The sequence below is a fragment of the Struthio camelus genome, chromosome 3, assembly GCF_040807025.1.
Source record: "Struthio camelus isolate bStrCam1 chromosome 3, bStrCam1.hap1, whole genome shotgun sequence".
Lineage (NCBI taxonomy): Eukaryota > Metazoa > Chordata > Aves > Struthioniformes > Struthionidae > Struthio > Struthio camelus.
In genome coordinates, this window is record NC_090944.1 from 52,471,706 (window position 1) to 52,543,794 (window position 72,089).

At 36.0% G+C, this 72,089-nt stretch overlaps 1 long non-coding RNA gene across 1 annotated transcript; it reads left to right on the forward strand.

Moving 5' to 3' along the window:
* The first annotated feature begins 10,002 nt into the window (after positions 1 to 10,002).
* On the forward strand, positions 10,003 to 48,683 carry LOC138066719 (uncharacterized). Its single transcript, XR_011140138.1, has 4 exons — positions 10,003 to 10,114; positions 10,349 to 10,462; positions 30,022 to 30,087; positions 46,392 to 48,683. It is a non-coding gene; the product is annotated as an uncharacterized lncRNA (long non-coding RNA).
* The last annotated feature ends 23,406 nt before the right edge of the window (positions 48,684 to 72,089 follow it).

The window sequence follows — 72,089 nt, forward strand, 5'->3', positions numbered from 1 at the left end:
TAGGCATACAGTAAGTTCCTCAGTTTTTGCTCATTAGGTTTCCAAGCACCTGGCAAATTTTAGCATATCCAAAAGCATACTGCAAAAAAATGTGGTATCTAATACTTGTGACTTGGCAGGATTCATAAGGTAAGGAGTTTGCAGGTGGTAAATTTCTAGAAGAGAAATCCACAGAAGACTATGAAATGCATTGAAGCCACATCTGGCTTAAGTAGTCTCTGAGCTGAAAACATTTGGAGAAAATTAACAGATAGATAGTATAATGGTACTTACACTACTCTTATTCTTTGCTTTTCATCTACTTATGATCACTCTTGGAAGAAGACTATAAGGCCATGTGCATCTTTGATCTGAGTAAATACTGACATTCCTGTGTTACTGTTCTGTAGGAAAAGTAACATGTATAACATGGCAAGGGTGACGTGGAGCCCCACCTCATCATCAAGTACTGACAGAATTATGCACAACTTCTATGGAAATGGAATGGCTAAGTATACGAATACTTCCTTTGATTTCAGCGAATCAATGTCTGCCAAAGATAGACACATACCTATCTAACAATTTTGGCACTCAAATCCATAAGGAAAGAAGAGGAGAGGAGAGGAGAGGAGAGGAGAGGAGAGGAGAGGAGAGGAGAGGAGAGGAGAGGAGAGGAGAGGAGAGGAGAGGAGAGGAGAGGAGAGGATAAGAAGAGACGAGAAGAGACGAGAGGAGATCTAAATGCTTCTAGAAAAGTTCTTTCACTTCATACAATGTACCTACATATTTTACTATTATATAAAATATAATATGATAATAAAATAATAACTACATAATTATATATCTATATAGATATAATTAAGCATACCATATAATTCTGGATATGGATTAGTCTCAGTCTGCCTAGCTCTCTCTCAAGAGATTAATCATCAGACTGCAGTCATTTTCTCTTTCTTATCAAAACAATAATTAAAAAAAAAAGAGAGAGAGCAGGAAGGGCAGAGGGTAGCCTACTCCAAAATAAATACTCTACAGTCCAGCAGTCATGATGCTCTTGCCAGTATCTTTCCTGTAGGGGAATGGCTATTAGATATAATAACACTACTAATTCCAATTTGTATTTTCAGAAATGCACTGTCCTGGGTTAGGTGCCTCTTCCAAAATAAGTTTGATTTTTGTGAATTTCATGTTTATCCTTTTTGGTCTAGCCTGGAGTTAAGGGGCTGATACATCACAAGGCATGACTTTAGGGTCTTCTTGACATAGCAGCCTTCTCCAATTCCTCAGCCTCGTGCTTTCTGTGAATCCAGTTTCTCAGCTGCCTAGTTACTTATGCAGAGTACTTGTAGCCCATATACATAAAGTCCAGATATAAAGTCCATTAGACAGCATATAAGATAAGTTTGTGGCCATGATTATGGCAATGTCTATATTTCCTTTGGGAGCTTAGCCTTAAAATCCCCCATCGTACCTTTTACTTTTCCATTGATCTAACACTGTAAAATTTAATTGAAAGCGCAGTTGAATTAAAAGAAAATATTGCTTCTGTAAAGTAACGAACATCTGCGTGAATCTTTAAAAAACAGTTTTAAATATCTACAGTGCCATTAACATTTGTGTGCAAATTGGGGCATAACATACAAAAGGTCAAGTCTTTGGAGGAATTTTAAAAGCTATTCACATGTATCAGATACACGTATTCCTTAATAGGAAAGTGAAAACTGCTTCTGCAAAGTCTACAGTCATACGGTTAGCCTTTTGGATTTTCTTTTGAAAAAGTCAAAGGAGCAATCAGCATATCGCATTGTCAGCCCATCTATATGTGATACGCGAATGTAAATAATTTAATCACAGCTTTCCTGTATTACAACCACATGGTTGCATACTTTATTTTTTATTCAGTCAGAATGCACCAGTCTGCAATAGTGTGCTATTTAGTGCTAACAGCAATAGACTAACGGTTTTGCAGAAAATAATCTTTAATTTACTTCATCAAAAAGGTGTGACATGAAAAGTATGACCTTCTCTACTTTGACTTACCCATCATCCTCAAACCCTAGCATGTTTCAGCTGTCAAAAGGGTAATGAAATAGTCTGAATGTATTGCTAAAAAGAAACATATTGCCTGCATTTTAGCCTGAGAATGGAGGTTTTTTACTTGTAAAAAACACAAAATCCAAATCTAGCTTAGACTTTTGTGATTAACTTTTAAATATTGACGTTTACAGAGATACAAAACAAATACAGCTAACTGTACTCGAAGCCCTCCTAATCTGTTTATCATTTATAGTTTAGATTTAATTTACCATTTTTACAATAATTTAATAACATTTTCAAGTAATTCTTGCTTTTGACACTGAAGCAGCATGGGGTTGATTTACTGTGTTTTCAGACTTGTGCTTTTATGTAAACACATTAGTATTTTCGCAGCATGCTTAGAATAAATGGAGTAGATTCTGTTTCTCTTATACCTGTACAAAATCTGTTGACTTTGTTGAGTAACAGAGAGGAAATTTGAGTGAATTGCTGGAATAAGTAAGTCAGGAAGAGTCAGTAAGGAAGATGAAAAACTTTTGCCCATTCTAGAAGGCGAAAAAAAACAATTTCACATAGCAAGAAGAAAATGGAATAATGCAGCAGTCAAGGCAGGTTCTGTATCTGACAGCTTTTATCTGTTGTAGTTTTTATTACAGCTGGGTTTACCAGCTTTCATGGTTACAGAAAATAGATTCATATGTATAGATAGCACTATACAATGCAAATGTGTTGTACATCACATCTCTCACACAAACCGATCCCTAAACATTCTCACAGAGATAGGCAATATAATTACAAAATTAAATAACAAAGCGTAAATGCAGGAGAAGGAAAGTAAGAGTGATAGGTAAGGGATAAAATGATGCTTTTCTTTCATGGGAGAGTCAAGACTGTAACATCCCCATGAATTATAGCTTTCATTGGTAACAAACACTCCTGCTGCTGCTAAAGGATTTTATCCATCTGCATAGCTTGACTCTTTTATGCAGTTACACTCAGCAATAGAAGCATCTTAAGACTCCATTGCACCTTTTTTAGCAAGCAGGGTGGTTAAGCTCTGAAAAGCAAAGGCATTAGGATGAGTTTAGTGAGAAGCCACATTTTGGATCTAATTCTGTGTTCTGTTAACTGTGAAATGCCATTGAAGTCAATGTGTTACAGAGATGTATCTGGCAGGAGGTTTTGCCTTTTACTTCGAAAAATCTGTTAACAGTGTCACAGAGCAGAAACTGATCTGAAATCTGTTTAACTTCTTTCATCTTCTGTTCTGTAGCCTGCCTCAAAATATGTCAAAAGCTATTTTTTCTGGGACTTATCCAGCTTCCACTGAAGCCTATGAAGAATTCCTTTTCCTGCCAGTGGTCATTGCGTATGAAATGGAGTCTTGTGCAATGATAAACTGACCAACAGGAATTTTTTACTTACGTGCATTTTCAGCTTATGGTCTCTCCGCTAAATCATAAGGTCTTAATCTTCAGGGTACCAATCCTGGAAATCTTATCAATTTCAACTGGACCAGCAGGACTAAGCTTAGAGACATGGAATGCCTCATTTTCAGTAATCTCCCTTCTCTAATTGTAAGTTCCCTGCTACTGCACTGCGGGGTCTAAATAACAAAATAATTGCCAGACAAAATAAGTATGAAGTTATGCCTGTAGGTTCAGAGTCAGAAAAATATCCCTTTTCAAAAGAGAACTTAGGCATGCATTTTACCCAAAAGAATCATATTTAAGCATTTTCATGTAAGTGGGGGCACAAGAGCTTTCTTGCATCACCGTTAAGTTGCTGTATGTGGGCTCTACCAGCAAGATTATACAGGCACCCGATCAGCCACTTAAGTACAATATATCAGTTCTAATTAAGCCATTATTTTTACCATCTGTAAAGGAATAGATGGCCATTTACAGGCAAATGTGTGATTGGTGTGTGCAATTACTGAAATTATGCATACACGTTAGGTTGAAATTAATCATTTAAATATTTATACATATGAATTTGGGAAAACCAGACCCCCACATGCTTAAAAATATGATATAAAGTATACAAAATGTGGCTGAATCCATGCTGAGTTAAGAATTTTAATTTGGGGATTTCCCCAGTTGTGTACTTAATGTTATGGTAATCTTATGCCATTAATAGCTAAAAGATTCATTGCTTCTCTTTTCAATTGGTCTATTGCAAATGAAAAAGATCTTTTGTTCCATAGCAAAACAGTTCAACACAGGCAGAATGATAGCATGCTGGCTCTTTACAATTTGGTTGGTAAAAATCCGTAGGCAAAATATATTGCTGAAAAAGGCAAGCCTATCTACATTTACTTCACAAGTACTGCCCTCTCATGCTAGCTGTGACTTTGTCTCTTTATTTAATGATTCACTGCACCCATATATTTACACAACACAATATATATCTATGTGGAGCTAAACGTTAGCATTCTTTCTAAAGAGATCAGTTTTGAACAGTAAGAAAATAATCTCCTATCCTGGGGCATCCTTCCAGCAGCAATTGTTGAGGAGATATAAATAAAACACAACAACATTCCAAAATGAAATAAATAGAAAAAAAATCATATATCTCCCTTTCTCAGAAAGGTGACTTTGAGCAGGAAAATTCTATGTTGTTTTGAACAAGGCCTCTGTTTATCCACTGAGACAAGAAGGGTGGGGAACTATTCAGGAACTACTATTGATTTTAAGCATCATTTAGACCAAAGAACAGATTTCAAGTGACCCTCCACTGTGACAACAATACTTATAATCTGAAAAAAGAACTTTCTCTAAAGCAAGTTAATGTCTAAGGTACAAAATAAGATAAACAACAACTTAAGAAAGAAACCTGACAAATCTCAGTTTAAACCAGTAGCTAGCAGTAACATGGCAGTTATTAGATCAAAAAGACCTCAACTGAATCATTTTTTTTAGCCTATTTTGATGTTTTGATAAATTTGGAATAATTGTAAGGAACCAAGACAATCAGACAAAGTCTTGGCTTTGAGTTGGTTTCAAACACTAGTTACACTCAGTTTAGTGTTTTGCCTTTTTTTCGTTTAAGACTTCAATGAAATGTAGACAATGTCAAGATATAAAAGCTAGAGCAGTCTGTGCCGTTACCTGCAGGAGACTGAAACTTTAGTCCAGTCAATAAAAAGCCACAGTAAGAAAGCTGCAGTCTTATGCTGCATAAATATCAGCCCATCAAAATGGGTCTTAAACACTAAAATATCTATATTTGTTCCTAACTACTTTATGTTGGGAATTTTTATTTGAGTTCGTATAGACTCTCTGAACATCCTTTTTCAGAGTAGGTGATGACAGGGGCTCTTACTACCAGTAAGTCTCTTAAATGTTGCTAGGGAATCCTCCCTGAGAAGTATAGTAGTGCAGACCTGTATCATGATAAATATCAGCTGGGAAAGAAATAGTTAAGAGATTTAAGCAAATTCATTTCACCTCAGCCTTGTAACAGGATGAAAATATAACTCAGTAAAAAATATAGCAGTATGTAACATTGATTGTACGGCCGAATGCTTTACCTGAAGGTAAGGGTCTAGGTTCTGACCAACGATTACCTGTTTTACAGTGAAAAGTTATTGGGTACCATGCACAGCAGATTAAATCCCAGCCTCCCACATTGCATCATATTTACCTTAAACTTGCAGACCCACATTCTTCTTCTAGTTGACCTTGATGTCATTTATATATTAATTAAAGTGGATGAACACTGTTCCTGGGGTGTATCCTCACTAATCTCTTAGATAAGACAAAAAAGGGAATAGAAACCACCTCCTCTCTAGCTGTGACTTGAAAAAAAAGACAAATGTCACAGATCTCACATGGCAGGTGAAAGCTCCATGCTGTGACTCAAAAAATATCCCAAGCATCTTCCGGAAGCTGAGAAGTAGGTATCTTCAAGATGGATTGGAGGAAGGAATTGAAAAGATGCATCCCTTCCTTTAGTTTTTCATGGTATCTAGTTTTAGTGTCACCCTCACTGAGTGAATTGCCTGCAGCAGATTTCTTTCTGAGTCCCTCAAATCCCCTCAAAACTCTGTGTAAGGAGCATAGGGCCAGATTCCCAACTGTGGATTCCCCTGTGCAAGGTAGCTGCTGCTATATAATTCCTAAATGCTCTCATGAAGCAAGATCGCAGCCTCCTGAGAGTTCATAACTACAAATGTACGTAGGATATTTCTATTATTTATAATTAGAATGGGCCTAGTAAAATAAGCGTATACGTTTAGAGATAAAATATAAGATACAATTTACTCTTACTTATTTCATCAAGGTGTAACAGAAGTATCAGAGAAACAAACACTAGATGGGACTTATAAGGAGGATAGGAGTAATTTCAAACAGCTTTATTTTTGTTCTTAAGGGAAGTTACTAATTTTTTTCAGTCTCCATGACAACAGCAGGACTTGCTCCTGTCACACAGTCTTAGTATATCACCCCTGTCTGTGTGGAAGCACAGCGTGTTTCACCCATGCCTTCATTTCGAATCATTTTTTTGTGCTATTCATAATTTTTCGTAGAGACGTTGAACCTCATTCTGATCTTGCTTCTGTTAGCTTTGAGTTGATGTAGCTCTTACCTAGGAAAGAAGTTCAGTCTGATTCACAGCAATGAAAAACAGATCAGAAACAAGACCATACTGTAACTGACATTGTGACATATTCTTCATCACTCAAAACTTCTTTGAGAGCTCTTCCAGCTAAGTTTTCCATCACATACAGAATCATAGTCCTTCATGACATGGCTATGGATCCCTGAAATACACATCAGGAAAGATTTGGAGAGAGTTTCACCTAAATGACAGTTCTAGTGAAAAGGGAGAAAAGAAAGGAGCAGACACATTCTGTATCCCAAGCCAGCAAAATATGGGTAGAGACACTCTTTCCACAGCAAGGTGTCCACCCACCTGAGCTGGTAAGGGAAGCACCAGCCAGTGAGGGAAGATTTTGTGACATTTTCTATATTCGCAGCCCTTTCTTGCACAATATATACACATAAACATTTGCTTGAAAATTCAGTTAGGAAGAGAGGGAGAGGCACTGTATTAGTAAACATCAGAATTATTCCTGGTATCATTTTGTTCTGAGTGTCTTATCAGATCTGTCAAATGTTTGTTGAAAAAGGAAGTATGCATCTAGTCTTGATATAAATTCATGATCAATTTACAGATTGGAGGTGTTAATTTCTGCAGTTGAAAATATACACACAGTTTTCATAAGTACTGATGAAATTCATTGTTATATTTTTTGTGCCGTTTGTATTACCAGATATTTTCTACTAGCCTTCCCATTTCTCTTTCCCAGATATCTGACCTAATATACTCAACAGAAAAGAATTGAAGGAGGTCCATTATCTGGATAAGAAATATTCCTTTAATTGAGTAGTTATTGCATTGAAATATACCTTGAAGACAGTGTGTATCACATATATACAGTATTCAGAAATAACAGTGTGACACCAGACCACAAAGACGTTCTATTGAATGACTTAACTTTGGACACGAAAGTGAAAACGCTCCCCTAACTAACCCTCCCCTAACTGATCAGCACTGAAGTCATTGTAACTTCTTAAGTTAGAATTCATCAAGCTGAGAGAGGGGTCTACGGTCCTCTGCCCTGGGAATTTTATTATTAATTTGAATGGTTCCTGCTAATTTGAATAAAAATGTAACTATGCAGTGTCAAAAGGAAATTAAAGGGTATGAAGTCCTTATCCTCTGGTGTGCAAAGCATGTAGCATATGCCTGCTCATAAAATTAGAAATACTAGATGATTACTTACCTTTCAATGCTTATCTATTTTCCTACTACAAATTAGTTCTGGATTAACAGAGAGATTAAACAAAACAAAGTAAGACACCTCTTAGCTATAAAATATTTTTTATCATAGGAGCTGGTGAAGCACAAAGGCTACTAGCTTAATGTCTAAAGCTGCCTTTGAGTCTTTATAATTAAAATATAGTTTTCTCCAAATCTATAATGACTTAATGTGTTCCTATTTCTGCAATTTACTATGTCATATGTTTTTTCTTAAAGCACTTAGATGGTAAAATCTTTTTATTACCAAAGAGTTTCAGTTTTCTTTTATGAAAAAGTACATTCTTGGTCATTGGGACTATAAAAATACTTTGAGAACATAAATATATATTCTCCAGTAGCAGAAGGTATGCAACGAGTATGCAACGTTTATTAAATCCCATGATTTTAAATGACTGTCAGGATCTTAACTTGTGATTTTGGGATGCGTAGTACTGGCAGAATTTTCTTCTAAGCCCACCAATGATGCAATGATTGAATCTTTTATTCATAGCATTCCTGGTTTTATATGAATTGTTTCACTTCATCAGAGAATACCATTGTAAGGAATGCAAACTTCTTGACACCTTAGCTTTAGCAGATTAGTAATTAATAGGCTTGGTCTTATACCCACTGCCTCGCAAAGGCAAAGTCTTGTTACTTTGAATGGGAGCATGATCTGACTCAGAGTCATCTGAAATTTCTGTGAAAGTAAAGGCTATTGCTTTCTTTCAGCTACTTTTGGGCACAGATAAGGTTGATTGTAATGAAACTTATTACATCCTTACTGGAAGTAGAATTGGATACCAGCTGAAAAGATTGCCTTCTTCTTTCACTGCAGTTTGAAAAAGAGCTACATTTTCATAATAGTGTCCGGGTATGTGCACAAATCTCATTACCCAATAATAGGATTTGTCTACATACCTCCTGCTCAGTCTTTTGGAAATGTACATGCCCCTCAGCATGAGTGATTTTTTTTTACCTTGTTCCCATTTACATCTGTTCACATGAATACAATACATTATATTCTATATAACTGTTTTAGTCAAGCAAAAGTAGCTAAGTATGTATTCAGGGAGGAAGAGATATTCCTAAAGGGCAAAATCAATGTTGGAAGCTAAACTTCCACTTTTGTTACAATGATTATGCCAAAAAAGGCAAAAAAAGCTAAAGTAATGTTTAAATATAGCTTCCAGTTCAGATAATTTTGCAATGTATTCTACGATTGGATTCATTCGTAATAGTGAAGTTGTATCTTGGAAGGTTCAGATCCTAACATTTTAAATTTGTGATATGAACAATAATTTAGGTTGATTTTTATTTTTTATGAACTGGCTCTGTACCTCACTCCTTTCCAAGCAGTAAAGTAAAAGAACTGAAACTCACTTTAATCTTTACTTGCTTATCATTTCCAGACACTAATTCTATAGTTATTGTGAGTAAATACGTTAGTTTGAATAAACATTTTGACTAAACAAGCTGAGTTAAGATTTTTATTCAGAATTTAGAACATCAAGTTTTGGAAAAGCCTTCACTTAAGGGTCTGGAGGAGAAAAAGAAAAGAAAAAGAATGATTAAATGGTAGGAAGTAATATGGAATGGAGGAATAAATAAACTGAACATCAAAATACATCCTGATCATTCCTGTTCTGTGTGAAATGCTTTGGAAAGGCTCATTACATGTCAGATGCATGAAGAAAAGATAGAAATTTTGACTGTGAAGAGAAATCTTTTCCTTTGTTTCTCCCACTTCTATAGCACACCATCAGTCTCTTGTCACTGCTTTTTTCTTTCTTTCTCTGTGTAAAAATAGTTATTTAGTTCCTATAAAGAAGCTCTTCCCAATAAGTACTTATATTGAATTTACCTTTTGCTACATTCTAAATTTCTAAATTCTCCTTCTATCTTGCTTGCTGAGAAGTATCAATAAGATGTGAGGTCATTTTCTGGATATGAGGTTTTGTTCTGTGTGCATGTGTTAATATACCTGATGCTGAAGGCTAAATTTTCACTTTTTTCCTGAATAGAGGCAAGTGTCCTAAATCTTGTTGCTATGCAGTTTAGCCATAGCAACAAACACAGAAGCCAATGTGTTGTTATTTCTGTTTTCCCTTCCAGATAGTTTGCCTGGTAAAAAAGACATGCTAGATATCCTACTGTCAAAATAAGTGAAGTATTTCCTGTGAGAGAGATGTCAAACATTTCATCTTTCAAGAGATTATATTGTGCAAAAATTCTAAGCAAGAAGGTGGAGAGGTCATAGTCAAGCTATCCTCATCCTTTTGATGTACAGGTAAGGAAGTTAAAAAGTGCTTACTGTAAAAAGGAAAGTCAAGTTATTTAGTTTTGTCTTTATTGACTATAAAAATACCATAATGCATTTTGTTCTTTGCCTACATAATGGTACTCCATTTTTACATTCTCAGACAAAGGGTGAGGGGTGAATGTGTAGTCTTCAATACACAAAGAGATTTATGCTAAATGTGATGCATCGTTGCTTCACAACAGTTTTTCTCCCTCTCCGCAGATTGTTTTAGCTTGCAGTCCTTGTTGTGCTGAGCTTAAACAAACCTCAACAGAAACTGTGGGACAGCATCCTGGTTTGTTGCAAAGAAGCGTAAAGGATTTTCTTGTGACTAAGGTGAGGAGCAGGAGGTAAGGCAGATAATATATTCAGGAGGTGTTTCCCAAGATTTCCCATATGATCCCCAGCAAGTCAGGCAAAGAGAATTTTCAATGCAATATAAAAGCTTGGCTTCCTAACTCGTTCTCACTTTAAATAGGACTTAAACAGCTGACCGTCATTTTTGCCTTGGAAAATCTTGCTAACTGGCTAGACACTCCGTTTTCCCACTTGTAAAATGAGGAAAGGGTGATGAGAATATCTCAAGGCTGCACTGTAATTTGAATTTCTTGATATTCATAGATATTCTTTAGATTTTATATACAATAAGGTAAAGGAATGCAAAGGCTATAATAGGCTCTGATTTACTGATTTATTTAATTCTGCTAATTTATATCAAAAGAGTATTTGAGCCATTTTGGTGAATACAAACTTAGGACGTAACCATATAAACAACTTTAACAATCTGTTTCAAAGCTCTTAAGCAGAAAAATAGTGGCATGGACAAAATTTTAAAACAAATCAGTAGGAACACTGCTTGGCATCCTTCACCTATAATGGACTCCAACCTTTAAGTTTCATCTAGCTTTACACACATAACTGAAAACCTGAGAATTTTGCTTTTATCATGCTTATGTGACAAAACTATTAATCTTGAAATTATGTGGTATAACAGTCCACAGCAAAGATAAGCTCATCAGAAGTTCAGAGGAAAAACTGGAGTCTTCTGCTTTCTTGTATGCCAGAGTTTCTCCATTTCTAATTGCTTTGGTAGGGATGTTCTGCTCTTTGAAGAACTGGGACCTTAACGGTCTCTTGACCATTTCTATTTGACCCCTGTGGGAGATACTAACAGAGAAAGACTGTACAGAATGGAAAGAAGTACTGTTTCAGTGACTGAAGAGAAAGGCAGAAATAGTTCTGTGTTAATGTTTTAATGTTTCTTTTCTTACTTGCCCAAATTATGGAGTTTGGCTTCTACCTAAGCTTTTTCCTGATAAATGGTAAAACTTTAAAATGTCCTTGGTATCTCATTACCAGCATAGACACCAGCAAGCATTTATTTTAAGGAAAATAATTTATGGGTATCCATGGAAATTTCTGGAAAGGGAAGAGAGGTATACAATGGCACATTCTTAAAGTCCAGATTAAAAATTGGTTTCAATGGGTGGATGTGCTGTGCTTGTCATTTATGCAGACACATGTAACAGAGCTGTACAGAACCCCTCCTATCCATCAAATGAGATTAAAACTTTGAAACTCAATAAGGAAAACGATTCATCTGCCCTGTGATCTACAAGTTCTGGGAGGAACTGTAAGAGCAAAACCTGCATATAACTACTCACTGGGAGTCTTTCTTTTCAGTTCACCTCAGCATGAAATGGCAGACTTGCCTTCCTTCCCCAGACTGCTGGTTCCTCTTTATAAAAACACTCTGTGTATTGCGGAACAGTGTGTACTGCAGGCAGCCATGAGAAATTCTCAGCTCTCTTAAATACTTTGGAAACATGGCATCACAAAATTGCTGGTTGCTTTCTATCTTGCTTACTTTATCCTTAGGGGTTACTCACCTCCAAGGAAAGGATGTATTTGAGAGTGTATTTATGAGCTGGAAGGACTTCATATTTTTCTCACTGTTTCAAGTTAACCCTTTTGATACCTTAGAAAATAGAAGGTATGTTTGGATTACTGCAGAGATGTTGAGGCTTCATGCAGGGTTATCGTACCCCATTTTCAAGACATGCTGCAGCTGTGCCTTGTTATGCCAGTTTACAAAGAGTTATTGCATCTTTTCATGAAATTTCAATGTACCTTAGAAAGATTTAGCATTGCCCTAAGAGTCCTTTCACTTAACGGTCAAAAAGTGAATCATTTCTTAATGATTTAGGCATCTGAGGCTTTCCTTTTGATCAGTAAAGAGAAAAAGACGTCTCCAGAGATCAATTCATCTCAGTCTAAGATAGATGTTGAGGATAAGTGATATGAATTCTCCCTTTAGAGCTACTCATGTCTCTCCAGTGACAATAAAGAGAACTGAAGTTTCCCTTACAGCAGATTGAAATTTACACTTCAAATGAAAATTATTTGTGTTTAGACATCCAGAGTCAGATCAGATGAATACTGCCATTTGTTACCTTTTTCCTGCTGCAGTAGGGCATCCCTCAAAATAAGTACTTGCTCTGCCTTGGTGTATGCTGACACACCCGAGTTCCTGGAGCAGCAAACAGGTCCCGCACGCGCTGCGTGCTTTACTGATGACAGAGACTTGGAAAACCATGCAGGTTGTTGTTGCCAGCCTCAAACAGATGAGGGTGTTTGAGCGGTATGAGCGGTACGCTGGGATGGAAAAGTCTTATGACAAGAGACTTCACCTTCCCTCCTAGTCCTATTCTGGGAGCAAGCCCAGCTCTCCAAAGCTTTCTAGTTGCTTTTTCATGTTAGTTGTTTTCCTTTACCATTTTTATCTTAAATATTTATGTTACTGACAAAAGTCTGGGTTTAATTAAATATACTCCCAAATGGCAAATTACTGTGAAATATGAAAGGTAAAATGGACTGGGTCTTCTCCAATGTCAGAGTATGTTTGATTCCGGAGAAAGAATGGGTAGTAGTATCATAGAGGCAATTACAGATTCTCAGTTCTTCAGCTACCTGGGTCCTAATTCATTGTAGTACAACCCTCCTGTAGGTACTTTTCCCTCTCACATATGAACTGCATGCCAGCAGAAAATTATCATGGGATAGATTCATATTTGTAATTTGTAGCAAGTTTTTAACTACCTTGTATGGCTGAGGCAGTAAAAAGGAGGTGGAAATAGAGCTGAAAATCTGGCTTTAGTGTAGGAATATGTTCTGTTACAAAGTAATGTGATTCTTCCATTTGCTGTTTCTTCATTCATTTTTTTTGTTCTATATCTATTTTTCTATTTAACTCTGGTCCATTTATTTCTTTAGTAATTTTCCACTTCCTCTGTCACTAGGCTGTTTTCTCAGCTTCTACCATCTCAGCAGTTCCTCCTTCAAATGACTATGTTCTTCTGCTACTTTCCATCTTTACCCTTACCCCAGATTCTTTCTTTGGCTTTGATATTTCTTCCTTTTCTATTTCCTGATTCACATGTGCCTTCAAGCTCTTTATTTGACTGGTGCCAATTCCATCTTTTCTTCATTAATCGAAGTACATTTACCCTAGTTTCATTATTTTTCTTCTGTGTATTGGCAGCACCTCTGGTTTACTCAAATGAAAAACAGAAACTACAATAACAAAACAAATTCCCTATTTTTCCTTACATTGAAATTTCTTATAGAATTAAATCTAACACTTCACATTTATTCTGTGCATGCAGAAAGCAGAATACAAAGGGAAAGGACAAAAAAGCATAATGGAGGTATAACTGACTACTAAATAACCTGTTACAATTTTCTAAAGACTTGTTTCTGGAAATGTTTCAGTATAGTTTACTGTCCCTTACGCAAAGCTAATTTACTGTTTCTTTTATATTGAATATTATTCTTTGATGTGAAAGCAGTTGTAGAGGAGGAGAATGTTTCTAAGGGGAAGGAGATGGTTGGCTAGCTAAAAGTTTTCTTCTTCAGTGATGAAATACAAAAATGTTATTTGAGTCAACTGGTTCTTTTAACTAAACAAAAGTATTTAAAGTTACCAATGCACCCAAAACAGGAAAGGTTATTTAATTTGAGCTTCCCTTGATATTTTTAAGATTCTTCAATTTAAGTATTCTCAAATAAAGTCAAATTCAGCAATCTCTAATTAAGTTAAGTATCATTAAACCTTATTAAAGCAGGAAGGTCTTATGCGCCAGATTCTCTGATACTGTACCTTCTAGCAAAGTTTTACCTGAAAATAACTGAAATTCTCCAAGAGTAAAGTGTTATTTTCTACTGGTTTATTAGAGCCTTGCTATTTAAAACTAAGTTACTAATAAGATTGCAGAATGTCAATATCATAGAATAGTTTAGGTTGAAGGCATCTGAGCACATCATCTGGTCCAACCCCCTGCTCAAGCAGAGTCAGCTAGAGCAGGTTGCCCAGGACGACATTTAGTCAAGTTTTGAATATTTCCAAGGATGGAGACTGTGCACCCTTTCTGGGCATCCTTCCACAGGGTTCAACCACCCTTACAATGAAAAAAAGTGTTTTCTTAACTTTAGATGGAATTTCTTGTGTTTCAGTCTGTGCCCATTGTTTCTCATCCAGTCACTGGACACCACTGAGAAGAGTCAGTCTCGATCCTCAAATATTTATAAGCACTGACCAGATGGCCCTGGAACTTCTCTTCTCCAGGCTAAACAATCCCAGCTCTCGCAGCATCTCCTCATATGAGAGATGCTGTGATCCCTTAATCATCTTCATGGCTCTTTACTCATCTCTTTCCAGTAAGTCCATGTCTCTTGTGCCGAGTGCCCAGGACTGGACACAGCACATCCAGATGTGGCCTCACCATTCCTGAGTAGAAGGGAAGGATCATCTGCTGGTAACACTCTTCCTAGTGCAGCCCAGGAGGCTGTGGACCTTCTTTGTAATGAGTGGGCATTGCTGGCCCATGTTCAAATTGTGGTCTACCAGGACCCCCAGGACCTCCTCTGCAAAGCTATTCTCCAGCAGGTTGTCCCCCAGCCTGTGGTTATTTCTCCCCAGGTACAGGACTTTGCACTTCCCTTTTGCTGAATTTCATGAAGTTTACTTCTGCCCATGTCTCCAGCCTGATGAGAGGTCCTTCTGCATAACAGTGCAACCACATGATGTACCAGCTACTCCTCCCAGGTTTGAATCATCTTTGAACTTGGTGAGGGTGCAATCAGTCCCATGATCCAGGCCATTAATAAAGAGGTTAAACGTTTTTGGTCCCAGTGTCAACCCCTGGGTGACTGATCTCCAGCTAGACTTCATGTTGCTAATCACAACCACTTAACCCTGGCAGTTCAGCCAGTTTTCAACCCACCTAACTAACCCCTAGTCCGCACCTCATCAGCTTGTCTGTGGGGATGTTATAGGAGAGAGTGTCAAAAGTCTTACTGAAGTCAACAACCGCTGCTCTCCCCTGATCCTCCAAGCCAGTCATCTCATTGTAGAAGGCTATCAGGTTGGTTAAGCACAATTTCACTTTTAGAAATCCGTGCTGACTATTCACAAAAACATTCTTGTCCTTTATATGCTTGTAAATGGTTCCCAGGATTTGTTGTTCCATCATCTTCCCAGGGGTCAAGGTGAGGTTGGATGGCCTGCAGTTCCCTGGATCCTCCTTGCCCTTCCTAATGATAGGGGTAACATTTGCTCTCTTGCAGTCCTCAGGCAATTCTCCTGCTGCCATGACCTTTCAAAGATAGTTAAGATAACCTCTTGACAAAGATATTTTTATCTTATTTTGTCAGCTGGATCCCATCTCTATCAAGTAGTTTTCAGTCCTTGAAGGGGGATTGTTGTAGAAATTGAAACCCTGTGGTCGACACCAGCTGTATACCCAATTGTTGACCCACAAGATGTACTTGGTCCTCCTAGGGCCCTTTCCCTTCACCAGCAGGATTGAGGAGAACACCATCTGGTCCCCCATGACTTTGGCCATTCCAGAGTCATGTGACATAATTTCCAGCTCTCCACTGGCAGTATCATTGGTGCCCACATGGAAGAGCAGCATTGGGTAATAGTCAGAGGACCAGACTAGTCTTGGCAGCCTCTCCACAATATCCCAAATGAGAGCCCCTGACAAGCAGCAAATCTCCCTGAGGACCAGGTGCAGGGCAGACTGGCAGATGGGGGCCTCTGTCCTCTGCAGCAGGGAATCTTCAACTTCTAACACTCACCACTTCCCCTGGGTACTTCTATGTGACTGAGGCTCAGCTGGCACCGATGTTCCATCTGACAGTGCTCCCAGGTCCTCAACAACTAGAAGGGAAGTGAACCTATTCTAAAGTCTCAGGCTTCCTAGATGAGCAGAAGTCTTTCTGCTGGTGCCAGAAGTCATCAGCTTCCAGCCTTTACCATCACGGTAGTTTTCACTTTCAGAATTAGTAAGAACTCCGTGTGCACCTCTGATACAGTTGGACGTTTGGGCTCCTGAAGCTGCAGAGTTTCAGAGAAGATTCAGTCAGTTTCTTTCTCAACGTCTCTGATACTGCTGACCTCCTCCTGCAGCTCTTTGACTCGACAGCATAGCTTTTCAACTACTGTACCAAGGCTCAAGAAAACCTCAAAAAACCCAATGTGAGAGGCCGTAGGCACTCCCTGTAACCTGAGACTTGTCCGGAGCTTCATCTGATGTTGCAGCAACAGTTACTACAACAGTTGTGGAGAACCATGCCCTGTGACACACCACAACCACAGCTGAGGATATGTATTAGGCAACGTCTGTGTATTGGGTAATATAAATAATAGTTGTAAAAACATAATAATTACAACGCACATGCAATAAAAATGAAATATGAAATTAAAATCTACATTTCCACTCACAGAAAGACAACCTTTCTTTCTCTTTGGTAATTCCTGCTTTGTACCATATAATCTCTCAGCAATTTTTGTCCCTCTTGCTACATAATATCCTGCTTCAGTTTTGGGAAAACTCTGCTTGCATTGTAGGACCCAGCTTTGTAATCCTAAGTAAAAATGCGGCCAATTTTATCTGAATGATATTTTTGTAAGATTAGGTGAACTTTTCATCACTCGGATAACATGATGGTAAACTCCTTCTTTCCACTTTTATCAGTGACCACACTTAAAAGTTTGGCAACTTCTGTATTGCCTTCCTTTTTTCATCAGCACTCACTTATTTTTGTTATTATAAATTCACAGAATTTCTTATAGCAGCCTTTGATCTAATCATGCTCTCCGCATAGTGAGATAATAAAAGCATAAGTAATATATCAATAAAAATAAAAAATTAGGACCATTATTTCATTTTTCTCTTCAGTTCCCTCATCTAATATTTGTTGTAATGTTCTGTATGTACTGGAAACTCCTCAGAACATGAAGGTATCAATATTAGTTACCCATAAACTTGCTGTTGACTTGTGTGATGTAGTACATATGGAAAAAATGCTGCCTTATATTTGTTCAAACACTAGTGAAAAAAAATCCACTAAGACAAGCTCAAAAGGATGCCATTGCATCCTGCCACTGTTGATAACTAGAAGCATTTGCATGTGAAGCAATGCACTGGTTTGTTCATTTCTCTTTGCTGTAAAGATGAGTAAAAGACCTGATGAACAGAATGTTCCATAGATGCAACTCACAGACCCTTTCTGTAGCATTGTTTTTGACACTATCCAAAAAACAAAAACTTAGTCTTTGGCCTTTTCAAGGATTGTGTTTGAAACAAATAGCCTGTTGAAAGATTGTCAGAAGCTGCTGCTTGACACGAAACCTGGAGGCTATCTATCCGTGGAAAAAGAACAAAACTAGAGAGAGAGAGAGGGACAGAGGCAGCGAGAGAGAGAAGGGAAAGAATTTTGCCAAACAGATGGGATTGGCAGTTATCCTGAAAGAGCTGGATTGTGGCTTTACCCGATACTAAGGATTTAAAAATGATTTGCTAAGGCCTCAACCACAGAGGTTCCTGTCTGTTCCCCACCGACCCCTTTTGAGCATACAGAAAGAGGTACAAAATTAAGGGGGGAGGGGTGGGGAAGGAGGACAATCAAAACATCCTTATTGAATTTTTTTGAATATCTTCCCACAGCAGATACTTCTTCTGTAACTGTTGTGATAAGAGAGTTAAATCGTGAAATACTATCATGTAGAGTTACAGTCCTACAAACTACCAGAAGGTAGAAATCAAAATAATTTCATTCTAGTCAGTGAAATCTTCTGAAAAGAGATATGTTTACTGATCCCTGAACAAAAGGTAATTAATAAATTCCAAATAAAACAGTCATTGGACAAAATGCATGAACAGGTCTCCCTTTCTTGAATCCATGCTGTAGTTTATAAAATACATAGAGTGTCTTTGGAGCAGGGTTCAGAAGTGAGGCTGTCCTTCCTATATAGGCTCAACAGTAATATGTTTATGCTCTCTAGCAAACCAAATTAAAAGCCTATTTCAAGTTCAGAGACTGCTAAAATTTTGTACAGGGTGTACCCCTAGCAATGAGAAACATGCTGCAGAGCCATATCCTCTTTTTTTGTCTAATCCAAGAACTCTTCCTTATTTATTTACTCACTTGCCTTTTGCAAGGGGTCACACAGCTTCCATAAGAGAAGGGAGTGTGCAGGTTGAGTTCTAAAGGGTGCTGGCTTCTAGTTTCCTCTTTTGGGGAAGCATTTTAGCTGTTGAACTTGTGCGTAGAACAGGGCATTGCCACCTGCTCTTCTTCTTTTTTTTTTTTTTTTTAAATTTAAGTGAGTACTGCTGCACCCTAAGATAATTCTATGCTATGCCAGTTGACAGAGGCATATTCCCACAACCCAGAGACAGGGACATAAACTCCCCAAAGAACTGCAATTTTAAAAACAATACTAAATTTTAGCACTTCAGATTGTTGAATGAGGCACTTTCCCACAAACGGCGCACTTAACTTCAGATGTTATTTGTAATATGTAAAGTAAAGCATATCAGTAAGTCTTTACAGAACTGAATTCTAAATAAATAGATATGATTTAATCTCAAATACGCCTACTGTAAATTAGTATAGTCATCTGTCTTCCTTAGTCTTATACTAGCATTCATTGAACTATTAAATATATGTGTGTATGAACATCTAAGCAGCATGGATTTTGTCCCCTCAGTTTTTTTATGCCATATGACATATATATTACGCACATTTTTGTGCTTTTTGAAAAGACACTATTGGCAACTTTTAAACAATAAAATTCAGATATAAAATAATGTTATCTTACCTTATGGGGTGCTGCAAGATTTGTTTAGTTAACACAGATGTAGTGTTAAGAAAATGGGAAAGCCATTCTTAACTGCTAACAGGTACCTCTAGCGACAATTTGATAAAAATTCTCATAGAGTTCTTCCTGATGTTTACAAGATCTCCAAGCACATTACAAGCTAACGTAGAATCTGTTTATATGAGAAATATTTGTGCACACAACAGTTTTGCTTAGGTTCAAATCCAAAGTTTATTAAAACAATAATAGTATGCTATGGACTTTTTCTTGGGCTTTGATTCAGACTCCATGAATAGTGTTTAATTATAAATGAGCCTTTCAGCTGCTTTTTATATTCACTCAGTCTGGAAGATCACTGTCGGCGGCTTCTGCCACTTCTATTGAAAAAGGACAAAGGAGGAGGGAGAAATAGTTTTGTAAGACAGGTGAAATTTCAGACATATATCAGTGTTTCCAAACTGACTGTAAAGTGGGGGTCAGAATGATTCCTATTAATTTTATTTTGCATCCATCAGGTTCAAACTCTGTGTAGCTTTGCAATGTGGACTGATATAGTCAGGAAATAACAAGTAGCATTTTCCATCATAGCACTCATGTATATAACCGATGGACCTACGTTTCCAGGAAAACTCCTGAAAAGACCCATAAGATCTCTGACATCAATTTAAATTTCTAAGTACCTATCAACATAGAGGTACATTAACATGTGACAAGAAGACAGCTGTCATCTGAGTCTTCTTCTGCTTTCTTTTCTATTTATTCTGTATCCATCATGCAGGAAAAGGTATGCCAGTTTAGGGATAACTCTTCTGTACGTTTGAGGACTGAGAATAAAGCATCTTGTGTCAGGTCAGGCAAGAGGTGTATGCTGAAAGAGGGAATTAGAGTTAAGTTTCATAACTCTTCACCTTACTGCATTAACCATTAGACTAAGTCAAATTAAAAAAAAAAAGTCCAAAGTAAGAGTCAGAAAGGTAAGTAGAAAGGACTTGCTGATTCCTCAAGCAGTGCTCTATGCCTAGGGCATCTGGTGTTTTAAAACACTCTTCTCAAACTCGTTGCAGAAAGATAAGACCAACTTTGCAGATAAACGTATCGAAGTTTGTAATTAATTACAAAAGTGGAATTCTTACAGGTGTTACTCCCCAATAGGATTTTCTTTAATATTTGAGATGATACTATCTAGCTTCAGTGTTGTCTCTCCACATTTATTTCTATCAGTAACACCTTCCTCTAATGAACATTTCATTTCTTCTTCACGTCTTCCATCTTCATTTCTTCTCCAGTTTATGTCTGAGGATAAGTTAAGATAAAATGATGGATATAAGAACACTTGTCTTTACCTCAAGCTCTATCTTTTTACCCCTGCACTATTACTGTGAATGCAGATAGGCAAATAAACACATACGAAACACACACAGGGGGGTACCAGTACACATATAAACACGCGTCAACTCATCTACATGAAACATATATTAAGTAGGAACATCTATCAAAAAGCTGTACAAGAGTAAAGTAAAAATAGATTTAAAAACACTTTTTTAAATAGCTGCAGCATGCAGGGCACGCTTCATAAGCTGCAGATAGACTTCCTGAATAAAATATGAGGACATGTAGCTCCATGACTATCTCTGTTAGTAAAAAAAAAAAAAAAAGAAAAAAGAAAACTGAAGAAAATTTATAAATAGGCCATATACTATCTGCAAAGGGATAAACAAAATAGCCAGCAGTGACAGTATTTGCTTTTCATGTGTGCAAATACAAGGCATAACAAATGTCAGCTCCTCATTTGCAAATTAAGATGTAAAGGAAATGTCTGTGACAGTACATGCAACAGTTCATATTTGAAGTTTGGCACAGTGAACTGACAGCCACAGAGGAACTGCAGTTGCCTAATCCTTTCTTTCTGCCTTCCAGCTACTGGTGAGGAGGTTGGAATTTAATAAATATGTGATGAAGAAAGGCTGTGAAAGGCTGGCGTATCTTCTCCTCTGCAAGAACTCATCTTCAGAGATAATTAACTAGGTGACAATATACAATGTGCCATTAACAAGAGCATTCAAATCATTTCTGGACTTAAGTACAATTTTAAGCCGCTTATCAGATTTTCGTTTCTGAATCCATTCAGCTGTCAGGCTTACATCCTGGCTCTTTATTGAAGCTCACATGGGAATCCAAACCTTCTAATTTTCTATACAGATTCATTTCAGAATCAATTAGAGCTGGTGGCAGCCTTGTCCCTGTATGCTAAGGGGATTAGCTGGGCACTTGCCGTGCTGAAGGTACCTTTGAATGTACATTCAACCCTCTGTCAAGAAAGAGCTTTTTTTTCCAGAGGATTCTGAAGCAATTGAAGCACTGAAAACAACAGATGGCAGATAATTGCTGGAACAGTCTCCAGTTTTGTTAGGAAAAGGAAAATGATATTTCAGACTCTCTTCTAGCAAAGGTCGTACAGGGCTGGGAAAGGGAAAAGGAATGGGAACGGGAAAGGAAAAGGGAGAGGGAAAGGGAATAGGAAAGGAAAAGGGAAAGGGAACGGGAAAGGGAATGGGAAAGGGAAAGGGAGAGGGAAAGGGAATAGGAAAGAAAAAGGGAAAGGGAAGGGAACGGGAAAGGGAAAGGCAAGGGAAAGGCAAGAAAAGAAGGAAAGGAGAGGGAAGGGAAGGGAAGGGAAGGGAAGGGAAGGGAAGGGAAGGGAAGGGAAGGGAAGGGAAGGGAAGGGAAGGGAAGGGAAGGGAAGGGAAGGGAAGGGAAGGGAGGCTGGGAGAGGCGAGGCGAGGCGAGGAAGAATATCCGCAGATTCTTCTGACAGTCTTCCAATCTCATCACAATAGATACTCTCTAGTTTCTTTAAAATAGGTCAGAATTCAAAACCCGCCTGCATGCAATCCTGTGCAACGTGCTCTAGAGGACCCTGCTTGAGCAGGGGTGTTGGGCTGGATGATCTCCAGAGGTCCCTTCCAACCTCAACTATTATACGTGTGTGTGTGAGTGTGTGTGTGTGTATGTGTGCACGCGCGCGTGTGCGATCGATCCACCACAAGAGCTTCCAAGTGCTCTTGTTTTACTCTCTCAATAAGTCTTTCGTGACTGAGTTTTTTCATTTGACCTTTGGCCGTTCTTTGTCCCACATACTACTAATCTCTCTGTTACAAGTCCTGGCAATTTCAGGTTCCCATCCTCAGATATGTTGCTTTTATCTTCTAGTAAACACTTCAGAGCATAAAACTGTTCTCAGGACAGTTGTCCACTCTTTTCTCTTTCCAGGTAGTTGGGTCTTTTTTCAGTGAATTGAGTTGCTGAGAAAATTTTTCACTAGATTTTGTACTTGGCATCTTTCTACACAAAGCAGCATTTTTGAATGAGCATTAGGCTCCACAAAATTATAAAGTTCTTTTTAATCCTTTCTCAAAGCCTCATTCTGTAAGGTTCTTATTTAAGAGAGTGTGACTTGCCAGATAAAAATCATTCTTTACTTGGCTGCTAAAATTTTTATTCAGGTTCCTAAGATTCGGTTAGAAAAGTTGACAAAATCAGAAACAAATAAGCAGTATAAGAACAATTTATAGTTTCTAACTGAGGTAATTTTACTGCGTTTTACTTGAACAACATAGAAAACTGCTTTAAGGAAATGCAGTACCCTTATGCTAACATATTTACATGTATTTATTTTCAAAGTGAAGGTTAGGAACAAGGAAGATGACCTTTCTGGTCCTAGGAGCAGTATCTAAGCACTACAAGGTACATATCATGAGGATCAGGACCTTTAAGAGAGGATAGTAGCTGGAACATTGCTGATCAATGTTCAATTGTTATACTTCAAGATGGGACTTTGTCAGGTTTGGATCTCTGTCATAGGCTTGACAGATTTTTTGGTTCACTGCCTTGCACAGATGGATATTTGTGAGTTGTTTGCCATCTTCCACACCAAAACATCCCTATAGGACCCCTGGTCTAACTTTTGCATGGTAACTGCATTTAGGTGGTTTTTAAGCTTCTGCAGCCCAAGCACCCAACTTACTGACCCGTATCATAGACTGGTTCAGGATAAGAACGTTAACATCTTGTAATCTTTGGAGAGATTAATGTTCCCACTACTATGATTTGAGCTCTTTCATGCTGAAAATTAAACAAGTATTTAGGTTCTTTATTTACTTACGTTACTAATAATCTCCTAATTTGTGTAATGTGTTCACATTTTCCAAAATCACTGAAATTTTTCAAGGTGCTTTTGACCTCTAAGTACCACTAGGTTATATGACAGAAGGGTGAATCCTAATAATCCTGCTCTAATTGGGAATAGGATAGTCTCACAGAGAAAATACCTCTTTCAGGATTAGTTCAGAAAGTGATAAATTAGACAGTAGTCACTTTGGTGTGATTTTTTCAGTTTTAAGATTGTTCTAATCTCTACTGCTATATATCTATATCCTGACCTTTTCTTACTCTCCTGCAGTCTTTTTTGAGTCTCACACATTTCAGGTGAAAACAGAGAGGTCACTACATTTAGTTAAAGAATTTTTGCTGAATCAAAAAGCAGGAAATGGACTACATAGTCTGCTTACATACGTTGTGCTTTTGTTAAAAAAAATCAGCAGCGATTATCTAATTCTGTTTCTCCTAACTGTTGAAGGAAAAATAACAGGCCTAATGAACTGTCTTATTTAGTACTGTTGCTCAAAAGCTCCCTTCAGTTTTCAGCTGGAATCCCTGGGCTCCACATGTTTTCAAGGCTGTCAAATTTCTGAACTAATAATATTTCTGTTCAGTCTGAATGAGAATGGATCTGAAGGTGTGATTTTGTGATATTATTTTCTGAATGAAAAAACACAAAGAAAATAAAATTCATGCATTATTCATATAAAAAAAGATGATTATTAGTACAATAAGGATAAATCACACACACACATGCACACACACACTGCTATGTCTGTATATCTTGAGTAAGATAGAACTCAAATTATTGTATTCCCAAAGTAAAAATTTTGGATAGTTTTGATATTCAGAAATTTAGACATTTACTTTTTGCAATGCCTTTTATATACATATATATATGTGTGTGTGTGTGTGTGTGTGTGTGTGTGTGTGTATGTATGAACTATTTTTTTTTGGATATTACTTCCCCGCACAAGCATTCTTAACATATGCTTGTGCGTCATTCATTTTAAAGTAATATGACAGAATGCTGAATTTAATACTTTACAGAGCAGCATTTCCAGAATTGTGTCATGCAGAAATGTGACACAAAAATGTAGTCACATATATATGAGAGAAAGCTTCACCTTATATAAATAGGCATGAGTCTCTTAATTTCAGTAAAACCATTTTATGTTCACTAAGGAACAGATCTATTATGTTCATTAAAGGTGACAGAGTAACAACCCTCGAGGCTGAAGATATCTATTATCAAGAACATCTCATCAAGTAGGGCAAACTACAAAAAGCTAGCTCAGCACACCAATAAAATAATGTATTCTGCCTGTATGTGTATACTTACATATATACTACATATATAAAAGAAAAACCTTGTAAGGATTCTGATTTCAGTAAAACAGAACATGTCTTTCCACATTAAACATGAACAGATGTTAACAACAAAGCAAAAAACTCCAACAAATTGTTTTCTTATTCAGTGACACAGTATGCAGTGATGTTACTTCCTCTGTTAAGTCAGTGGTAATTTTGCTAATAACTTCAACTGAACCTGAATTTCACCTCAAGCAAGTGAATAACAATTGTTTCTTACTTTGTATTTCTCCTCTTATCAAATTTTGCATTTATTTCAGATAAATAGGATACTGAAGCATGACTGAAGGATACATTTGAAATAGTATTTGCAAATACCCTCATATCAACTTAGGGAATATACTGAAGACCAATTACTTAAAATTTATTAGTATTCAACATGAAACAACAAACAACAAGGATAAAGAAATTTGTCAATGATGCATTTAGAAGAGCTGTAGGCATTGATGAGGACTCAGGAATAGAAGAAAGCAGAAAATTAGGAACATGGGCAGAAAAATCTGAGATTCAGTTTGAAAAAATGCAAGCTAAAGCATTTGTGAATAGATAAACGAAACCCCACAATTCTGAAAGGGAAGTAAAAACCTGAGAAGAGTGAATAGCCAGTTAGACATTAGTTTCCAGTGTGAAATATTGTAATAGGAAAATAAAAGGCTAATGCAGTTTTGGGCTGCGTCTACAGTACTTTACAAAGCAAAGATGTAATAGCACGTTTCTTCCAAAAGTGTTGGTGTGATTTCACCTAGTGTATTGCATTCAAATCTGGGCATCACATTTCCATAAAGATATTGACAATTTGAAAGGATTTCAGTGAGCTGCATTGAGAAGGAAAAAAAAAAATCAGTGGGCTAAAGTGAATGATTTATGATGAATGATTCAAGGAACTACATAGAGGCCCGGGCACCTAAAATGGCATTTTCCCTAACATGATAAAATGCCACCGAATGGCATTCACCTTACATGAAAATGTGCTCTTTTCCTGAAACACTTCCTTTTACCATGGTCAGATTTGTATATGTGGAACCTTATTGAAGCAGTAATTAGGGAGAACAGCAGCTATAATTCAGAAAAAGTCAATGTATATACAACAGAGAAACACTGATGTTAGCATAATAAATTAACTAATGGAAAGTAAGAAAGGAGACTCAGTAAGCGATGTGGAAGAATCTGTCTGAGAGGGATAAAGAGTACTCAGAGACAACTGAAAGAAAAAAAAACACATAAATGATTTCGCCTTAGGAGAACTCCCCAAAAGAATAGTTCCACAGAGTCACCCATGTTTTTCTCAGGGATTCTGGGTTAGGTGGAAGAAGTAGGATGCAATATATTTTATGACTTATCAGTGCTAGCGAAGAAAATAATCTTACCAGCTTTGCTCACTTTCTTTTTTAAGGAGAAAAGCTTCTAGTATTAAGCATGTACATGCAGATATATCTAGATCAGTATAGATATAGATAAAAACTATAGAGCTATACAGCTTAAAAAAAATAAGACAGCCACTGGCTTTTTTTCCTACAATTTGCTTTTTTTTTTTTAATTTGATAGTACATTCAAAGACATCATCTTCAGACAACTTTATAGAGAATGCTGAGACTTTCTATAGCTAATATATGATACTACCTCAATAACTTTGTACAATAATCTTGATTTGATTTACCCGAACTATATACCATTTTGCCTATAATTCATTTTTCCATCCAATTTTTCAGTAGATTTGAAACCCAGTATCAAATCAGTTCCAGCATCTATTTTCCAAATTTCCCCCCTCCAGTCAAGATCTTGTCCTTCAAACTCCATATCCCAGTCATTTCTCTTCAATCCCATTCCCAGTCCCCTCTGATTTTGAGATGGGCAGTTTCTACTCTTCCTTGTTTGACCACTAGGGAAGAAGCAATAAATATATACAAAAGGTGGATAGTTTGCGCTTCTTTCTTGCCCTATGCACTGTAGTGGCATGTGCTTGTAAGAAGAATCAACTGCAAAATCTGTGCAAACCTTGCAAATCTTGTGATATAACAATCGTCTTAGTAGAGAAGAAATCTGCAGAATTTTTAGCTATTAAATTTTGCTTAGCATGCATGAACTGCGGTTTTTTTACCTCTAACTTGCTCAAACTTAGAGTTATTATAAGAGATAATGCAATTATACACCTCTCAATAGGATCTTGTAATCGGAATTACTAATTTAATTACGTGAGATTTGGTAGCTTTCCTTCTCTTCTTTTTTTTGGGGGGGGGGGGTAATTAGTGGTTTTTACAAATCTATGTCAAACTTAGACGGTAGTTTTTCATTTATCTATTTTTTTAAATATATTATGTTCTTCAGCTCTCGATATGTAATTACCTTTCACTGTCATTGCAAGCACTTTTCTTGTAAATCTAGGCCTCAGGTATTTCTTCGACATAGTTACCATAAGATAGCTAGCTTCACTCAATTTGTTTTCAGGAGGATTAACTTTCATCAGGATTTGTCAGTGTAAATCGTTAACTGTCCAGCCAACCAATCATCACCATTTTCCGGATGAACAACCTATCTTTATTTTTGACTGATCATATTTCTATGCCATATCTGAAGGAGGGACAATTTGCAGATTTATACTATTATTTCAAAGATATTCTTACCTTTTTTATCACAGAAAACCGGCATCAGTGCCTGGTCTTTGTGCCATATAAGCACCTTTCAGGAGAATGTTGCAAGCAATCATCATTCAAGCTGTCTGAATTGCTCCATGTTCCCTATCACATCCACAAAGACCATAATTTAAAAATTATTTAATAAGGTTCTGTTTAAAAGTGTTTTTAGATATGACTTGCAAGTTTATACATGTACCTCTAAATAGTCTGTAAAGAAATAGGCCTTTAATATCTCTTTAATATTTACATGGCAATAATAAAAGTGATTTCACTAATCCTTGCATGATTCCAGTATTTATCAATTATTATTAGTGTATAAATGTAATGTAAGGTATAATATCTCCTATATCTTTAAAAGTCCCTTGAGTGCTTGACTGGAGACACTTACTGTGGTTTTAATGATATCCTATGGTCTTATTAAAATAATCTTTACATTTATTGTTGATTAAGATGCATTGCAAAGCAAAATAGATTGTTCCACGTTTATCAGTTCACTGATATCACTACAGCATGCTGTTTTATTGTTTGAACAGTATTTTCTTACCAATATCACAGTTATCTCACTTTTTCTCAGTGAAAAAGAGAATAAAGCCCATAAGAAATTCATCTCATTCTTCGATTGTGAGGGCAAAAGTTCATATTGTGTTTATTGACCTCCAATATGAAATAGCTCACAGATTTCATCTGATGATTCATTCCCCTGCCATCTGTCTAACTGTAACATATTTTATACCAATATCTAGTTTTGATAAAAGCATTTCAAATGATTAATCTACAACATCCCTTACTAATTTGTGGCGTGTAATTTATAATTATGGTCATTAAAAATATGCATTTTGTTTACACTTTGAATATTTTCAATTCCAACTTCCTACTATTTGGAGACATGAAAGTATCACACTAACAATTAAATTAATTCCCATTTATTTTTACTTTATTTGAGTTAAATGATTCATAGTGAAGAAAGTAAAGCATTAATGAACTCTATTTCAATACTGCCAGTTAAGGATTTGTTTAAGTAGTCTTTTGTTTTCCATTTTATTATATCTATTTCCATTGCTGTCAACCAAGTATGACAAAAGAATATTGAACATCACGTTAATCCAAAAGGTTTCCATTCAGCTAACATACCAGCATGCACCTGCTTAATAGGCAGTTGGATATACTTACAGAATTTTTTCTGCTGATTATTATGGAGGATACAGTTTGTATACTGTCTAACTGGTTTTTTCCACTGTAAGAGAAATAATGAATTTTGCTATAAGGACTTTACCAGTATAAATTCATGGAACTATGTAAAACCCTCAGCATGAGATTTACCTGCAGCTTTGAAAACCACAACTTTCCAGGCTTGGCCTCCGTCTACCTCAAAAGTAAGTTGATCTAGCTGGCTAATAAGGAAGTGCTACAAAGCAAGAATATGGAATCCAGCAAATAATCATTAGCAAAATTATTTATCTCATACAACATGCCTGTCAAATTTCAAATAATAAAATGAGATCTTTTAATTAAGAGTTTCTTATTTGATCATGATGGTTTAGGGGATTATGGTTTTGGTTGTATTTTATTTCTATGCTTTTTTGTTGTTAACAACTCTATTTCTAAAAGAATTATATGGCTAATGCTTAGTAGCAATTTACAATTCTGTATTTATATTGTTACATTGATCTGAATCTGGCACTTTCATACCTTAATTCAAATCATCCTATAGGATAGGTAGTTGTATACTACTTTCCTCCTCTTTCAGAGAAAGCTTCCAGGCTTCCAAAGTGTCATGTTACCTTTTTGCAATTTGATCATTTTCAGTAGTTGTTTCATTAAGTAAGCTTAGACAGAAAACTTAAATAACTGTGATTTTTAGAAGTCTTGGATTATTCCATATAAAACTCACACTTTGAACTTTCTAAGGTTTTTGTATCTCTAGGTTTGTATTCTCAGAAAAATAAATAAAGTTAATGTAGAACCAAAGTTTTGAACAGATCTCTCCTGTATCAGAGCATAAAACACTACAAGACATATGCTAAAGGCATAGAAATTCAAAATGAGAAAGCTAGAAATTCAAACCAATTAAAATAAAGAAACAACAAATAAGAGGGTAAAATAACTAATTCTAACACTTCTCATATTTCAAAATTTCTAAAGCCAGATTAACTCCAATCAAGGTTCTTAAGGAGCAGCTGAAAGTGTAATTTGAAGGGCTTTCTGGAAATATAATTAAATGTAGTAATAATAATAATAATAAAATTAATAATAAAATTGCTCAGGTCTGTGCTGGTGGTGCCTGGGACGCCTCTTGCTGGTGAAGATCGGGTTCTCAGGAATTTGCCTAGCAGCAAACTGCTGGGAGCCAACGAGAGCAAAGCAAACCTCGTTACTTGACTTGTTTGGTCTCCAAGCTCACAGTGAGACTGAAGAGCCTTTCCTAGGGTTGTTATAAATCCACTTACTTAAAGTTCCTCATCCTTGACTTTGCTGCATAAAACACATGGAGATTGTTGTACTTGTTTGACTTCTGTGTATTATTGTGGTTCTCTAACTACTTTCTGTCTACATCAACTTTTCAGCACTAGCGAAGATGTCTGCTCTGTTCCAGGTAGGAGTACGGCATTTGATCTTCAGTCCTATATATGGTGAGTAAATTTTATGACTTTCTGCAGCTATCTACATGAAGTCATGACTCAGGAACAGGGTATTAAAGTTATGACAGAAACTGGATGCTTGTTGATACGCAGTCACCAAAGTTTTGTAACTAATTAAGTGAACTGATTCATGTTCTCATTATTGACTGGGAAAAGAAATGTTGATAGAGAATTCACATTACAGAATTTGCTTTTCTCCTTCAAGCTTACAGGTGTCTGTTCTTAATTCTGTACCTAACTTACACTCCTTGATCAGGAACTGAAAATTATACAGTAGACTTCTAGATTTATTGATAATATTGCTGTTGCTGTGAGTATATAATCTCCTGTCTCTTCATTTATTGTAGCTAGATGTCCCTAATATTAATTAATAAATGTAGCATGTAATATTCCTTTAATTTTGGAAGATTTGAAAGATGTTCTTGCACTGCTGGAAACGCCTGACAGATCTTTATTTGTATCTAAGTTGCATTTCATTCGTACTCTTAAATTCATTTCTAGCTGAGTTCATCCCAACAGGTCCAGGACTTCTTCCCAAGGTCAGAAATTCCATATTCTAAAAATGATTTTCCACTTTTTTTTTTTTTTAACTTTGACTATAGCTTCATATTTCAAACTATTTATAATAGTTGTTGAATAACATCGTTGCTACTTAAATAAAAATGCTACCCATGGCTTTAGCAGAATCACTTTTCAGTTGAAATTAGCAACTGCATCACTTATCACAGCAAGAAATCCATTTTACTAAAAATAATGGAAAGGGGCACGCTGTATGCCAACTTTGTATAACAGTTCATTTGAAACAAGAGAGTTTAAAATATCTTTGATGGAGTCTTGTGCTAATTACATTTTCTGTTTTCCTATAATTCATTTTCAAAAAGTTAGAAAATATATCTAAGACTTAACTGACATTTCTGACAATTTCCAACTGTTTTTACAGACTAGTTTTTAATGAATAAAAGTAATTGAAATTAAATCAAACATTTCAAGATGAACTTAATTCTTTAAAAATTTAGACTTAAAAATAGATTGATGCATTACTCCAATTTGTATATTTTTAACCTTAGAGGTCATTTTCACTTTTCAGGAGTCAGAATGATTCTTCTTAAGAAATACTCATATCAAGAAATCAGGTCTCTGATCTAGAAAACTGTATTAAAGTATGCTTAATTTCAAGGAAAGGTTTGTTCAAATGAGGCTAATTCTTTCAATGAAAATATTTTTCTGACATTTTCTGTATTTACTAGTTTAATGATAAAATTCATAAAAGTATGAACATTTTAAACGGTATTTATATTATTGTAGTTGGCATATTTCAGGCTTTCCTTTGGAAACCTGGAAGGTAAGTTTCTTATTTTTCTGATCAAAACTCTGTGAAAAACTGGACAAAAATGCCACAGATTTCAACTAATTATCTGTCTGACCTTATTTGCTTGTTTTTTACAATTAACTTTTAACTTACTTTATGCTTTTATTGTTTTTGTTGTTATTGCTGTTCAGAAGGTTGCTCTTCATTGAATTTCATTTTATAAAACCCACTAAAATATGAACAAATCCATGCAGGAGCAGAAACTAGAGTGGACGGGACAGGAATTGTCTAAACATAAGATTTGAAAGGTCCCCTCAGATTGCTAATCTATGAACTGAAGAGCTAATCTCATTGGGCTAGTGCATGCCAGCCCTGTAGGCAGATCAGTCACAAACAAGAGAACAAAATCATGTACTTCATTACTGTAGTTTATTACTCTTCATTTTTTATTTCTTATTATGCTAAAGTCTAAAAAAAGTTGAGTTAATTCAATCAAATTGCAAAAACAACACCACGTGAATTAAGCGAGCTTTTACTCAGCATAAATAGCATAGAATCCAGCTCCCTAGGATAACATTCAACAACCTAAATTACATGACCATCCTCCAAATTCCTACCTAAACGCTATACACTTGCCAACCTCTGCGTAAAACTGAGGTGAAAGACCTAAAGGTAGCTGCCAGATTCAATATAGAAACACATTTTATTCCAAAGGTATGGCTGAATGAGCAGCATCCTGCAGAAAAAAGAAAATAATAATATGAGATCATGTCCTGAAGGACTGCAAGATAACAGATGCACACATAAGGGATCAGAGAGAAGTGAAATATCGCACATAACTTTAATTCCAGTTTCTCCCAGCTGCTGAGTGGTTGCCTGTGCATGGGATAGTTTCTGCAGGACCTCCCCTCCCCTCTCACACCCTCCCCAAAAGTCCTTGCATATCTTTCCATCTTTGTAATCTGGCCGAGACAACCCTGTACCCTTTGATAGAACTGTTCCACTTCAACTCCGCTTCCTATTGTTTGAATGTTTTTGTAATATTTTGTAATATATCCCCGAAAAGATGCAAAATAGGTCATAGGTAGACTGAAGTGAAACACTGCAATCCAAAAAAAACCTTTATGCATAGCCCGCTAATTCTTAAAGTTTAATCTGAGATTTATCCACCTAACTTCAGGCACTTGGTTGCAGCAATTAATTTAGGAGCTGAAACTTTATCTACTATCAATGTAGAAAATTATCTTAAAGGTAGACACTCTGTTTAGACATGTCTGAGTCTCTGCAATGGATGTAAAGAAAGAATCTAAGGCGATTAGTTTTCTAACTGGACATAAAAGTAGCATGAGTTGAGTAGATGACTTCAGAGACTGTCTTTTGTTTGAGCCTATTTAGAATGTAGAAAATAGAAGTTTTCCCACCTATGTTTCCTAATGACTCTGTTCTGATAGATAAACACAACACTTATGTAACACAGACTCAATAAAATATATGGCAAGTAGTTTGTCTGAAAGTTAAAGAGGATTAGAAAGCTTGTTTATAGCCTAAAGGAAGTGAGAATTAAAAAAAAATCTTAACACTTCAGTTTTGGGGACTGCTGTTCTGAAAGGTCTTACTTCTCTTCCAGACTATATAGGGCCACCAGATGCCTGACGAACTTAACACCGAGGAATTGAATGTTCCCTGCTGAGTGTAGCTCCATCTACATCTAAATATATTTGACTTTCCTTCTAGCCTTTAATTAACCTGGATGTCTCCTAGCTGACTGAAGAGGACTGTATTGCTTTATCAACTTACTACTATATTACGTTACCATTGTGAAGGTTTACTTTATAGTTTGTTTGGGAAGAATGCATTAGCAGACCATTTACAAATGCTGTGGATTTTGTCTTATTTTACTTCTAATGCTACTCTCATTTAATGTTTTCTGTGAAGTATAGAGATGCATGCTGGCCTAAAAACGAACTCCTTGTCTATTTTACATTTTTATGCTGTTCCTCTATAGTCTATTAATTCCACCTAAGGTCATAGTTATGCTTTTTTATTACTTGTGATGATGTTTTTGCTTGACATTCATGTTACTTTGTTATATCTCATAAATGTGATTAATGAACAACTCCTAATTGCAGAATACAAGTTTTTTAGTCTTGTCGCTCCTGCTGTATAAAAATTTCTAAGTATTTGAAAGCCTATTATACAAGCTAAATGAGATGTTCTCTGTTCTGAGTCACAAGACTTCAGACTTAGCTTAAAAAAAACACAGATTCTGCAAGAGATAATGGGCCAGAATATTCCTTCAACTCTTCTAATGCTACTTAGCTAAGGGAGAATATTTATTTTAATGCCAGTCAGCTTCTCAAGAAAAATAATGTTTTTTTCTTCCTTATTCACAATCCACATGACAGTTTAAGCTAAAATATAAATACTTACGGATCTTAGGTTTATATTATGTGTTATGACTCTAGAATAAAGTAGACCTAAATATTCTTCCTGGGGCTCAATAGCCATACTCATTTGATCATGAATAATTATTAGTCTATTTAATTATTACTTTTAAGATGCCATTTCCTTGCTCTTTTCCATCTACATGTGAAACTGCAGCTATCCAAGTCACGTTTTCCACACTAGGTTTTTTTCATTCCCTATGTCTCTGAATGAAACTGGATTAACTAAAGGCAAAGTAGGCAAGAGAAAGAAACTGCATCTCGGATCCCTTTCATTAAACATTTCAATTGTGTGTGGCTTGTCACAGGCCAAAACTCTCAAAGAAAAGAAAAACTCAATAATCCACAAAAGAAGCAGTCATAAAAGGAAATTAAAGTTTTGGCTACACTTGAAAATTTTCCTGATACAGCTATGTCACTTAGAAATTTTACCAGACTAAGCAGCAGTTCTAGTCTGTTTAGAACTTGTTCAGCCTAATGCTCTTAAGCCTTATCCCTGGTGGAGGCTTTCCATCATAGTAGAGTTAGCAAATCCTGTAAGTGTTGAGAAGCTTTGAGATACCTGAAGCAAGAACTTCTGTGTGTGACTGTGTCATAGAGTAGTTGCAAAAGATTAGCTGATTATTCTGCCCTATATTACTCTGGAGAATTACCAAGTTCCTTCCATCTGATTACACTACCTTCAGTTTTTCTGAAGAACTCAAATTAGGCTATAGATTGAGTATATCTAAGAAATATCTGTCCATATTGAATACCAGCAGTTAAATGGAGTAGGGCATTCTTCCTCTTTGAAAATTAAAGGGGGCACCACTGTAACCAATATTCATTCTCAATGCAAAAATCACCTTGGGCAGGTGACAGACTGAGAATAGAGGAACTGCTCTAGTTGACCCTACTTGGGCAGGGTGTTGGACCAGATGATCTCCAGAGGTCCATTCTAACCTCAACTATTCAGTGATTCTATGATTCTCTGATTTTATGGTTGTTTGTGGGCAGATTAATTTAAAGAATTTCCCTGTAACATATGATTCAGCCATTTTCCATGTTAGGACCAAAAGCAATGATGGACCCAACACTTTGCTGCATTTCTCACCTATTGATTATAATTTCTATTCATGTTTTTATTTTTCTTGACAACTTTCCTCCAGTTTCCTTCCTAATACAGTTTCCAAGATTTGACTGCTATGAAAGTAAGCACTGCCGAAAAAGAAGTCCAGAGTACTGCAGATCCTTCTGTGGTATGCCAGTTGTATTTCTGTGTGCAACACTAACTTTCAAAACTGTATTCAGAGAATTAGGTGATGTAAAAATATTCCTCTAGAACAATGTTGTTTTTTGGAAAAAGCTACTACAGTCATTGAAGCAATTCTTTCCTCCTCATACTTCTAAAAATAGACAGACTTTTGCCAGGGTAATTTGATGTGCCCAGTATTTTAGATAGCTTTATTTTTAAGGATAGTTAATCTTGCATTTGGAGTCTTAATTGTCAAAAACATCTGTGCTTTCTAATCCTGGTGAAGCTTGAGTGGGTCTATTCCAAATACTAATGACTTCTTCAAGATATGGGGAGAAAATAGGAAAATTTTAACTCGCTGAATACTGCCCAAAAGAATTGAATACATTAAAAACTTCTAAACGTGTTTCTCTTTGCTACCTTTAATGCTCTGCACATCATTGCTTCTGCTTCTGCACACTACTATGCATTTACCCATATCCTCTGTTTCAGCTACAGCTAAAGACTGTGGTCCCATCTGTCCCCATTTTCTCCTTGCTCAAATATCTTCTAAAGCCCAATATTCCCCATGCCATCTAGGAGCATACCCTTTCCTTCTGTCTTTCTTCACTGAAAATAAAAAAGAGAACACTAAACGTTACATAACAATCCAGTTTAAACTAAATTTCTGGTCTTCTTGTCATTTCTGTCACTGTCTTCTCCAGTAAAGCCTGGAGATTTATGTCTAGACTAATTATGATTTATGAAAAACTCACTGTATTATTTTTTGATAAATTTATATCTGGGTGATAAATTTATTTCTCTTGTTCCAGAGAATGCAAAATACTGTTTATCTAGAAATTAACATAATAGCAGCTCCAAGTCATTTTCATTAACAAAATAGAATCCAGTTTAAAAATTTGCCTAAAGATATTCAGATGTAGACATGATCAAGAGTTTTCAAGTGAGAAAGACAGAGTTTACGTAATGAGTTTTCTTTCTTTTCAGGAGGTTTTAGACTCAATATAAGAAGCTGTGTGGCTATTCAAAACCTTGTCAGCCCCTCTATGCAGAATTGCATAATAAAACTGAGGTTTAAACTTCAGCAGGATCTTACAGGTACAGTAATCCTACTGTGACTGCAGCTGGTAGAGAATACTAATGCAAAATATGTTTAGAACATTCTGGAAAATTGCATGAAAATATATATATATTTTTTCATATTTCATGGGCAGTTTCAGTCACAACTAGGAAGACCGAAACCAGTAAAACTGACCTAAGGTCTATGTAAGAAAACCAGAAATGCTTCCCAATAGATTAGACAGTACAACAGTTCCTGCTATAGCTAATAAGAGCTAGAGATACTCAGTGCTTGTTTGCAGTAGTCAGATCCTGAAAGTAGAAAATGTTGGATAATGGAAACTTTGACAGTTCTTGCTCTCTAGTAGTCCTGTTTCAAAATTCAGTATCATTTTTTTTTCTTGTTAGCTGACTCTAAAATGTGAACAGATTGATGGTAAAATCAGTAGAGCACCTTAAATCTTTTGAGGTGCTATAAGCCTTTTTTTCCTTCTCACAATGTTTATCTCATGATTACTAATGATCTGTAGTTATTTATCTCTTTCAGTTTATATGTATATGTCTCTTTCAGCTTCCTTTTCCCACTCCTAACCCATTTAAAAGCGCATTCAAAACTACCATTTGACTATTATTATATTACAGGAGAAGAACTAGTAATAGCAAGGTTATTTAAATATTTGAATTTTAATTGCATTTAGCAATGATGTAGTTTAGAAGGACAGCAAAAGAGAAACCTTCTTACTTTAAAAATCAAAAAAAAAAAAAAAAACCTCAAGATAATAATAGTATCTGAGGAAATAGAAATATGAAATGTAATACTGTTCCTAGACTTTGACTTCAGCCTTTCACAGTTTTGCTGAACACTGCTGTTGCAGGGCTTTCAAAAAGCACCCTTGTATGCGTGATGTGTTTGCTAAGATTTCTCTTAGCCCATAAGAGAAGTGGTCAGAATGTATTTCTGTGCAATGCGTGAACTATTGCCACAGATCATGTTGTGATCATCTTCATCTATCACATCAAAGTTCTTGCAATATGTGCCACAGGCTAATTTCTGCTTAAAAGGTCTATAGAACATTGAATTAGCTATTTGTCTGCACAGAGGTACCTATGGACACACGGTGGTAGTGTGGCAGTGACAGTCAGTAACCCGGCAGCTGGCCGGGAGAACTGCTCCCCAAGACTTCACTGCCTGCACTGACCAAGGGCTGAGCCCCAAGGGCAGTTCCAGGAAGGCAGGGGTGCTCTGTGGGTCTTCTCCATGTCTGCCGTTTCATGCAGACATTTTAGATAGACATCCTAATGGAAGCAGATGCCCAAATGTAAACAACTGAATCGATTTCTAGATCTCTGTTGAGTATAATAGATACTTAAGCAGCGAGTATGTCTGCAGAGACCTACATACAGACATCTGGAGCTCCATTTGGTTGCCATTTGCGACTATATAATATATACCAGCTATCCTGATGTATCTGAGATACTTACTTGGAGCTGGGAGATATGATTGACACCTAATGAAGGCCCACTACCACTCCTTCTAGCATCAGTTTGCAGCCAGGTGGGATAGTCAGTGACATATGAAAAGGCACTAGATGTGTGGACAGCTGAATGAGGCCCACAAACTCAGGAAGAAAGGAAAACTATGAAGGAAGCTTATGATTATTAGCTTACACTTAGACATTTAAAGTTAAAATCTCTAAATAATTAAGTGAAGCATTAGGAAAAAATCAAAAATTAAATTTTGAGTTTACTTCTTAGGTCCTTTTCATCTTTCAGTTCTTTAAACTCTTCTTCTCCTTCTAGCACTTTACTGAAATAGCAGATATTATACTTCAGTTTTGTCTCAGGACATTCACTGTAAGATATAGATGTAGATGTTAAGCTGTTAGAGAATGCTAAACCCATCTATCTCCCTTTTCCCTCCCCTCTCCCCACTATGATTAAAGGCAGTTTAATATCATGATTTCAGGGTTTTGTACAGAACAGATAGAGCTTAAAGTCAAGGCAACAGTGTATACACTCTCTAGTTACAGTTAAGGAAATATATAAATATATAAATATATATATATATTCAAGCTAAAACCTGCCAAACCACTCAGTGTACAACATGTCAATCCCAATTGTAAAAAGCATCCCTGAAATATGTATTATTGTGCATCCATAACACTATATATTGAATTAAATATAGTCAGTATTTAGAAGATTAATAAAATGTCAGATCCTATTTTCTTTAGTTCTGAAGTCTGTAAAGGAGAAATATGATTAACTTTTTGGATTCTGTCTCTTATCAGTGAACATTTGTATAAACAGGACTTGATAATTTGTGCTGCTGTTCTGAAGAGTGGTTTTGTATATAGAAACCTGAAAGACTGACATCAAGTTAGCGCACACAGAAGTTGCATATCAGATATCAGTAACAGTGCCTGAATGGCTTGAATATTTATAAAAGGAAGAACTAGACAACGTTCGGGGAGCAGTGAATGTCTGAACTCCTAAGGAAGCCACTAAAAACTAGTAATATTCAACACCTCACCAGTCCAGGTTTTGACACTTTTTTAGTAGATGTCAGATGACAGCATGTTTAAACCACCATAGTTTAGAGATGCTGTAACTCTTGAAGGCTTCTGCTATTTTACTGAATTACAAATGAGGAACAAAATTGTGGCTGAACATCCAAATGATAAAGGCCAACAGAAGTAGGTATCCATATTGCAATAGCTTACATCACCTAATCATTTAGTTTCCTATTTAAAACTTGAAATTGGAAAATTTGATTCAAAGAGATAAAAACTACACTAATTTGTTTAGGGTAGATGTGAACAACACCCTAAAAGCTGGAAAGAGTTCAAAATGCCCACAAAAATTAATGCATTTCTAACATCTTTCAGTATTTTCAAATTAATATTAAAAATATATGATCATCTTTATATTTGCAGAACTCATTTAAAAAAGGCAAGCTTCACTGACCTTTGATCAAAACCTAAAGATTGGTCAGAACCCCAAGGATACTGACAGGAGGATTTCCATAAGCTTTCAGGAGGCTGGGTAAACAGAACTTAAACAGGCATCTGGTGTATCATTTAAAATTTCTACAAAAATAAATGGCCTCCACCCTACCCCCGCCTTAAAAAAAGAATAATCTAGGACTTAAGTTCTTGGCCAGCTCCATGATAAATCTTGAGAAATATCAGGTTTAATTTTAACTTTTACGTTGAGAAACAATTATTTCACTTATGCTTTCCTCTGGTCAATGAGGTTGCATATATATTTTTCATTGGATGAGACCCCAGAAGGCCCCCATCAATTACAAGAAAAAACAAATTAACTTACTAAGGCCTGTGAATGAACCTGGTACTTATTTTTGAAATGTTATGTAACTTCTAAAATACACCAGAATATTCTAGGTTGCCCTTATATCTGGAAACCCTTAAACAAATTGCCCAGCTCTGCTCATCAATGTTAGGCTCGAAATGTTGGGCTAATTACAGATGTGGAGATCGGCTCTCTAGCAGGAAAGATGGCCAGGCAAGGCCATACCTTTGCTCATGGCATCAACCACCACGGTATGCACTTGGCTGCCCTAAGACATTCAGCAAGCCTCACACAGTTGACTGGGACTTAGTACTAAGGGGATTTGCCTCCAAATGCTGTTGAGAAACACCCACAGATATTTAATACATTGAAAATTATCATCTCAGGACATGGAAAGGATTGCTCCCTGGCAAAATTTCTAAGATGTTTGCAACTTTACTTATTAGTAGATGATTTTGAAACAGATTTATTAGAATATAAATCTAAGTTAAATGATTAGGTCATTTATTTTTGAGCACATTACTAACATCATGTTATTTATGTAGAATCTTCACTTTAGACAAAAATGCAAGGTCGCCTTTTTCCAGCTTTACTTTGAAAAATTAAAAAAAAATTTGAAATGGAATGCATTAAAATTAATCCTAATTTTGAAAATGAATATATCTAAAGATAATTACTTCTCTTACTAATGAATTTCAGAAGTAACCAGTTTTTAGCTGTGTGAATAAATTAAAATAGTCTTATCTTATTAATATGAAAAATCCCTTCTGTGCTCTGTCTATCTGGTACATTGGTAATTAATTAATGTTTAGTGGCCCTATCTCTGATTCTTCTCAGTGAGGCGGGTAAAACCACAGAAAGTCTGTGACTACCTTTGCAAATTCTCCAGATTATAGATATCAATGCCCAATATTTACTCATTTTGAAAGTTCTAGAAACTTAAGTGTAGATAAATTCAAAGCAACTGCTATTTCACAGTCCCCATTCGTTAATAAATTAAAGCCAAACAGGGACTTCTCCTCTGTTAATATAGATATGCAAGGGTATGAGTAGACTTAAATCTAAGACCTGTCAGTATATAATCTTCCCTGTACATCTGTTTGAGAAGGTGACAAGTGAGGTCATGTCTTATTGGGTAAGAAGATGGTAAAAACTAGGGACTAGATTCACAAAGAGCAAAGTAATGCCTAACTGTTAAGTGTCTGGGTGACTTAAATGCTCAGGCTTTCCTGCCTAATGCATAGGAGTTAAACACTTAGCATTTGTAAAAGCTAGCATACTGAATAGGAAGCCCTGTAACAAGACAGTGAACAAATAAAAACATACACATTTCCATTTATTTCAGTAGGGGTGAGAGATGGAGGTATTAATTTTGAGATCCTAACTCTGTGTTAAAAGCACTTACATATGTCTGGAGGGATCAAGAGGAAAAAAGGAATATTACAAGGCAAAAAAGATGGCATGAGGTTTCTCTTTCTACAGTTCAAAGACAATTTTGGCATGAGAAGGAAGGTGGAATCCTACTATGTTTTTTTTGAAAAAACAGTGGTAAGAAACAAGAAGAGTAAAAGCATTACAATACATATGCTTAAAGTCAGATGTAATAAATATAAACTAAAAATAACTCTTCTTTCTCATTGAAAGAGGAAAAAAAGGTGAATTGCAATTAGAAAGAGCAGGTCTACTTTTATCCTGATCACACATGCTTGGACTGTTTGGTACGAGGTGAGTACTTTAGGTTTGATTAAGGCCCTGAATTCCAATACTATTAGGATTTAAGCACTTATATGGAACCTATATAAGATATTGTAGCCCAGGGAAAGACCAAGGGTAAAGGACTGAGTTTAAATGCAGCTCCCAGGAGATAGGAGGCCCAGCTTTCTCAGAGATGTGTTCCCCAAGGCTACACAGCTGTATCCTCTCAGAGCTGGTCTGAGCCCAGGCAGCCAAACCCCAGAGGAGGACATGTGAGCCCAGGACCCTGGCATAGGCAATGATCTCTCTCTCAAAGCTTCCTTTCTATTTCAAATTTCTACGTCCTAAAGCAGACAAGAAAAAAAAAAAAAAGTAGGGCCATTTAGACAAAAAGAACACACGAAATTCTGTTATGAATTCTTCACTTCCACGGTATATTGGGATTTCAATGTTACAAGCAAGTGAAATTCAGTTTCTGGAGAGAGTATAGAACAAAACCTTTATTCTTCTTCTTATGTGAAATATAGTCCTGCTCAAATCATTCTTGTTAAAATTAATTCCAAAGTACTATGAAGCCAAGAGGTTATGTACAAATGAAAGAACAAAATATATTTTAAAGATTTTATTTTTTTGGATGCATAAATAGAATGTTCTAATACCTCCGGTGATAACAATTTTATCACCTTTAGTAAAAGTCTTATCCAAGGGAATGTAGCAGGATGCAAAACACTGAAGAATTCCATATCTATGGCTGCCAGTTTCCTATCTGAATTTCCAAATACTGATGACTGTGTAAGAGGCTATGACAACCATGCAGTTCTTGTGAAGCAGAAAATATTATAAGACACTGAAAAAACAATTAAGAAGTTTCACCTGAATTAAACAGTAAATTTTACAAAATTTTCTTCCATATAAGTGTATTTATTTGGTCTAAGAATGACCTAATTTTGCTTGGTATATTCATGCTTTGCAGTTGGCTGATTATTATTATTTATTTTTAATGGTATCAAAAAATCTATATAGTGTATAGAAAGAGTTGAGTAGGACTTATCTAATATGTTAATTCCATGGTGGATTCATATTTTTCTACATTTTTGTTTTATAAAAAAGGACTATCTTTTCTTAAGTGTTGTGGGGGGTTGCTTCGTAGACAGGAAATATTAGAATTCTTCAAGTTCTGCTCTCTGATATAGGTCAGCCTTCATACTGCAAAAGTACTATCATTCCTGAGAGAGCATTGTATTTGTAAGTAGTTTATAAAAGATTAATAAATATCATAAGCACGTTATAGGCTCAAGTACCTAGTATTAAGGATAATTATAAACATATAAGTAGAAAGTTGTGCAGGTAACCTATTGATCTACTGAACTATGCAACAACCTACAATAACTGACTGACCACTCAGTAAGTCATATATAAATCCTTTATTAATATTATATAGCCACTAATAAAATGTACTTTACAATGGAACTTGATTTAAATGCATATTTAAAACTATTTCTCACAAACAACTAGATTTAATTAGTGATTACTGTCACTGCTTTTTATGACTCTGATTTATGAGCAAGACTTACATATCATGAATAGTGTTAAGCGTTCCTGCCCTTTCCTTCTACGTTATCCTTTTCTCAGATTTTTTTTTTTTTTTGATGGAGGATAAGCTATTTTCGATATAGGTACAGCTACTCAAAAAGTATCAGTGAAACTTATAAACTATATAAAACTCCACCATTGTACTTCTGCTGATTTGCATTTCCTTAATACATCAGGCTAGTATTAGCAGTAGTTAAAGCAGGATGTACAAGTCACAGCATTGTCCCTCAAGCAGGGGTGGGAGATTGGGGAACTAGTGAGATTAGTGTTCTGTAAAATTAGATTGAATTGGCTTAACACATCCTCTTTCATTCATCTATACAATTCTCAACAGTTATAACAAGTTCTACCTGCCCTCACTCTTCTTCACTGAAGATCAGAAAACAAGTTTCAGGTCAGGTTCACCTTGTTCCTTGATTGCATTGGTGGCATAAATGTTCTAATCAATACACTTTTTTGAAAAGCATGAAGAGAATTTTGAGGATTGCGTTTCTTTTTTACTTAAAGAGATGACAAATATGGCAGAAAAAAACATAAAAATTGTTTTATTTATGTAAACAGTGAATTTACCAATATTCTTCTGTTCTGGAGCCCAGAACTACACAGTAGTACTGTACGTGAAAGAAGTTTATAGCCTCCAACGGCGTTCTAACTGCTTATCCATAATTTCTAATGATGTCTATTGGACTTTACACTAGTGATCATATACCTATTTAAAAATGAATTTCAGATATTCAAAGGGTTTTTGATTTAAATAAATTGTAAATTCACATTCATTATGCATGTTTGACCTCTGCCCCTCCATTCTTAATCAAAAAAGGCATGAGGCTGTTGTATTTTTTCTGTCAAAGTGAGTAAAACTGTTGTTCACTGCATTAATGAGAAATTCAGCTATTGATCTGATCTTTGCTCCATTATCATTGATTTCTTCTTTTCGTTTTGTCATTTCAACCTAGAACTGTCAATAACTTATTGAATGAAGAATAGAAGTCAATCATTTGTATTCTCCTTTGAGCCTGTGAAAATTTAATTTATCTTCATATGCAGTGACTTCTTACTATGAAACTCTAAGCCTGTACCGGGGCTATTTCCAGTTATTCTGGTCTTGAGAAGTTTGTGATTATGAAAGAGAATTTTTGACACAATTCATTTGCAGATTAATGGTATTTAAATAGCAGTACAGAATGATTTGGTACTAAACATCTATAAGTCTGCTTATGTAGTATATCCTTTACAATAGATTACAGTCATAGCTTCCCTGACATCTTATGATGTAACATTTCATATCCATGTATCAACATCAGAATTGTTATTAGGTATTACTCTGGGTTCTTTTAACATGAGGAAGGAGTAACCAAAACAATAGCAGAATATAGAAAACACTCACATGAAACTATCAGCTGAAGGTTTCAGTGTGCTAGAGAATGACGGGCTTAAAGTGGAAAGGATGACCTGAGAGACCTTTTTTACGTATAGATTTATAAAAAAAAAATCATTGCTAGATTTAATTTTCTGTTTGGGTCACTAGTTACATGTCCACTTTAAGGAATTCTGAATTCTGTGCTGGGTGATCTCAGATTTGGAGGCATTCTTAGGTCATTAGTTTTTCAAGTTGCATTTTTCAGGTCACCAGATTCCCTGTGAGTCATTTTTTATGATATTATTTTACTTGATACTTCTGTACACGGTCTTTCAATTGAGTCCTCTGGGAAAACTAACAAAGGGAAGTAAAGGCCAAAATACGTAGGCAGCTGTACAAACCATGTTGACAAAGAACATTAAGTACTTTTTCTCTTGACTGGATAGCTTGTGTCAAATACGTACTTTACTGGATGGTAGCTTGCTAAAGGTACAGGACAGGAAGTAAACTCTCTCCAGCTCACTTGGGACTTACAGACTGCAGGAAAAGAGCAGAAATAAATACCAGTATGTGTGAGAAAATACCAGTTCTCATAAAAGAGTGCAAGTGTCAAGAATCATGACCCGGGTGCACCTTACTGGTGGTTATAAATCCCTCGGAATGGGAATCGAAAGATTAATTAGAAACAATTAGGAGCAGTTTAAATATAGTATAGCAGAAGGAAAAATATCACTATTCACATCATATCCAAGTCAGCTAAAATATTTTCATTGGCTTTGAGAAACACTTTCATTTACCTACTACTGAATTCTTCCATTTTCTATAAACAAGATCACATTCATTTTTCATGATTCAGGTTAAACAAATGCTGCCATTATACGTACGTGTCTGAAATAGTGAGGAGCGGACTGTTTTCTTTTTGAAAAATTCGGGTAAACAGGTAAATATTTAACTATGATTACACAGACAGGGAAAATAAACTTCACACTCTCCTAGTTTAGCATGAAGACAGAAAGGAAAGAATGCTGACATTTGACAAGTTTTCATGGCAGAGCCGTGCCTTTCAAACTTGCACTGATGATTCCACTGTTATCAATTTGACCAGACACATGTCCTATTGAGAATTTCATTCACTTTTGGCATGCATGTCATATCATAGTTTCTTAATAAATGCTCTTTTCTAACAAGGACAGCCCTGTGATATACTCTTATATTTGCATACAAAAATATTTATGAGTTTGTGCACACACACACAGGCCAGAAGTATGGAATTTTCAATGGCTCTACAGTTTTTTCCAAAAAAATACTGAAGTTTGTTTGTTACAGTTGAGTACTCTAACTTGATCCAGCAGGACAATTCAGGTACATTAACTCATTTGCTTGGCCGTACTTAACGATATTAAAGCACGCGACCACTGTGATAAAGTCTGGCTACCTTAAGTACACAGTGAACACTCCAGCGTACATTTTTTAAAGGTCAAAGTTTCCTGAGGTTGGCAGAGGAGGATCTTTGCATGTACTATCATAAGTGACTAGTTAGGATTTTCATTAAGGATCTGGTTAAATACATAACAATTTCTGCTCAGGTCAAAAGCCGAATCAGCACAAAGGTTTCCATAGATTTTGAGAAATTGTGAATATGACCTTTATTCAAGTTCTAGAAGCTTAATCATTCTTTATACACATCTAATACATTTTTCTGCATATAATTTCATACATAAAAAACAAAACAAATCAAAGCTTTTTTTATACATCAGAGATGTCAGTTACTTATCATCAGTCCCTGTTCCTATTCACAGAAGTGCCACGTGTCATGAGACCACAGACACCCAACAGCCTTGCAAATTCATCTGAAGCAGGAGTAAATTTGAAATCTAAGGAAATTTTATAATTACCTGAATGAGGAAGCACTTGATAGACCACTTTTCTTATTTATATTTTTATTTATTCTCATAGTGGTACATAGCTGCATATAGAAAACACAGGAACTGTGTAATAAAAAAGGAAAAAACCCTGCAGGTAAGTTAGTGGGTAAGAGGTAGATGATCTATCTGAAGGTGGATGACAAATGCAATTACTGTAGGTCTACAAAAATTATAATACAGCTCCAGTTCTTCATATAATAATTCATTATATATATCAATCTGGACAACAGAAGTTCCATGCTAGGAGATAAACAACATCTATAACAGAGTTTAGGTATATTGTGATTTTATATTTTTGTGTCCAAACACAAACAGTAACAACAATGACTATATTTTTCACAGTTCGTTTCTGGTTTTTGCCCCGCAGACCTTCTGTAACAAGAAAATGCCATCCCAAGTGACGTCTACAAAGTCTTTGCTTCTCAGAGAATAAGAGAATCAATGGTGTTTAATGACTCTTCTTGGCCTGCTCCATAGGAATTTCTCTGCTTTCCTAAAACGGATGAGCTATTCCTTAGAAACATATACTTTTACATTATTTTTAATATTACTGCATTAGCTTTGCACTCCAGTCTACTACTGGCTTGTAAAGAATGGATGCCTTATCCCTGCAAAAGTACAAAACCAAAACTAAAAAGCCTATAAATTGCACGACTTACAACGAATGATTATATTTGTTTATTTTGATTAATTCATTTTTTTCACCTACAAAAGTACATATATATAGACTTTTTAAATTACTTAGCAAAATTTCTTTGGAACACTGTCACAATTAAAGCAACTACTATTTTTTTGGATACTAACTTCTTCCCAGTTTCATCGCTCCTTTCTAGCCTTCTCAATGGAAGAGAAAGGAAAAAAATCATTAATGAATCACTGAGAGAAATGTATGTATACTACTTATTGAATGTTCCTGCTAATTCTATATGCTTGTGTGGGATTCACATAAAGACGGGACAGCAAGCTACAGAAAGCCTAAACTATAAAATTTTTCTTTTTGAAAAGGGTTTTGTTTAATTTCTTTGCATTCCAAAGAAGTCTTTATCCAAATTTTGTGTCCAAGAGTTGTGAAGCTTAGGCAACTACAAAATTAAAAATTATAAAGATTCTGATATGGAAAAGCAAACTGTTTAGATAAAATATGAAATAATGACAAATTTTGCTATGCTTAAACATCTTTAAAGATTTACATTTAAAAAAAATATTCTTTTACTGATCTGTTTCATATTTGTAGGCATTCTCACCTTCAAGATTATGATGCGAATTGAACTCGATTAAGATAAAGCCTTCTAAGAAATTCTCATTTAATCTCCAAAAAGCCTGGCTATGTAAACTTTAAGGTAGGAAAGAGTCCACTTTTAAGCCTGTTTTGAGAAATGTTAACACTGATCTTAATCTTGAGCCAGAGCCTCTCCTTGTGAAAGTGACTATTTGATTTAAATTAAATGAATTTCCACTGTTTGTTAGTTACTTTCACATCAGACGTCCCTGAACAACACGGAGTTCAAAAAACGTTACATCACAATATATGCTTGCAGGCTTTTCATTTGCTTCCAACTTTGTTACTTTTGTCATTTACGAAATGGATAATATCAACTTCATCTAGAGAAAACAAATCATGAAAACCTTTTATCAAATGTAAAGATTAACTGAACGTAGAATTTGTAAGTGACATTTAATCAGTTTCATCGTATAAATATTATGCATAGCTATCAAAGCATAATCAGGAAAAGCTTCCATCTTTTTGCCTAGGTTGACAGAACCTTGTACAAAATAGCTTTAAGTTCTGCAGACATATATGTAAAATGTATATATATCTTTACTCATATATTGGTAAAGAGAACACTCAAGCTTTTAATCCCTCTGTTTCTTAATGAAAATGTGCATCAGTTCAAGCATTTTCTCTGAAAGAAAAATAATATTATAAGACCTTAATGGTATGGGCTAAAAGTGGGGTTTTTCAGGGTCATATTTGTTAGTTCAGTTGAATTAGATTAACATGAATGAAAATTATGGGGGAAGGGAACTGTAATACCAACAGCCTGAATTTTGAGGTTTTTAATTATACCACATCCTTTCAGCCCAGGCATCTAGGCCTGGGAGTCATCAAGTTTGTTCTCAAGGGAAAGGGTTCAGCATTACTTTTATTATGAAACACGATACATGCTTTCAAACTGCTTGTAAACTCTTCCCAATATGAATTAAATCTTAAAATGCTCAAAACACTACTTTGTGGGTTTTTAAGTCATTTTAAATAGATCTTATTTCCTGATCAATATCCTCCCATTTGTTGCTATGCCCATATGTCCTGTTAAAGATATGGATATTTTTCTCTTATGCACTCTCTCTGATTTGCAGCATGATGCGTGAAACAGATAAAGTGGGATGAGATCACCCTTTGCTTGCTATTGTAACTTCATAAAATTATATTTCACTTAAATAGATTTGGCATCATTTCTTAGGAAAGTCATTAATCATTCTGTGCCAGGAAAAAAAGATTTCAGAGAGAAATTTCCCTTAAGTGAAGTCAGTGGGAGTTGTTGCTATCAAAAATTTGTCAGCAATCTTCCAACAATTATGATTTTATATGACAATTCTTTCAGGAAAAAAATACCCTAATGAAAGCTAGTCTGCCACTTTGAAGTAATAAATTGTGTTATCATTAATCAGCTGAACTTATCTGGAGTGAAGAAATTTAATTTGTTTATTTCTATTAAATAAAAGTTTCTTTTAAAAACAAAAGTATTAAAAATCATTGGTGCTTGCTGTTTTACATATTATTCTCCCTTTAATAACAACTGGTCTGTGCTACCCCTATTTCTACTATTCTTTGAGGCTCTGTAGACCCTATCACTCTTTGAGCGTTCTCATAATTCCTTAGTATTGCCACTGCTTACTCATGACAGGTGTTTTTGTTAACCCTTGCTGAAAAATCAAGATCAGCTTTTATGATTTTGTGTGGAATATGCCTTTACTTTCTCCTTGGTCTGCTATTGAAATCAAAACAGAAATAGGCGTGACTTTCCAAGAGGCAATATACCAGGGGGTAGCAGTGTCTCGCGAGAAAAGGAGCTAAGGTGACCGCAGTACCGGCAGTGACCACACCAAGCAGGTACAGTCCTGCCATGCCCAAGCAGGGCTGGGACGGGGATGATGAAGGGCTCCGTCAGTCATCCGCAGGTAGTTGTGAGAGAAGGTGAAGTAACCAGAAGGTGAAGTCCATCCAGGAAATCCTAGCAGCAGGTCGGACTGGCAGGGGACAGGACTACCTACAGCATGGGGCCGAGGTCCATCCAGCAGACAGAGCTGCAGGATGGCAGTCCTGTGGAGCTAAAATGAGGCCCTAGGCCATGGCCAGGGGTGGCAGGAGGCCCTAGGGGAGGCTGGGCAGGGCCATTACAGCCTACGAGTGTTCTTAGAGCCCTGACACAAGATATCTTCTGCCATCTTTCCCTTATGTCTTGTGCACTGATTTTGCTACAATTTTTCCACGCTCAGCACAGCTGGTCCTTGACAAACCTGCTGCTGCTCCTGACAGGACCTTTCCTTCCATATGTCACACCACTCCAGATCCAACTCTGAATTATTTTTCAGTACTTTAGTTGAAGCCATTGAGCTGCTTTGGTCCTTCCTAGCAATTGTCCACATCTCATATCTATATATAGTAATAAGCCTCATAAATTATTTGTTGAGAAATGTAACACAAAATTCATGCTTTACCTGCAGCATTCAATTTCCTCTTACCAGATTGCTGTTAATAGTTAATTTTCAAAGAAACTTGATTTGACCAATTTGCGTAGGTATTATTGTCAGCAACAAGATAGTATTGTCAAAGAACCTGTCGTCAGAATGCAAAAAAGTGTTAATTTTATCTTTACTGACCTTAAGTACTACTGCCCTTTTCATTTCCTTCGAATTTCGGTCGTATTTGCATCATATTTTTCTTGTCTGCTGCAATAGCCAAAATACTCTGCCCAAAAGTGCTTTTGGGCAGACAGCGTATTAATTTAATTTCAGACTATGCAACAGTTTTTCAAAAGGCACATTAAAGAGCTCCAGTATAACCCTTCCTGTCTTAATCCTACACAGAAAACAACTGAAGCAAAGGTTCCCCAGAGCACACTCCTGAGGTGAAGCAGAATTGTACCACTCTCAGTTTTACCAGCGATTCCAAAATCCTGTTATTACATCTCAGAGCAATCTCACTTTGCTGATTTACCAGCTATGTTTCTCCCTCTCTGTGGCCACAAGCGTAGCAATAGTTAACTCTTTTGCCAAGCAAAGAATATGAAAAATAATAATCAGTCAGTAGCTTTAGGCTGATTTACACTGTGTTAGAATCTGGCCAATAGCTTGCCATTTTTTTTAAAAGTATCTTAATCTGCACACGTTATATTAGTGAAGTAACATTTGCCTGAAATACAACAGGCTGTTCCAGATCTCCAGTAAACTCTTCTGTGTTTTTCTGTTTTATACATAAATATGCACATACGCACGTACACACACACGCACATACGCACTCGTGTTAGAGAGCGCATACAACAGAAATTGTCACAGCTTGAAGGCAAGTCTATCAACTGTGATATCAGCTGATAATGTGAATGTTGCTTTTCTTTATGAATTTGGTTTCTGGGTGTTCAGATACAGGCTGTAAAAATGTTATTCTTTCTTGAAAATATCTGTAAGCCCTTTTCCTCCAGCATAGATAACCCTTACATCAAATCAAAACTGCCAGTTTCTTGTACCTCAGCTTTACGTTTCATTTTGCAATCATCTCTATATTTATACAGCAGGGAAATAAGATAGATGTATACAAAGCTTGCCTCTTATCCCAAAGCACTAACTCTGTATCAGTGTTTATTTTTCTGTTAAAAAGCTTCCATATTCTACTATATAGACAGAATATACACCTCTACCTCAGGAATGGGGCAACTCCCAAATATCTGGAAGTTCATTTCCTTTCAAACCAGTATCTGTAAATTGTGAGATACACACACACACACACACACACACACACACCCCACATAGATACACATTCCCTGTTCAAAATCTAGAAAGTTTAATCCTTTTTGCTGTAGTTTATGAAACATGTAAAAAAATCACCTTCCATTTTCAACAGGATTAATCATAAATATAAAAATGATTCGTTTTGCATTATAATAGAATTTTATGAGAAGCCAGGGCCATTTTCTGCAGAAACATTTCTGATTGGTTAGATATATGCAATCTCATTGTTTCTATATATTCAGTGGCAACTATCATTTTAATATATTCAATAGCAATGTGGAATGTTGACTAGGTAAAATAAAGAAAATGTTTTTCTACAAAATCAAATAACTGTTTTTGTATTACTTACATACACAGAAAAAGGGGCTGAGTGTAACACGAAAGGAGCACATTCATTTCTATATATCATGGAAAAATTGTTATGCTACATCCTAGAGAATCATTCAGCCCTGGAGAAAGGATCCTGATACCAAGAGGAGAATTTCTACCCTGAGACTTCTTAAGATTGCAATTTGCAGTGACTGACTTTTATCAATTCCTGGTCTGGCTGCATGGAACAGGGTTTTATATGAAATGGTGTGAAAGCTGAGAAGTAGGATACTGCAAGCACAACTAATAGACATGGAGACTCTTGACTTGGGAAGGTAGCACAAAAATGGGATCCTATTTAAGAAAAGATTCTACTTTGAAGCTAGGAGTATGTACTGGATCCCACTATAGACAGGGAGACCAGATGCTGGGCAGGTCTACTGCGAAAGGAAGCACATAAAATCCTCTGACAACAAATAAGGGACTGTTATAGGAATACAGAGCTCATTTGTAGCACTTGCCATTTTATCTGGTCTCAAAAAAAATCAACCCCCCCCCCCAACTTCTGATTAAAAGAAAGACTTGCTTCTGTAGTGGTACGGTTTGCCAAAGCATAGATTTTTCTGATATCATGTATAACAGGGTATGAAACTGTGTAAATCTCTCTTCCAAGTTAAGCAGTGTTAGGCATGAGTGGGAACTTGGAGTCAGTTACCTGCCATCTCACAGACTTTAAATAAAATGAGTTGGAGTTCCATCTCTGGTTCTGGGAGAAAACTGCACAGCTCAGCTTCACTCACCAAAATTCTCTTTTACTCCCCAAAAAGTCACCTCACATATATTGCCTAGAGGGAACTGTCCCTAGCCTGTTTAGGAGAGTGCCAAAAATGCTAATTAGCATGGGTCAAAACCATACCAAAATCATGCTAAATATTAAACTTAAAGGATGCCAGTGTCCTCACCCGAGTTCCCAGTCTTTACACCTATCTGGCTAACATATGTATGGTAAGCATATATGTGGCTAAAATGGATGAAGCCAGCGATGGTGAAGACAGTTAAAGACAGTTTCCTAAAGAGCCTTTGCAAATTTTACAGTACTGCATTTAACACAGTTGCATTCCTCCAGCACATCCTCAGCCTTGTTTCTTATCCACACTGCTCCTCCCAATTATTTTAATGTGAGAATTTTTTTTTTTTTTTGCAAGTTTCCTTTGCTTCTTGCCAGCTTACTGAGAAAAATAATAGAGTTGGAGGGAAAAAAAGAAACTAGTCAGGTTAAAAGATGATGCTAGTCTGAGAGGAGCAGCTCTCTGGCTCTGCTACTTAAACCTTTCAAGATAGGTTGCAGTAATACAATCTTCTTCTCACTCTCAAGACTCTCCTTCGCTCACTCATGCCTCATTCTTTTTCTCTGTGAGGCATTTAATCTCTTACATCTTTTTCCTCATTCATGACCTGGTATCCAATTACAGTAACTATTCTTTCTTCCTCATGTCAGCTATATCTTTTCAATATTTATCATTTTCAAAGAGTATCACTTACTATAGACTTTTTTCACATTTTTTACTTTTAAAAAGCTGATTAAAATTCACAGCAGTTGATAAGCCTAACTTTTATTCACTGTTTTTAGCAATTTTCATAAGAGTCAGGTTTTATATGCAAATATAGTTTCCAGCTTGATGTTTTAGAGTTTGGCAAAAATATAGCCATTAGAAGCTTATGATTACTACTGAAATTTGCCCTAGGTAAAATATTTGTTTTACTGTAGCTGAATATCAGAACAGTTAGAATATCTACCTTAAACAGCTATTTTTAGTGCTTCGTTTATCACCTTAAAACCTGCACACATGTACATTTTTAAGAGAACTGGCAATTCTGACACAAATAACTATCACTAAACAATACTTCCTATTGCATTTTTTAAGTTGATACTAATTACCAGCTTCAAGCTAAATAATCTTGCGCAAACTTATAATATGTGTATGTGTGATAATTATTTTAAACAAATAAAATTTATGTCATTTTAAAGGTGTTCTAGGCTGTGGATATTCATGGGATAAAGAACAAAACCAGCTCAGTCTCAAGTATATCTCCCTACACTGCTGCACTTTCAAGAAATTTAGAATTCCAAAGCATGGAGAGATTGAGTTATTCTTAATGCATAGTGATGGCAGTGATGGTGATATTTTTCCAGCCACATTTCAGGAAATATGAAGTGTACTATAATATGCAGAGGGTTCTCAGCTATTTTGATTCTAAAGAGTCAGTAAAAAAGTATTTTTTGTTCTTTTAAAATAACCTGAGAAGAGAAACCACAAGCCTGGAGACTGTAACTAGGCATCTTTGATTACAGTCTCATGATTTACTTTTTTAATGCAGTACGTCAGTCTCTGACATGCCTCTTTCCCACTAAATTTAATGTTCACTAATACAATGTATTTCAATTAAAAGCACTAGGAGGGAAATAGCTAAAAAAGGCTATTTGAAACAGTAAGATTATGATCTCATTTATCTTCCAGTAAGACTATGTTTTAAAACACAATAAAAAAAAACTACTGAGAAAACAACACCATCAAAATACCCTACTAATATTATAATATACTAATATTATTAGTGTCTAGCTGCAGATTGCGTTGAGGCAGACAAAGAGAGACAGTATCAACATCAAAAGTGCAAAACAGATTTTTCATACAACTAAATTGTAAAATAATAATGTTTTGTAGACTTTGATATTGGCAGCAAACTATTGGAAGGTAATACACACACAAAAAGGAAAATGTTATTAAAAATGAGTATATATTATATATATTTCATTTGTATGTTTTTGTTTCAGAAATGGTGAGTTTACAATGCAGCATGATCATGGAGCAACACTGCTTGCAAACCCCCAAAGCATGTTTGAGTCAAAATCAAGACAATATGGACTCATATTCTATATATTCCAACATGCTAACTCAGGAAAGATAGGCAAAATATTTCCTAAATTTGCAAAGCTAATTAATTTTCTGGTGAAAAACTTGATGATAGGAACTTCAGCTGGTGATAAGGACTTCAGTCGTTCCTTCAACGAGTCATTTTCTAATGACTCTAATTCATTGGAATTAGCTCAGTTGCTGAAAAAATAAGTCTGGAAGAAAATATCTGATGCTGAACTAGAATTATTGTTATTTTTTTCTTCTGAATATGATATTAAAAATATGTCCCATTCAATTAAAAAAGGTTTTATTTGACTTAACATATTTTTGGAAACTTTTAGGGAAAACAAATTTTATTTACGGTTTGATTCAGAATATTGCAAGTGGGGAAGCTGATAATTATCTCATAACTGTTTGCTCAGGGATTGATGCTCTCCATTGTGATAATGAAACTTATGTTACTATATTCAACCCTGTATCTCAAGAAAATATCTTAACCACCTATACAGTGTTTAGAGACAGAAATCTGCTTCTCAATATTTCCTGTTAATACTGTGCCAGATTTGTGTAGGATTGGCAAAGTACAGACTACAAGCAGAATGTTTTTACCCCACATTAGAAGATGAGCCACTCAGCAGGCAGGCAATTCCCATAACACATTGTGTATATCATGTGTGCAGCTATTTACACAGAAAGGAGCAGTCCTGTGTGTAAGGACTAGAGGAGGTTTTATCTCAGAGTGCTGTATATCCTAGTATACAGACTTTCAGGGAAGGGGAAGAGGCTTCATAACATTCATTCCCTGAATTGATAATAAAGATTTTAACTTAAATCTTTCCAATAACTCTTTTAACATTTCATGGAGACAGCATTCAATGAGAAATGTCTTACCTGTTGAGGAGGTTCTACTTCAAACCGTATCTGTGACAGAGAATGAAAAAGAACATACAGCCTAGTAAAGAGTGTCATCTGTGACATAAACATCTGAATTACAATTCATGTACTGAAATATTGTAATTCTAAGAGGAAATATGACCAGAGAACCCATTTCAGAACATCCCTTGGGATCTTTGTCATGCTCTCTGAACTGTCTTGACTTCTCAGTTCCAGGAATAGGGGATTGATGCATCTGATTATGTAAATAAAATAAAATAAAATAAAAATTATTTTGTATTAAACATCGTTGAAAGGTATTTGTTTAGAAACAAGTAACTAATTAATTAGCCAGTGTCTGAGTAATAGTTGAAGATTTGGATGTCTAATAGGACTTTGAATTTTGAAAAATGGTGTCTGCTACAAGCGTCCTCTAACTCTTTATAAACATTAATGAGTACCATTACGACGTAGTTAGAAGCTGTTTTCTCACTGTATTACCCCAGAAGCACACACTGCATCCGTATACAAGATAAGAGTTGTAGCAGGAGATACTGAGGGTAGGAGGAAAGATCCCCTTCCACCTCAGTAAGTTTGGTCTTGCATAACTAAACTATGTTTGCATATTTTGCAAATAAAAATTATTTTTAATGGCAGATTTTTCTGAACGTCCTTAATTAGTCATTGCAGTTTCCCAGCACGAGACATATCTAAAAGCTTTAAAAAGTATTTAGTATTAAATACTATGGTCAGACACATTGTTCCTGCCTATTAAAAAGTTACTACAAAAGTTCAAATATTGATCTGAGAGTCTTTTCTAGGTCAAGGACTTTCATGAAATGGCTCAGAAGCTAGCAAAATTATTTAAATTATTGAAATGTACTTGTGTATATTTATAAGCGTAGAATCATTCAGGCTGTCAGAACCACTAGAAGTTATCATCTAGTCTGTCCCTCTGCTTAAAGCAGAGATAAGTTTGAAGTTGAAACAGGTGCAGAAAATAAACTTCTGCATTCACTGTTAGATCCCTGACTCTGAATGGTGCTCTTACTGAGAGTTCGTGACTATAGCTGAGGAGGTAAGAGTTCAGAGCCATGAGTGCTTAAAAATAGGACTTTTGAAAGAAAAGTTATATATTCATTTGACTTTTCTATTACTACTGTATTCTAAGAAAATATTTTCAAAATGCATATTCATTTTCAGCTTTGATTTCTCTTTACAATATTGCTGATGTGAAAACAGATTGCAAAAAGAACCCACTCCATTCCTTTAATACAATGTATATCCATCCATATTAACATTCTGGCTGTGTGATTCATCCCGCCATGTTGTAGGAATTGCTATGTTCTCACACTTTCCTCCAGCATTATTAATTCAAATTCATCCTCATGCTTAGTACTCATGCTCTTGGACAAGAGGGAACTATAGGCAAAGTCTGCTAACTCAAAAGAATTTAGAGCCTAGCAATGGACTTCCTGCTGCTTTTGCTGTATCTTCCAGAATCTAAGTTTTCTTTTGAAAAAATGAAAGTTCCCGGAATATCATATTTCAGGAAAGGCCTTCACAGTGTAAACTAATGTACTATCTTCCCTACAAGCATTTAGATGAAAGCTATAGCTCTAAAAGAAGAGTAAACTTCTCACATTCATCTTCCTGCATTGTTAAATCTAACAATGTAATTACCTACATTGTTAACCAAAGAACTGCTGATTGTGATAGCAGAACCAATAGGCTATGGCACTTATCCACTGTGACTAACTGTATTTGCCACCTCCAGGACCCCATTCATTTGAAAATGTTTTTCTTTTTAAACATAATAGAAGCTTTGACTGCACAGTGATTCAACGTTTTTTAAAGGTTTATTTTTCTTAAATAAAAAACAAGAGAAGACTTTCAAGTTTAATCAGCTGAAAACTGCTGGAAACTCCTAGAAAGCTGTCTGGCACTGAACAAAACTCTTCAGCATTTTGAATATCTAGCCTATATTTTAACACAGTTTTAGCACAGAAAAAAAGAATCAGGAAAAGTATAAATGAAATTTTCACAGAATTTCTAAAACGCTTAAGAAAAAAGTTTGTTTATTCTCCCAGAACGTGTTTATTCATCTGGCCCTTGTAAGGAACAACTAAAGCCTTCTCCATCCATCATCACATATTTTTCATTAGCATCACATGTTTTCTGGCATTTAAAACTGCTTATGCAGCCACAAATATTCTTGTGGGTCGGGAACCATGAACAGGCCCAAAGCAGAGAGCAGAAAGAAAAGGAGTTGCAGACCTTTCACACATACCTCTCACCACTTGGGTTCCTCTAACAGCTTGGATTGTAACCAGAGTTTGAAAGCTCAGTCTTAGGCAGTGACAGCCAGGAGCAAAAAGGTATAGTGAGGACAAGGAGTATCATAGGTATGCAAAGAGATCTAAGTGTTAAGTACAGGGGCACAATGCACTCTGAGATGTTGTCAGAGGTAGAAGGTAAGGTCTTTACCTGTTGATTTCCTTACTCATTTGTCGCATTCCTACTTGCCAAACAAAATGCTTACAGGGAAGCAGCCCCTTCGCTTAGGCAGTAGCAAAGCACCATCCCACCAGCTTATTGTGAGATCTTTGCATCTCTCTCCTACTCTGCTGTGAATTTTCTTCCTGTTTTTCGTTTCTAGGCCACAATTTTATGAACTTTCACATCGGCCTCTTCTAGACAATAGCATTGTTATTAAATTGAGAGAGCTTAGTGTGAAAAAAGTATAATTTTACTGCTAATAAGGCTAAATATGTGTGTTCCAACCGCCAAAGTTTGGAAATCAGGGGTGTTTACAAGTGGGAATAAAAATAATGACTGTTTTTTTTTTCTTAATCCCTCTGAGTCATGTTGTCAGAAAATTCCAAGTGATATATTTACAGTTATTTCTTTAATAACGAGGAGATATATCACATCAAAACTATAGCTAAAGCCAGTTGAAGCAGTGCACCACAACAAAAGAGTTGCAAAGCAAATGATAAAGTTAAGTGGAGTTAAGAAAGATACATTTTGTAAGTGATGGCTTAAAGTGATATATTCTCTCTGGCCATAAGTTCTGGAGTTAAGTCTTAGAAGAAAATATAGACAAAAGAAAGTGTTGGCGCAGTGGGGCACCAAGACCCATGCCCAAGGCTCTACAGGAGTAGAGATGAATAAAAATGATGTTATTAATGTAGCAAGACATATAAATTATTCTTAAAGAGCCATAGTTCCAGCTTGAAACTCCTGGAGAGGAGACATAAGCATGAGGATGTTTAGTTCTGCCATTCAGAACAGGTCTTGTCTCTCCAGCACAATCATAGTATTTAGAAAACAGCAGATATACATGAAAAAATAAAAATAAAATAAAATTAAAATAAAATAAAATAAAATAAAATAAAATAAAGAAAAGTATTTCTTCCTTTCAGATAATAAAAATGCCTTAGCAGGAAAAATGAGGCAGTTTCTTGTTCTTCAAAGTCACACGTTAAACAATGAATCAATCGCTCTGTTAAAGAACATTGTCAGTCCCCATCTGTACCCAGGAATTGTTTTTATAATACTGCTTGGCACAAATCAAAACCATGTCAGCGACTATGTTAGCAATTTAACAGCCTGACTGGTTAAGTAGCACTGCATGGAAATCTTGCCTGGCACTGCCTAATATGCCAGCGCACATGTAGTCTACATGTCTATTTTTATAATATGTTTAGGCCGCTTTAAAATCTTGGGATTTTTAATGGATGGACATAGCACTTCAAGTTTTTACCTACAAGCTATCCATCCATCACTTACATATTAATTGCCGCTAGGCAGTGTAACACTGTGTATAGCTAAGTGGTGAAATGCAGACCTCCCACTGAAACATTCAAATCGTCTGAGTCTACTTTTAGCTAGTTAAATATCTAGCAGTTCACAAAGTACTTCATCTAGCTAAACTAATGCAGCAAAGCAGTAGGTGGTAAATGGTAAAGTTTTAGATTCAGCTCACTAGTATAAAATTATTTCTACAGCCTTTATATCTTCTGGTTACAAATTAATAAAAGGAGAATCTAAATAGACATTATTTCAATGTAAAAGTATATAGCGTTAGAATTCCACCTGTCTGATGTTCATCATTTCAGTTTTGGATGTACATAAATTTTATTTTAAACTACATTGGAATAAGCAGTGTTGGAAAAATCTAGCTAATGAGGAAGTACTGTCAACCTCTTTAAAATGGCCCCATTGCTAAATCTCCCACTACATTTTTAGTTTACATGTTTATGGAGAGACAACAAGCACAAATCCCAGCATTTTACCTTGAATTTTATGCCAAATAGAAGAAAGTATTTCACAGAATCATATTCATGTATGCTATATCATAATAACAACAACATGCTTTCAATCTTGTTTGAGTTTTCTTCTGAGAAGCCAAATATTTATATCAACTTCCAGTAAAAATCAAAGGAGAAGTGTTTAAATGGTGTTTGTAACTAACAGTAAACAAAAGAGTAGTAAGTATGATTAGCCAGGAAGACTGGGAATTATTTTTTTCTGTTTCTGTATTTTTCTTGCAAAACTGCAGGTTTGTATTATACTAGAAATTAAGCAGCTTTACACCTCCTGATGCTTTCATGGACCTGCTATCATTGGCATAACTATCACATGTTTAGCTCATATAGGCAAATGCCGAGACCGGGCACAGGCTGTGCAGATGGCACCAGTACTTTTCTGTGCCTATGGCTTTCTGCTATACACCCTGAGCTATGTATTCAAATATGTTGCTTCCTCTTTCCTTGCCTGCTTTACCTTCCAGTTTTGCTTATCTTTTTCATATAAAAGTAAAATTGTGCAAGAAGAGTCTCCCCGGTCATAAAATTATTTTTCATTTTTCTTACAATATGGTGCAATGTGATTTGCTCCTGAGCCACAAAATGCCTTCGTATACATAACTATATGCAAAGACTGTTTATATATAAAATATAAATCATCAGGTGCCCACACAGAGAAATAGATATTTATGCAGAAGTATTAATCAATGTATATACTTGCTATTCAAATAGAACCTAAAAATAGCAAATATAGATCATGTATAGTGGGCAAGCAAGTACATTTCGTTTGTTTTTGGTAGGTTTAATTTGACCTGGTAAAAATATATTTATTTTTATTATTTTACTTTGCTTTGAGATGCTAGAAAGTTTAATTATATTTACAAGTATTCCTCCTCTGTACCCTGTGTTGCATTCTTCATTGTATATATTATTTTAATATACCTTTATTTCTTTAAAAAATCCAAAAGTCATTTGAATAATTTTCAAATGACTCAGTATAGTTTTAGTTTGTTCATTGTCACCTAGTTCAGGGAATTAAAAAAGAATCAAAATTAATTGCCCGAGGCAACCTAAGTATACATGCTGTGCTATCACTTGTAAGGACAATGGCATAGCAAAATCAATATATCATGTTCTCACGGTACTATTTTACGTTGGTGCATAGTTTTTTTGTATTATTTAATTATCTTCCAAGAACCTTTCCATGTTAGGAAGAAATATATTAAACTATTTGATCAATAATATATTTCCCTTTGATGTTATCATAACTCCTTTGCTTTTATCAGGCTATGAAATGTTTATGGTCAGACAAAGCTTGCTGAATGCTTATTTGATTTATCAGCTTTATGCAGGTGGCTTCAGAAAGTAAACTGAAGACTTTGGCTCTGATCTAGGCCAGCCCTTAAGCACATGCTTAATTTTAGGCACAGAAGCAATGTCCTTAAAGTCACGTGCATGAAATTAAACACATTCTTTTCTCTTGTTTGGATCAAATCTTACATTTGTGAAAGTGAGATCACAGTCCTGTCCTGCCTCTTTTGTCTTTTCCTTTCCTTTTTCTCTCTCATTACTAAGGAAATCAAAATACTCTTAATTATGTTACCTTATTAAATTCTATGGAGGGATGTAAAAGTTTTACTAGTTCACGTTGAGAACGAGGTAGACACCTGGAAACTTTATCTTTAGTTCTCTACACATCAGCTTGTCACCATTTTTCAACAGCTAGTTTACACTGTAATGACACTGTAAGTGGGAGCCTAAGTCGCTGTCTCCCTGCTGACGAAGCAATCAACATGCACCTGGTTTCTTCTGGGAAAACTGCAGCAGTGGATGTGGTGGCTTTTTAACCTGAAAGACAGTGATAAACTAGCATGCTGTAAAGATCTGAAATTGCCAAACTTTCTCTTATTGTTTGCAAATTGAACATGAAGAGCAGGACACACGTATCTCTTTCTGTGATGACAAACAACAATGTCGCTGAGAAAGAATTATAAACATGGCTGGTAAAGACAGAGAAATCTCACTGTTTCTTTCAGCCAGATAACTGTAAATTTTATTACAAATTTTAAACTAAATTTTCATATACTTCCACAGCATAAGAACACTGGAGGTCGTACTAAACCTAGGTTAACAAGTCCAGGCAACGACTATGGAGTTAAGGAGTAACATAAATCATAGCTCATCATACAGACTGTGGTCTTTAGCTGAAAAAAAAGAAAAAAAGAGAAAAGGAAAAAAAGAGAGAAAGAGAGAGAGAAGCTTCAAAAGCAGCCATGCCCAGAAAAAGAGAGAGCTGTTGCAGATGCTTAGACGCATGCAAAATCAGATGATCTGTTATTTTAGATATTTTAGATATTCCCAGATAATTTTAGGAATTAGATTACATTACATTACATTTTCCCAATAAGGGAGATAAAATATATTCAAAGATCTAAGCTACTACTAATTCCAACTTGATAACAACTTCAGCATTGATCATATAGGGATTATACCCCAACTTAAAAGATTTTTATTACCTATAGGAACAGCCTAGTTCCTAGGTAACTAGGAACAACTAGACAACTATTTCTAGTTGTGTCCACACTCTGATTCTTTACGTCATCCTATTATCCCATGCCACAAAGTCAAGATATCTACCAGAAGGAGAAAAAAATATACATGGACTGTCTATGCAGAGCCTTAAAGCTCAAGATTAATACATTATCAGACATGCTGCATCTGACAAAATTAGCAGACAGAGATGGCTCCTTTAACCTCTCTTGGGTAACGGACACCCACAGACTCGAAAGCTTTAGTCACTAACACATTATGTAGTTATTTGTACAAGCTTATCGTTTCCATCAAAAAGTAGCTTAGATCCTTTTCCATTGCCACCCTGTGGACTGAACATTAAACATTTTTTTGTTCTTGTTTTTTCCATATATTTGCTAGCTCCCTAAAGCTAGAGTATCTGAAATCATAAGTGAATAGTTAGTCTTTGAGATCTTAGCAGGCTGTTTTCTGAGGGGAAAATGTCCTACAAACTATTGCCAATTTTCAGATATTTTGTTTTATTTTTATTTTCGTGCATTTTTTTAAGAATTGAAGAAAAAATCCCTTAACATCAATAAAGAAGAAAGAATATACAGCTCTGACTTCTTGTCAGTCTCTGACTTTTTTTTGTTTCGTTAGGAGACATGCTCATGACACCATTTCTGCCTTTCTTTTTTTTTTTTTCTCTGAGTTTGCTATTATTTTCCCTCTGACATTGAGGCAGTCAAATACGATACAAATCTTTATTGTTCCAAACATTTTGTTCCAGACACTCCCCTAGAAAGTCAACTACTGAGGCCAGGCCAGTGTGATCAGGGCTCTGGACATGCTCTTGTGCTGTTCCAATTGCACTAAACAAGCTGGCCTATAAATGTTCCCTTCTTAGCCTTAGTAAAGAATATGCCCAGTCACGCTCAATAGCAATAGCAATAGTATTACACCCCAAAGGATCCAGAAGATATCTTTAAAGCTATAAGGTCAAACACTTAAAAAGTAGGAAATATCAGCTGTAAGTTTGCTAGTACTTTCCTTTGTCATACGTTTCTGATATCATTTTCCCCTGGTCCACTGAGAAGTTCAGTGTACAGTTAAATGAACTAACCCAAGTTTTATTTCACTCGTCTTGGTCACTGTGTAGTCCTCTGGCTAATATGCCTCAAATCGTTCAAAAACAGAGCTATCTAATGCTACTTGAGCTTTTCTATGGCAGTTATCAGTACAGGATCTGAATGTTTCATAAATAGCAATAGGAAACTTCGTAGCACCTTAGCAAGAAGAAGGGATGGCAATCTTCTTAAGTAGAACGGAGAAGGGTATTACAGAAAAGCCCAATTTGAAGCAAGATTTATTAACACAGTAAGCATTAATGGTTTTTCTATTTTCAGAGAACAGTTCCCATAGACAACAACTACAGCTATGAGCACTCAGCAGTTCTGGAGATTACCTTCCCCAAGTTAAGCGCACAGAAGGTAAGGAAGACATCATTAATGATCAGTCTTTTAAAAAGTTAGCTTTCAGTCTCTTTAACACTGCCAAAGATGCTTTGTGGTAGAGGTAGGAACATATTTTATTCAACAGGACAGCATGTATTTGTCTTGACTATCAGATATTCCTCTGCCTACTTATTCACTTTACAGTTTTGCAGGAAAGGAAGACTGGGTTCATCCCCTGGTATTGATTTACCCTGAGAGCTTGCTCATCTGCTCACTGCAGGGAGTGTAATATAGTTATCATACTGTATATATTTCAGTCAAAGCTCTCTTCTGCCTTATTTCTTTCACTCTAATCTGAACTCCTAATCTGAGCTAAGCCTCTGGCAACTCATCTCAGTCCTATTTTCCTCACCTAAGGCTTGGTCTTGTTCTTCTCCTCAAAGTCATCATTTCAGTCTAATGCTCCCTACTCAGTCCCTGCTGGCTTCATTGAGTAGCAATTTGATACCCCTTGCCTTTTCTCTAAGCATCTTCCTTTCAGATTTCTGCTTTCTGCTAAAGCAACTTCCTCTTCCTCACTGTGAGGCTGGGATCAGAGCAGAGGGGGAAACAGGTCTGCATCCCCAATTATCGAATGGCGTAGGAAAGCCTTGGCCTCCGGTTGGCGTATGTGTAGCACAGACTATTCTGGAAGTTTAGTTGTTGAAATCTAAGAAGTCCTGCCTGTCACGTGCAACTATATTTTTTTCGAAAGCTTTTCATATTGCAGAATGCAGATGACTTTTTCGGAGGCAGAAAGAAGTGTAGATCTGATACAAATTCTACCTTCCTTCTTGAAGGATTGAAAGGTTTTGTGAATTTGTGTTATGAAATTCATGGAAAGTATTTTCCACGTTTACAGAGGAACATTTTATCTGATCTTTTTTTAAGAATAAAAAATGAAAAATTCATCTGAGTTGCAGCAGATAGCTGTTATGAAAAAAATCTGTCCTGTAGCGCTTAGATAAAAACAAGCCAAAAAATGACTGAAAACAAGATCTAATACCTTTATTAGGAGCATCCCTATTGGCTTCAACAATAATACTTCCAATGAGATTCATTCTGATTCTTCTTTTTCCTCCATTACAGATGCTGTTAGCACTATGTTAAAGATTCGTGAGGTAGAAGAAAGGGCAGAGGAAAAGAGCTTCTGTGAAGCTTCCTGGGAACAGATCACAACTAGTGTGAGGTACCTGACTGCCAATTCAGAAACGTACGTCCAACATTTAAGTGACTCTGAGGTGTCACATACACTTGTTACCTAACTTTGCTTATACCAACATGCCCGTTACCATCCATGCTCCTAACCTGGTCAAGCTGCTTAAAGCTCAGCCTCACGTATAAAAAGTGTTAGGATTCATTAGACCTTTTCTGAGTGTCTCTAAGAGGCAAGGCTTGCACAATTTCTTCCAAGACTGTAATTTGAATGACAAGCATTACTCTTCATTTATTTTTCAGTGAGGCTTGGGAAATAGATCTGCATCTGCAGTGGAATCAGAGATCACCTATAGACGTAAGAAAGAAGATTTCACAAGGAATAATGTAACAGACAGTATTTCAGATGTGGGTCATGTGGGTTCATGAACAGTGTTCTGGATTTTGCTATCTTACAGAAGGCCTGATTCTTCCTGTACTTTATAAGAGCCTGGCCTATGCTACCTTCAGCCTTTATTTATGCCCCCTCGTCAATCTAGTTTTTATTCCTTACTGCCTGCATTATATTATAACTTTTTTCTTCTTTCTTGCCCTACACAGTCTTAACTTGATTTTTTAAACAATATATTAGCAGATATCAAGTCAACAAACACATTTTAAAAAACGTTCATAAAAATATATGACATATCAAATGTAATGCATGAAATCATTTCTATTTTTCTGAAAACTTCCTAAAACTAATATAATAATGTCGTCTTAATATTTCAACTTTTCTGAAAATAAATAACTAATCTGCTAGTTTAAAATGTACCATCTTAATACTCAGTAACTGAGGCCAATAGACCTTAAAATATTCCTGATTAAGCATCCAAAAAAAATTATATGGGGTATTTTCATTGTTACTAAATTACATTAGCTCTGCTTTTTGGCTTCTGAAATTAGTGGAACAGCAGGATTTAATAAAGGACCTATATTCAGAGTGGGAGAATAGAATGGATTAATCAAAGACATAAGATATCGTATATTTATCTAGTATTTTCCTAAATTTAATAAATAATTAGCATTCCTATTAATTATTTACTACATATACTACTTGTTCTAAGGATAATTTTCCAAAGTCTGTATTTATAGGAAACTGGCAATTCATGCTGTAGCTCACAAATGGTGCCATATGTGCTGCCTTTTGTAAGAGAAATAATCAGCTATCTTTGGAAACATTTGTTAAAATGTAAGACAAATACAATTTAATAAAGAGTTCTGCTAAAACTGAATTTAATATTCTCTTTTAATTTTACTCCATTCAAGGTTTTATGCAAGCTTCACTGTGTTATTAGACTATCTGAATGCTTGCCAGTTTTTCATTACTCAGCTGCATTTTACAGTGTACAGGGTTCATCCCAACTGCCTTTAACCATGTAAAATTTAAGCAACTAGTCTAAGGTAGTCATCTAGCCATGTAGTCATACCTAGTCATGTAGTCATTAAACACATAAGTGCCTCTAGAGGCTGATTCAAGCCCCTCTCAATTTCTAAAATAGAAAGGACGAATTGCTCTATGGATGTTCCTATTGGTATTGAGTTAAAATATTTGCAAATAGTATTTTATTTTTCTTTCCTCTCCTTAGTATTTTTTTCTTTCCTCTCCTTCTCCCTCCACCATGCCCTGGCACTGTGTTGCCATCGATGGTCAAGCAAAGGACTTGCAAAGAGTATTCTCCCCTCCTTCCCACTGAAACGAAGACTATGCAGGTCTGATTCTCTGTGATGATCAGTGAAAGGTTATGAAAGCCACATAGACTAGAGCAATATTCTGTTACAGTGTTGTAGACTATTATTTTTTCCTAAGATTTTGTTATTTTAAAACATGTCATATCTATTCAACCTCCTCTACATTTAAAAGACAATCAGGAGGAAATGTCAGTAATTTTTAATTCAGACTTAGACGGGGGATGGAGGTGAATTGCTGATAATAAAATATTACGAGCCATTTCAGAAGCCTTAATATGTGATAAGATATCAAGGTAGAGGGCAGATTTATGGTATTTGATTCCAAAAGAGATTAGAATTCAAGCTCAGATGTGTAAAAGCATGGCCATACAGACATAGCGTAGAGTAATGTTTTGGATACTCACATTCCTATGACTATTTGTGAGTTTCTGATTTGGAATTTAAATATAATGGAACATGGGATTATATCTAATTTTGACCTTCTTACAATGGAGGTATGCCTGAGGTTGCAGGGGTCCACAGTAAGACAAATGTGTTAAAAGGCATAGAAAGATTTAGATAGAGCAAAAAATCATAATCCCTCAACACACTGAGTTCACAAGGCTTGGAGAACCACAATAAATTATTTTTATGAGTTGCTCAGGAGGATTGATCACTCTCTGTCATTTTTTTTTATAATACCAGCAAAGAAACAGTCAATTTAATTAATTGAAGGTGATATTATAAATATAAACAAAATACTTACCACTTTACATTAGTATTAATATACCCCGCCAAAACTTTGCATTAGTAATACATATCAATACAAAGTCAGTAATATTACAGCATGAAATTTTTAAAGACCTGAATGCTTTATGATTTAAAAGCTTGGCATGATTCTTTTAGCTTTTAAATTTGTAGATGCCTCTATTAAAGTTAATATGAATAGAAGCTCAAAATTTGAAGTTAAAATTTTACATGGTACTGTCTCTGCACAGTTAATTTCACAGCTGTAGACTTTGACCCCGTACACTCACTCTTTGCCATTCTAGATCAAACCTACAGTTATCCACTGCCCAGACAGTGGCTAGCACCAGGTGCATCAGAGGGTGGTGTGAGAACCCCATGGCAAGAGTCCGTCTGTGTCAATAACCTTATGGAATCAGGATTAATTTAGATATGACATTGTGGGATATAATAGATAGCGGGAAGGCTGGAAAAAAAGGATGAGGCTTAAGCTGAGATGCATTCATCTTGACAAAAACAAGCTGAAAATAAAAAGAAAAAAATGTGGACAACTTTGGAATTATTTCTGTTTTGCACAGTCTGAAATAGATGCTATTTTTAATATACTTATAAAAAGAAATGTTATATGAATATTTTAGCTGATTGATGAAAGCCTGATTATCTGCAAGAACCTAGCTGGAACTCCTGGAAGAATAATGGTGCCGATACTGCTATGTTTCAGTGGCAGAAAATTTTCATTATGTACAGCTGGTACTGCAAGAGCAAGAAGCTCCAAGTTGGATAGACATAGCAATTAAATGAATGGAACTCATAAATTTTTCAATATATATTAAAGATATCTGATGATCACTTAAAGTACTAGTGAAGATCAGTTAGTTGTGATATTCACCTAACCAAGACTGGGCAGTTTCTGGCCACTCTGCACAGAAGATATCTTCTGATGCCTTTAATGGTTCAAAGTGTTCACATTTCAAAGTGCTCAGAAGCTTTGGTAAGTTCTTTCTTTCACTTAGACTTTCCAATAGCTTTCTATTTTCACCTTCTTCCTTGAGATCATTTAAACTTTTTACTGTATATTCGGAACTTGAAATATCTCCAGTTTCTTCGTGGTCCTCCCCCTCTCCTTTTCTACCTCTTTGCCAAACTTTTTATTAGTCCTCAGGTTTCTCCTTTAAACAAGCAACTATCTAATCATCCCTGAACTGAGTTTTGACGACTTTCAAAGCTTCTTTGCCTTTACTGTCTTTTTGTAGCAGCTACTGTGTTGAAATTTTTATTCTCTGGATCTCTCATTTTTCTCATTTTTCTTTGATTGCATTGAGAGGAAAATCTGAATTGAGGAACAGATGAGGCTCATCATAAAATGTTAGAGCTACTGTTCTTAGCTGAAAAGGAAAAAGATGACAACTTGAAAGAAAACAAGACACAAAAGCTGCTGGAAGGAAGGAGATTGGGGACTAAGTAAAAGCTTACACAGAAGGATTCTCTGCAGGATTTGTATCCAGCACATGAAAATTGACTATGATAGTTTTGAACTTGAAAAAGTAAATGGAACGCCAAAGAAGATATCAAAGGAATCGAGTAGATTTGTTTTTCTATCTCGAAAGCTTTGTCTTGGCTAGGCAGGAACATGAGTAGATGCTGATGTGCCTCACCTTAGGTGCTGGAGTAATATCACCAGACTTCTACTATACCCTTAAAAATCTAGTTTATTTCAACAGTAATGCAAGCACAGAGGCCATAATCCTAAAAGAAGGAATAAGAAAAATATTTATATTACGCTTCTGGAATGGTGTGGGTGTGCTTCTTTCAGTAAGCTAAGAAGCTTTCTCATACTCTCTCTACTTTCTCTTGAAGTAGATATAATTATAAATCTCTCCTTCTTCTCTCTAGTTCCGTTAGGAACATTTTCTGAATTTAGACACAAACAACATTATTGTTGTCTGTTGCAGTTAATGTTATAGTCTATGCATTTACTCACTTATGTATTGGACTCAGAGGCATCCAGGGACTTGTACAAAAGCTCTGTTCTTGCTTTAGCCAAAAAATTTGTCAAAAAGATCATTGCTAAAATGATCCAGTGATTCAATGTTCAAAGTTAACTTTACCTTTATCTAAAGTAAAAGGGTTGGAAAGCTGCTACAAAGCGATCCCCAAAATTCCTGTCTAAGCATTTGATGTCTGAGAGTCCATAAGCTACTATGTTTTTGCCAGTAGAAGCATGCGATCATCTAAACGTAGCCACTTAATGAGGCCTTTCATCTTCTTTGTAGAGATCAGTTCAGCTCATCACTAGCCTTATATCCAAGCCCATTTGTTAATAGTCCTCTGAGGAGTATTATTATTGCTTTTATTTAAAAGACAAGATAGTTCTCCTTGTCTGAGAGGAAAAAAGTATCTAGGTCCAGGAAATGATACTGGTTTCTGAATCACTCTCTTTCATTATCACCTATCTCAGGGATATCGGTAAGGGTTGAAGTCAACTCTGGAAATACTTTTCTCTTCAGCTTTTCCCAACTTGTGATATAAGTTTCTTAAAAATTAAACTTGATAAAATTGATTACAAATTTCTTCATAGAATTGGATTCATTTGCAGAATGAAATCCATAAGCCTGATTGAGGCACTATTCCAGTTTATGGAAAAAGTTAAAAGTTAATCTTGTCAGAATACGATCAAGAAAAAGAAGAGCCAAAGCAGAGATCCATCTAAAATGGATCCTTTGAGAAAGTAAAGGACGACTTCATAGTTTAGCAGCTAAAGCTAATTTATGGAAGTAGGAAGAGAGACTTTAGACTCTGTTTCCAGGACTATTCAAATATTTTAGATAATTATTGTGTAATGTCAGTAGAGGAGGAAATTAAGTGAGTCCTTTCTCTACTTGGCTGCTGCGGAAAAGGTGAAGAGGGCAGAAACTTGAAATGGCTTTTTAAATGAAAATAGATTCCAAGGCTGTATTTCGTGAAGAGCTCAATTCTGACAACGCACGCTATGTTGTTCTAGGAGCGACTGCCAGATCAAGTCCCTCAGGAGACATTTCCAAGTTACTTACTCAGAGTCCTGCTCGGAATTCTGAAGGCTGAAGTATATTTGGTCAGGAATGAAAACTGGCCATTTGTGCCTTGGGACTTTGGGATTAAAAAGTCCAGTGCCTGGAGAATTTAGGCTCTGAGTAACAGAGTAACAGCATCACAGGTCTTGGAGACTTCAGTTTCAGACTGACGCACTTAAATCTCCCCAAATTTTTTCAGTAGATGTTGCTCAGACTCCCAGTAATCTCTTCCTCAGAGTCTCATGTTATATCAGCCTGCCTGTCAAAACCCAGTGAAAATACTCAGGCTATCCATAGCATCTTAACTTCACTTCCTTCTCTAACAGGGTGTTTTAACTGGTTAGTGTTCTAGTCTCACTTTAAGAGGCCATCCAAATGACTTAGGCCTAAAGCTAGCAGTGTCTCATTTTTCTGTAACTGTCCATTCTTCCGTAGTTGTCCATATGTTTTCTGCGAGCTCAAATTATTAAGGCACAGCCTAAATATTAAGGCACAGCACCTTGATAGGCTGTCTATTCAGTAATACACTAAAGTCTTAAAATCTTGGTATATATCCATCCTCCATCAGCTGTTTATTTAACAACTTATTTAACATTTATTTAAATAGCTACATACCAGTATTCATATTATTACGTTGCATCTCTGCATATGTAACAATGACAGTACTCAAGCCTGTGTTTCAGAGAGGAAAATAGAATCTGTCCGCTAACATTTAGCAAGTCTAAATAATAGATTTTTGTATTCATAATTATATCAACCTCTCTGCTTTGTTTATGCATCTGTGGTAGATCTACCAATTCAGTTCTAGTAACCCTTAAAATTGTCCTTATTTCATGTAGCAAGTAAAACCCTTGTTCTAACATAGATTAAAAAAAAATAAAGCCTAGAAACTCTCATTCAGAACTATCAAAGAAGGGTTTAGCTCTAGGGTACCTGGACAATCAATTTTTGCTTAATTAGGTTTATAATTACTAGTGACTGTCTCATTATAAAAAGCAGCTGGTATTGATGTGCCACTTGAACTTATCTCTGTAGCATGAGCATGTGGTAGTAAACATCAGCAATACAAGCTGCACATCAGTGCTAATGTTGTTTGCTTAGACCCAGAAAGAGATTTGAAAGGTGGTATTGAAGTAATCGAGCAGGAAAAACCGGCTTAATCTCGGCAATACAGTTCTAGATTTTCATTCTGGCAACCTGGCATTGAATTCACAGGGAGTCTTGATGTATTCAAGTCAATACCGAATAAAAGGACTCGAATTCTTACACAAAAATTTGTAAAGATTTCAGAAAATAATGCCTAAGATGATTAGTCTAAAATGTAGACAGTGAGATGGATTGAAAATTGGCTAAACTGGAGAGCTCAGGGGATTGAGATCAGTAGCACAAAGTCCAGCTGGAGGCCAATCACTTGTGGTGTCCCCCTGGGATTAATACTGAGGCCAGGATTGTTTAACATCATCATTAATCACCTGTATGATGGGATCGAATGCACCCTCAGCAAGTTCACAGATGATACAAACCTGGGAGGAGTGGCTGATACACCAGATGGCTGAGCTGCTATTCAACCTGGAGAAATGGGTGAACAGGAAGAAAAGGAAGTGCAAAATCCTACCCCTGGGGAGAAATAACCCCATGCACCAGGACAGGCTGGGTACCAACCAGCTGGAGAACAGCTTTGCAGAGAAGGCCCACAGCCTCCTGGGCTGCATTAGGAAAAGTGTTGCCAGCAGGTTGAAGGAGGTGATCCTTTCCCTCTGTTCAGCCCTGGTGAGGTCACATCACGAAATGCTGAGAGAGTTGGGAGTGTTCAGCCTGCAGAAGAGAAGGCTCAAGGGGGTTCTTATCAATGTGTATGAGTATCTGAAGGGAGATTGTAAAAAAGAGGGGACCTGACTCTTCTGAGCTGGTTCCCAGTGACGGGATAAGAGAAAATGGCCACAAATTGAAACACAGGAAGTTTAATCTGCACATAAGAAAGCACTTCT